We start from the raw sequence: 72,089 nt of genomic DNA, 5'->3' as shown, positions 1-72,089 counted from the left end.
AGATGTCAAAAATAAATTACTAAATAGGATCATAAAGGACCATAATAGATGTATACACAAATTGTTTGCTACACTCAGCGTCTTTTGAATTCATACAATATCTTTGCATGAAGAATAGATCAAAATTGTATGATTCTCTCAAAATCTTGACATCTGCCTTAGTGCTTGTGTATTAGAGGAGTAGTGTTTATGGACTATTTGTTCTATTTGATCCACAAAACCTGCATGATTTCTTCAGAAATGAAACTGATCAATTTCTTGAATTTAATTCCCTGACTTATTGATTAAATTGCAGGTTACTGAATAATTGCAGTCTATTCAACCCAGGGTCATTGGAAAAATGTGCCTGTTGCAAGATTTCTGCAAAATGTTATTACTTTTCCTTTTTGCATGTTTCAGGACAGCTTTACAGAATCTGCCAAAGTTTTATTACATTGATTGTTGCATGTATCAAGGCAGTTCAGAAAGGAAATGTCAGTGGTACTGAAACGTTAATATTCAATTGATAACATACCATCCACACTAAACCCTTAAATTAACAATAACAAAAGCAAATATTAGATAAAAAGGCATTTGCAAAGCTTGCTTCTACCAGTCTTTAATGTTACTCATACCAGTGTGCAATGCCAGGTGCGCTATTAAACAAGTTTACCACTTCAGAAAAGCCACACATATGATAAGCCATACATAATATACTGTATGTTCATTTACAAACCATGCACTGTGGTAAAAGTGTTTTGAGGTCATAACATAGTAATATGCAAGGAACCATGTGAAAATAAGTCTGTATTAATCTTTCACTGTAATTATAATTTGTGTAAATAATATAAAACTAATCGGTGTTTACTGCCACTAGTGCTATTTCAGCTAGAAACTGCAGTGAATTGTATATAGGTACATCTTTAGAGCTTTGTAAAAATGCAAATGGAGGCACATTTTTCCAATGAGCCTATGTTGCGATTATCAGTGTATAAAGACTGATTTCTTTACTGAAAGATATTTTCACAATGCTTCCGAGTCTGTTTTGAAGCTTGAAAGCTTCATTCCCCATTAATGTAACTGCATGGAAAAGAACAACCAGTGTATTATTCAAAATTTTTCCTTTTCCTCAATAGAAAGACATACGAGCGATGAGGGTGAATAAATGCTAATTAAACTTGTGGGTGAAAAATCATTTTAAATAAAATTGCCACAAGCATATCTAGCTTAATTTCACAAAATGAGGAAATTAGGGAAAAATACACATAAAGAAATGGAGAAGTTGAGAGAACAAAAAGAGGAGGAGTGAGAGGTTCTTCTGTTGCCATGCGTGTATGTGTTTATGTATGTTAGAAACAGATACAGCGAAACAGGCATGAAATCTGATCACAGATCAATACTCAGCTCTGCTCCACAGAGACCAGAAAACATCAGATAGTGGCTTGTGGGGTGGAGTGGGGGGTGTCTTAATGCACTTGGCTTTGGTACATTGCAGGAGGTGCCCACAAATGCTCATCCAAGTTCTTAAAAGCATGTTTTGTGCATTGGGGGATTGCCAAAATGGTGTAGAGGTCTACTTCTGACATTTTAAAAAAGAATCACAAATAAAAGCAAATGAAAAATGAGAGAGAGAAAAAATAAATAAATGTTAAAAGCCCAAGTTAAAGCTTGGCTCCATATGCAACGTGGCTCACGTCAATTCACCCATCATCTAATGCAGATGACGGACCCAACGTTGTGCACTAAGCCATTTAGGCTAATTACGTCATTAATTATTCATCAGTACTTTACCAGATCGAAGGCAAACCAGAGATGTACACATTAGACAGACGAGAGGCATGATTAACTTTAATCATTGAATGCTTAGTGTCACGGTAAGATATGATGGTGGTCTTTTGTACCAGCCTTCTACACCAAAATCAATTACATAAGTGGGCACACAGCAATAATTGAGTCACGGGATTCGTTAAATGGCCAAAAGTGTGCATGTGTGTGTGTTATGGATATGGTGGATGGTTGTGTTATCTGATCACTCAAATAATCATTTGTGAAAAGATACAGTGTATAGGAGAATAGTACTCGAAAAATGGCTCTGAAAGTGACACTTTGAGAAGACCATTTGTGATCATTTCTTTCTAAAACTATGAAACTAAACAAATTTCCCTTGCTAGTCTCAGGGAAAACTGCAAAGCAGGAACAAGTATCACCACAGTTTCTGCCATTTGGATTTTGATGACTTAAAGTTTGTTTGTCCCCTAAGCGAACATCCATATTGTGTTCTTGAGAAAGTCACTTACTGTAAAACCAAGCTGTTCCAGAGGGATTGTCCCTGTATTAAGTTGCTTTGTCATTTTGGATGAAACTGCCACCCAAATTACTGTTAAGTAATTTTACAATGTAGTTTCGTTTGAAAGTAGCCCATGTATGTTCATAAGTTTGCAAGAAAGTAGAGCACCTTGAATCCCTTCAGTTAATTATTTGATCTTCTAGATCACAAAGTACATGACTGAATAATATGTTTACAAATGAGACCGATCCAGTTCAAACACTTAAAACTTGAGTCAGTGGTGAAGTTCACTTGTGACTTTCACTTTATTTCCACCTTAACATAATACCCAAATATGTTTGGTTATAATAGAGAACATATTTCAATAATTTTCAAATTTAAACAAACTGGTTTCCCAAACACAGTGTGAATGGAAACTGGTCTGAAACTAAAGTGGACTAAAAAGAGACATGAGCCAATTTCCAAAGTAAAGTGTAAAAGCAAAGATGCCTGGGTTCAGTCTGTTCAGTCGGTTTGACTTCCCAGTTCGGTTTGTTTTATGTGAAAGCTGGTTGACGAACAGTTGCAGAACCTTGGTCTTTAAGATTGATAATGTTAGGAAAATAGTTATCTGAACTCAATATGGTTTACAGTTGATACGAAAGCAGTTAAAAGGAACTCCAGGTTGGTTCTCAAGTCATGTGAAAACAATCAAGCTGCATTTCCTCCAGTTCACATTACTTGCATATTTTCACAAACGCTGTTCTGTGCATCATAAGTTTTGGTAGCAAAACCAAAGGGACAAACACATGAGTAAAAACATGAAGTGTAAAACGCTTCCCATTTCTAGCGCTTTCCCCTCTTGAGTCATTACTTAGCAACAGCAGTAAACAGCTGCCACTAATGCTCACAGTGAAACTCAGATGCAGCATGTTTCGGAGCCAAATAAAAACAATGTGAAAAGAAACCTAAGGGGGACAGCAAAAGGAAGGGTGTAGAATCGAACTTGCGTACCAACCAAGAGACTGAACAAACTTTCAAAACAACCTAAAGGTGGGCCTAATAAACGCCCTAATAAACAATGACCCTATTTTTAGGCCGCTGGTTTCTGGAAAATTCTTCACCAGACTCTTTGAAGCAACCCTGAAAGTCTCCTCAAACATCTGTCTGTTTCTCCATCTCAGTTGCTCATCGGACCGAGGACATGCACATCCTTGACGCTCTCGAACCACAGAGAGATATAACCGAAACTCTCTCCCTAGGTCATGCACTTACCCCTCACGTCTTAAAGCCTGTAAATGTTCTAGCAAAAAACACCGAAACTGAGAAACACACTCACAGAGACCCAAGCGTGAGGGAGAGATTTTCACTCTGAGGTGGGGGTCTGTCGAAGGTGCCTGCCACCATACGGGGTTAAATGGCGTGGAACTAGGTTTGGCGCAGAGCGACACATTTTTGGGCACCTGTGCAAACAGCACAGCCCATCTGAGCTCAGTGACTCGCTGCTGCCTAATAGCTATCGATCATTCTCCTTCACCAGACACACACACACACACACACACCTCTGTTAGAGGCTCTGACACAGGCTGGCAGTTAAAAAATCAAACAGGCCCTCTGAATTATACAGGCAGGAGGGGGGATGCCAGTCTGTCAGATGTCAGATTTAGGCCCAAATGAGCGTCTGGATCTCAGCTGGATTTTTCCAGCGCAGTGGGCCTCTAGTCAAAAGAGAAGGAGGTAATGGGACTGGGGGAGGAGGTCAGGTTAAGAGAACATTCACCTGTAAGCAGACGAACTGGATGGGGGCCAGTCACAGAGGTCGTCAGATTCGGATTTGAGCGTTTGGCAACCTCACAAAGCTCCACATTGTGGCCAAAAGAACCTGTTGTGTGTGCGCGCGCATTTTAAATAGAGCCATTGAAGTTTAACATGCTGCAAACATAAGGGTGTGGTGGATTTCACATAAATACTAGTGGACACATTCGGTTTCATGAACGAAATTAGCGAGACACATAACAGAGCAACATACAGACATGTACGTTTAGACATTACCTACTTTGAAGTAAAGCTACATGGCAAAAAAAGATGAAATCCAAAGATTAGGCCTCTAATGCAAACAGAGATTTCCACTATTCTGGCAGTTACTGACAGGTATACAGGCCACCAAGCAAAACGGTTTTCAAGGTTTTGCACAATTTTTTTTTTTTTCTGTATTTTTGGCTATCTTTTTCCATATAGCAAAAATATCTAGATATATTTAAAAAATAAATGTATATGTCCAAAGGTTTGTGGTCAGTAAGAAAAAAAAAGAAAACATTTAAAAAAATATTTTTAAAGTCTCTCACCTCTCAGAACTGCTCACCAAGACTGCATTTTTTTCAAATTAAAAATACAGTAAAAACAGTAAAATTGTAAAATATTATTACGATTTAAAATAACAATTTTCTATTTTAATATATTTAAAGGTTTTGTTTATACTTGTAATGGCAAAGCGGAATTTTCAAGAGCCATGTGTGAAATGATCCCTCAGAAATCATAAAAAAAATGCAGATTTATCAAAATTAAACATATTAAAAGTTGTGCTGCTTAATCAGTTATACAGTATTTTTTTCTCAGAATGTTTTGATGAATTTAAAGTTCAGAAGAACAGTTTTTATTTGAATTGTGAAAGTCTTTACGGTCACTTTTGATCTTTGCTGAAAGGTAGCCTGCCATGTTTATTTTAAACCTGGATGACTTTGTTTCCCAAAAGAAGATATTTTGAAAAATGTTTCAAAAGTCTTTGTCCATATAATGAAAGTAAGTGTGGTCTTAAACAAAATAGACATTTTTTGTGTTCCACAGAAGAAAGTCAGAATGTCATACAGGTTTGAAACATAATTATAATGCCTTTAATTCACAACATATATTATTAAATATATTTTTTCATCTTTCAGTAGTTTTGCTTCTTAAGTGAATTAACTTTAGGGTATTTATTTATTTAATAAATTTTTTTTTACATGAAAACTGAACAAAAACAGTGATTAAGAAAACAATTTGTTGCAGTGTTTGACAGTGACGGATCCATTACCCTGAAGTCTAATTGCCTCTCCACATTTCCTTGAGATGCTGATATCTTAAAACATTTCCCAGCATAAGTTACAGCTCAATGAATGCGTCACTGAACTGAAACGCTCAACGAGAAACAGAATTCCACAGCGTAAACCTGAGCCTCGATTAATCAAGATGCTTTAATGACAATTAATTGACAGCACTAATAAACTCGCTCTCGCTCACCTCCTCCACGTCTCCGGGGAATCACAGCCTGCTTTATAGCTTTATTAATTAAAAAAGCTTGCTGAGATAACTCTCAACATGTCATCAGACAGAGATGAACGGCAGCTCGCAGACGTTTTTTCTCGACCTGATGGAGAAGGGTGCATGCTGATGGATGAAAAGTCCTGCTGTCAGACAATACTGATAATGTCTGTGGCTATAAAGAGACATGAAGGTGACAAGCTGTAGCGCATCCATCCTGGCAATCCACACACACGCCAATGGCCAAATGATTTGACATAATATTTCAACCTTTTATGTCGCACAATGAATCAGAGATAAAAGGCTGAGCTGACGTTTAAATCTGCTTTTTACAATATCTCACTGACATTGAGAATTATAAGTAGAAGTCCCAAGAATCCATTTCAAGATCTAAAATATGATCGGGAACACATGTCCGTGTTTAAAACACTTCATATGTCAGATCATATTTTAACTGGTGAAGAGAAGTCGGTGAGGTCTATAAACCATGAAAAGAAATATACTCTCAGCTCACTTGATTTTCATTTTAGTGCTTCAGAAAAAAGTCACAGTAAAATAACTCACAGAGCAATAAGGCGCAATCCACTGAGGTAATGCTGACCTTTAGATGTGGCGATTCTGTTCCAGATCTTTCTAAAATGGCACCACCATTAACGCGCTATAATTGGTCTGGTTTAAAAGGGTCGGGCGACTCGGAGCAGGACCGCTTGTAAGTTATGCTTCAAAGGTATCATCAAACACTGAAATAAAACAAACACCACATAGAGGGAATTAAAAAGTCATTTATTGCTAATGTGGTACTTTAGCAGAATGGTTGACAACTTGAGCTCAATCAATGGTCAAGTAAGAGTCCTATTGGTTCAAATGGGAATACTATTATACTAGTCATTATGTTGTCTATGTTAATGAGACATAAACTATTAAGTTTGGCATAACCAAGGTTTTTCCAGCATCGTGGGTCATTATAATCAGTTCAGGGTCATGGCTGTGGTCAACACAAAGGGCCGTTGCAACTGGGTGGAGGTGGCACACATCACTTTGTGTGATGGGGAACATTACATTTACATTTATTCATTTAGCTGACGCTTTTATCCAAAGCGACTTACAATTGCTATATATGTCAGAGGTCGCACGCCTCTGGAGCAACTAGGGGGTTAAGTGTCTTGCTCAGGGACACATTGGTGTCTCACTGTGGATTCGAACCCGGGTCTCTCACACCAAAGGCATGTGTCTTATCCACTGCGCCATCACCACATTTGTGGCATGTAGCGTAAACAATGGAAGTGCTTTGACAAATTGAATGAGGGTGAGTTGAGGTGCTAATTTCAGCTGCAGGGTATGCTTAATTCAGCTGTTTATTTGAGCCCCCTTTGCTCAAATGAGTCAATCAGTTTGTCACTCTCTGCTACTCAATTAACACATATAGAGCTGCTATAGGTTTATGTTACTTGAGGTTGGTGACACAGCTCTGACTGAAACACTGACACTTTAATAATTTGTGCTTTTTGTAAAGTAGAAGAAATAACAGTGTTAACTAATTTTCCAGTCAAAATGCTGATGAAAGGACGAAATGGTAAATTAGAATTTCTATTGAAACTTGTATGTCCTGTATTTAAAAAATATTTGTAATTATACTTTTGTATTGATGAAGTAGCAATTTATTATATTTAAAATACATAACTTTAAATATAATATCAAATAACATAATAAAATTACAATTACTACATTAGCAAAACTAAAATCAAGAACTGTGCATGTGCTTTAGTATGTTAGTACTATGTCTTCAGAAACAATAGTCATGAAAGTCTGAAAGTTTATGGAGTTTATGTATATATATATATATCCAAATATCGCATCCAAAATAGAAGTTTTTGTTTACATAATATATGTGCATGTACTGTATATATTTCTTATGTATATAAAAATATAAACACATAGAATATATATTTTGAAAATATTTACATGTATATATTTATGTTCATATAATTTATATTATATATAAATATTTTCATATATAAACATAACATATTTTTCTTAAATATTTAAATGCATGTATGTGTATTTATATATGCATAATAAATATACACAGGACACACACATATATTTTGTAAACAAAAACTTTTATTTTGGATGCGATTCATCTCGATTAACCGTTTGACAGCAAATATATATATATACACACACACACACACACACACAGTAACACTTTATTTTAAGGTGACCTTCTTATACATTACTTACTATTATAATAACAATAAATGATAAATTATGCATAATTACATGCAAGTAACTCCTAACCCTAATCATATAGTAAGTGCATGTCGTTAATTAATATTACTCAGTATTTAAATGTATAATTACACTGTAACAAGGACACCTTAAAATAATGTGTAACCAAATATACTTTTATGATTTAAATACACTACAAGTGCACATTCAATGCAATTAAGTGCACATATTTTTCACAAATGTCTCTCTGTCATGATAGTTAAACTTCAAGAGGTAAGGTTTAAGTTAATGCCTGCTACAGCGTCCAAAAAATTCATGCCAATTCAGAGATGTCATTTCCCCCCTCAGATGTTAAACCATATACATTTTAAATGCAACTTCAGGGGAAAGAAAAGTGTATCTATATGTATTTTTGATAGTCTAGTTGCATCTTCTGCAAATCATCTGTTTCACACATTCTACCCACCCTCATGTCAACAAATACATTTGCTGTGAAACGCACCAGTCTTGAATTGCACTTGCGTAACTAACAGCATTTATGTTTAGGGCCTAGCATTTACACAGGAAACATTCAGAATATTCAGTAAAATAATTTAGTATGTAGGCAAATGCAAGCTCACACATTGGCAGGCTGGTGAACTTGACCACAGTTTTGAGCATTAAGGAAGTTTAAACTTAAGCGTAGTGATGTTGGCCGCTCATGCCCTGTCACTTGTTGATAGAGACGTGCGCCGGATTGGCACGTCCTCTCACACTCAAAGAAGCGCTGTGTGACATGCTGAGAAACAGCTGTCCCGTCTCCTTCATAACAGTGTCTTTAATTATGTCTGACCTACAAGTAGAAACCTGCCAAGACCTCAACAGAACACAACACAGTCACTTTCCCCCAAAACACCAACCGACAATTTTATAATTCAAAGGAGCAAGCTGGAACAGCAAAATATGAATATTAAGATTGAAACTTGGTATGATGTTTTCACAACTACTTTCCTGTTATTATTTTTTGAGTTGTTGATAAAAGTTATGAAAACATACCGTCCACAGCTGGTTGAGAAAACAACCCATAAAGGAACCTGCTTTTTCTTTTTTTTCCCTCCGTCAACAGCTGAAACAACAGCAGCTCTTGGAGGGAAAGCCTTTGTGTTATTGGTAATCATTTTGACACCCGACCAAGCAAAAGAAACTGAGCCATGCGTCATATAGTCCCAACCTCCAACCTCTCAACCTACACACCAGCGGCTCTCTCCCCCGGCACAAGACCATGAGCCCACAAAGACTCGAGAGAATTCACTCGCTTTGACTAAAAAGAGTCATTGTGCAGTCAAAGATGATGTTTCTTTATAAAACCCGACATTTCTCAAAGCAAAAACGCAAGGTAGCAAATGTACCTGATAGATAGGAGTTCTCTGAATTGTTATGTTTAAATATGCAAATGACTCATTATCTATATGCACACATTAGCAAATTATTCCAGAGCAGAAATCTCAACTAAAGTCAGGTTCAAAATTCTTCTTTTATTTTGTTGAAAGTTTTTACAGAGGTGTCTCTGGATATTTCTTTTTGTCACTCCATAAATAAAAAAAAATACTACAAACAGGCAGAAAATAATTATGTAAATAAATAAATAAATAGCACAGTGCGTTTAGGAATACAATTGGCGTAGGTGGCAAAAAGAAGAGGAGAGAGAGGAAGAGAGTCCATATTCTGCACAAACACAATGGCACGGGTCACACCCCCACTTGTGCCGGTTTAATTCAGCTGGGCTGCACAGAAGAATATGAACAAGAAGTGAAAAACATTAGAATAACAGCACAGAATGTATTTCTATGAAGGTCAATGGCAAATAAGAGTGCCCATGATAAAGAAAAGGACAAGTCTAGCATAAAATACATGTTCAAAGTTACTTTGTATTCATGTTGGTTTCAGAAAAAAATCTAGTAAAATACATAAATTGAAGAAAAATAAATTAAATAGTGTAAATTCAATAAATAAAAAAAATTATTTTAAGTTTTTAAGTTTACTTTATTTATATAGCACATTTAAAACAGCCACAAGACTGACCAAAGTGCTTCACCAAAAAAAAAAAACAGCATCAAAAAATAATAAAAAAATATAAATCCTAATAAGCCAATGAAAACAGACGGGTTTTTAAAAGAGCCTTAAAAATGGTCAGACTAGGGGCCATTCTGATCTCCACTGGCAAGTCATTCCAAAGGCGAGGACCAATTACTGAAAAGGCACGGTCACCTCTACGCTTAAGTCTGGCATGTGGAATTAAAAGAAGGTTCTGGTCACCAGATCTTAGGCTTCTCGAAGGGATATACTGATGCAGCAATTCAGATAGGTAGCCGGGTGCTTGATTGTGCAAAGATTTAAAAACCACCAAAAAAGTGTCTGTGACTTTTTTTAATCAGAATTATGAGTTTACATCTCACCACTCGCCACTGGGCTTGTATCTCACAATTGATCCTCCTTAGTTGCTTTTGCTATGTCCGACAAGCCATGTCTCTCTCACAGTACACATCATGTTCTCACGCAGTAAAAAATGCACCGCGGAGCAAAGAGAAAACTGAAAACACGCCGACAAACAAGAAATAGCAGGTTACTTCTGGAATGAAACAGCTTTAAAATGTTGCATTTTTTGAAGGGATTCAAACAATAAATCCAGTTTTGTGGACAGATCGCTGTATTGCCTCAGTTCAAGCGACATGTGAACCGATTGTCTTTTCATATTTACTTAAAGCACGAAATGAATGAACGTCATAACATAATTTTTCAAGTTTAAGTCCACAGTAGTTAAGGTAGCCAGCGCAATCGGGCCAATTGCGGCTGAGTGTCGGCTCACTCAGCTGTCTTCTGGCAGCGGTTCACCAAAAGTGAGCCAGCTCTGGCCCAGTAATGGTTGCCAGATTTGGCCAAGCTTTGGATGTGCGGATCTGGCCCGATTTGCACTGAGACACGGCACATTTAGCCACATTCGGCCCGATAACGGACCATAAGGGCTGGTCTGATTTTGCCTGAGATATGGGCATGCATACCCGGACCAGTTTAGGTTGAGTGCTGGAGGTGGGTCTCCGTTTACAATGTGGTAAATAGTATGTAGCAGTGACACTTAAACTTAAACATAATATCTTTTACCTGCCCATGTTATGTTATTTTTAGCGTATTTTTAATTTTAATTCCTATTAATATTTTTTCCCTTTTATCCAACATTCTCTTTTTTCTTTAACTACATTTGGAAATTAACAGTGTTGGGGAGTAGTTAACTACAAGTAGCGACGCTACTAACTTAACTACATTTTTCAGTAGCTTGGCAGTAGCTCAGTTGCTTTTTAAACAGTGTAGCTTTTCCAGTAGCTAACTACTTTTTGCAGCAAGTAGCGGTGTAGCGCGAGCAAAAGCTACATTGCGTTTTGTCGAGCCTGCGCGAATCAGCGCGATGCAAGGATATTCTTCTTGTTTGATTACAAACTCATTTTTTGCCATTACCGCCACCTGTTGTTTAATCACGCATCTTGCGGCTAACGGTTCACTGACGTACAGAAGTGGGTTGACACACCCATATTATCCATGATGGAGCAAGACGTGGCGGCAGATTTGGAGGATGGAGAAACAACTAACGTTAATTACCCATGGCCTTATTTGTCCAAGTTCATGTCTCTCAAAGAAACGACAAGTAAAGGTTACACTTTTTGTAACAGTCTGAGATATTTGAGTGTTATGTGTAATAAAACAATACTCTTTGAAATCATAATTGTATTGCATTGTTTTAAACACTAAATATTTTACTTAAAACATTCCTCAGACACTTATTCAGTTATTTATAATATACGTTGTTCAAAAAAATCAAAAGTAGTTTCAATGTAGCTAGCTACTTTTTGATAGTAACTTGTAGTGTAGCTAACTACTTTTCCAAAAGGGTAGCTTGACTGTAGTTTAACTACTTTAACTTACGAGTAGCTTGTAGCTTGTCAAACTACAGTTTCAGAGTAGCTTCCCCAACACTGGAAATTAATGATTTAATTCATATAATGAAACAAGCAGTGGTTAAGGGAACTTTAACATTATTTTTGCTATATGAGTTTCAAGACATGAGCACTAGCTTTGACATCTAATGACAAAACCTGACAGGCTTTTTGTTCTGCTAATTGCCAGAAGACCAGACTCACTACCCTGGTGAGTAAACATTTGATAATCTAACATATAAAATCATTTTAATAAACCATTCTACACATATAATATCTAAGTAATGTTTATTTATAATGAAGCTATAATTGTGAGTTTACTGCCATCATTTACTGACATTTAGCTCCAACCATAATCAAGCACACCTGATCCAGCTAATCAAGGTCTTCAGGATTACTAGAAACTTCCAAGCAGGTGTGAGTTGGAGCTGGTTGGAGCTAAACCTGCAGAGCTGCAGCCCTCCAGGAGATGAGTTTGACACCACTGGTCTATAGTATTGCGACTGATCTCTTTTTTTTTTTTCTTCAATCAGTGCAAAGAAATGCAAGTACTGGCGCATCAGATGGAGAGATTGAAAAGTTCATCTAAAGATGGCTGCTGCTCACTTTGGATGTTATGGGGTAATTCATGGGGTAGTTGGTGGGGATGCCATCAAAAGAAATGGGGTAAGGGTCAAACCCTTAATCTTTGTAAAGGTGACATATTTAGTTGACATGTATAAGTACATGTAGCCTTAACAAGGACACTGTAAAAAAAAAAAATATTTTAGTTAGAAGTAGATGCCATATTAAGGATTTTAAGGTAAAAAATTACATTTTGTGGAAAAACAAATAATTCAAAGCTCTGGTTTTATATAAAAACTGGAAGGAGTCTTTAATACACATATTTTAGAAGTTGTAATTCTGTATAAGTATATATATTTTTTTTTTAATTTAGCGAATAAGACTAGTACTGGCTAGGGTGTCGGCATGATTGTGACCCAGTGTCAGCTCAGTTTCAGTACCCAGGCTCGGGCCAGTACTGGCTAAGTATTTTGTTTCTCGCCGGTGTGATTGTGGCCCAATGCTGGTGGTGTTGTCTCAGTTAAAGTACCCAGACTCGGGCCAGTGTTCCCGATTCTGGGGCGTCATTCATCCCATGTCCATGTCGAGTCTGGCAACCACAGCTGGGCCGAGTTATTTCTTCCGGCCTGCCGGATCTGGGCCATTATCGGGCCAAACCATTTTGCCTACCTGGGTATCTACTTTCCTAGGCCGGGTTTCTCGATAATGATTGATCTTAGCGCTTAAGAACGTTTTCTACGAGTCATTTTACGAATGTTCATTCTTATTTCACATGCGTTTCCCAAAAATGCACTTAACACAATCGCACGTAGCCGTGCTTTAAGTGCTACTTAGGAGTCGCTATCCGTTTGTGAAGTGCTGAAATGTCAATTTATAGAATGGCTCATAATTGTAGTACATGCTCGTTTATTGAAATGTTAACAAATTTAAATGTTAATATAATATAATACATAATAATAATATTTATTATCTGCAAGATGTTATTTCCGGGTCCAATACATGGCTGGTTTTCGTGAACGTCAGCAAGCCATTGACAGATTTTTATGAGTTTATACCTATTTTTCCCGGTCTTTGAAGCATATTTCCGACATTCCTTTCGGTCACACTATAGAATAGGTAACACTTGTTAACTATTAACTACGACTTTTCCCTCAATAAATTCTTAATTGGCTGCTTATTAATAGTTAGTAAGGTAGTTGTTAAGTTTAGGTATTGGGTAGGATTAGGGATGTAGAATAAAGTCATATAGAATAAGGCATTAATATGTGTTTAATTAGCACTAATACATGGCTAATATTCTAGTAATATGCATTCTAATAAGCAACTAATAGACGTAACCGTAAAATAAAGTGTTACCTTTAATTATTTCATTTTATATAAATAAAAAAAAAAAAGAGTGCTAAAGTGTACAATAAAGTAGAATCAAAAGCTTTAATTATAATCTCATTGCACTTGAATAAAGTTAAAAGTGTAATCTGCCGATTGTCTTCTTACGATGCACGTAGGGATTTACGATTACTCCAGAGCACTCGTAGATCTACGATGATATTCAAGTGCTACTTAAGTTACGATGCTTTTGGGAAACAGACCGAAATATTAAGATCAGTCGTACGATTGTTTTTACGAACTTCTTAGTGCTTACGATGCTTTAATGCAGCCCTGTCTGATTTGTTTTTCAGGCAAGATGATATGTTATGATTGGTCAGATCACCTGTCAATCAAGCTCTTTATGAACGGTCAATTCAGTCTTTTTTTCCTGAGTTTTTTCTCGTAACTTTTTCTCTTTTTTTCTTAGAATTCTCAGCAAGAAAAAAAGACACAATTTTGAGATAAAAAAGTCAAAATGTATGTTTTAGCCAATGATGGAAACAGGCTTCCATAGCTCAAGTGATTACAAACACAGTGTTCACATATGAGTGGTCCTGGAGAATTAGGGCTTCAAACAATGAGTTATAGACAAGTGTGTGTTATTGAGCAAAAAAAAAAGAGTTGGGGGTTGGTGGCGTGTCCTCGCTGTGTGACAGAAAATGCTCAGGAAGTTCACTCCTCTCACGTGGGCACTGGGTTTTTTGGAAAGAACAAACCAACACAATAGAGTTCCACTGAAACTGTTTTCAAGGCAACGGATTTCCTGCCCTGTAGTTGTAGTAAGGATAGCCATACAGAGATTGTATATGAGCGTGAGTGTGTGTGCAAACAGATAATGAAATTGATACAAGGCTAGTGCCGAACGACTAAAAAGACAAACACAACATTCTGTCTTATCAGAGCTAGCCTGAGCATAAACAGGCTCAGTTGATAGGAACAAGAACACAGGATGGCGTAGGTGGCAAAAAGAAGAGGAGAGAGAGGAAGAGAGTCCATATTCTGCACAAACACAATGGCATGGGTCACACCCCCACTTGTGCCGGTTTAATTCAGCTGGGCTACACAGAAGAATATGAACAAGAAGTGAAAAACATTAGAATAACAGCACAGAATGTGTTTCTATGAAGGTCAATGACAAATAAGAGTGCCCATGATAAAGAAAAGGACAAATCTAGCATAAAATACATGTTCAAAGTTACTTTTGTATTCAGGTTGGTTTCAAACGGTTTAGAAATAAAATAAAAATAATAAAGTAAAATACATCAATTGAGGAAAAATTTTATTAATAAATGTAATAAAATTGTGTAAATTTAATAAAAATAATAACAAAAAACATTTAAATACATTTACTCAAACTTTTATGTGGCAAAACCATAAAATAAAAGTAAAAAAAAGTATTTTCCTTACACCTTATATTTAAGTGACCAAACAAAAAAGTATGAATACATATTTTAAGCAATCAAATATTTTATATAATTATAAATGATTCATTTATAAATATTACATTTTGAGGGTTTGCACCATATGACATTCTACAATCTGAAAGTGAAAAATAAAATAAAAGAAAATCAAATTATTTGATATCTGGTATTTTATTAGGCTTTATTTGATCATAATTTTTATTTTTTATTTTTTTATTATGTTTTCTTTGTTTAGTTTATGTTTTTTTTTCATGTTGGCAGCACATGACTTACTAAAATATTATTAATATGCTGTATATACTACACACATATATGTGACCCTGGACCACAAAACCAGTCTCAAGGGTCTTTTTTAAAAATAAATAGGCTGAATAAATAATCTTTCCATTGGTGTATGGTTTGTTATGATTGGACAATATTTGACCGAGATACAACTATTTGAAAATCTGGAATCTGAGGGAGCAAAAAAATCAAAATATTGAGAAAATCGCCTTTAAAGTTGTCCAAATGAAGCTCTTAGCAATGCATATTACTAATCAAAAATTAAGTTTTGGTATATTTACGGTAGAAAATTTACAAAATATCTTCATGGAACAAGATCTTTACTTAATATCCTAATGATTTTTGGCATAAAAGGAAAATTGATCATTTTGACGCATGCTGTTGGCTATTGCTACAAATATACCCGTATACTTATATACGTTTTGTTTATTTATTTACGTTATATACTTAAAAAGGTTTTGTGGCCCAGTGTCACATATATACAGTACATATGCACACATTTATATATTTAGGTTTAGGACACTATTTAGGTTTATCTTCTACAGAATATATCAGGATAGTATGAGCCTGGCATTTTTTACTGTATGAATCACTGTATGAGTCACTATATGAATTGCATTTTAATTTATTTATTGTGTACATTACCACATATATGTGAACCAACCGATTTTTAATTTTTTTATTGAAAGTTGGACTAAGTACCGTGTAAATACAGAGTTTAGGACTCAGACAACCTCAGTGAAACCACAAAAGCCTGGACCGCATCCCCCTTCTGCACATAGCAGAAGGAGATGTTATCATACACCACATTAGCTCAGCTAGTGTCTCATATCGCTGCCAACTATGTGGTGGGCACAACGACTGCTAGAGTTAAGTTTTGTCAGTCCCTGGTGAAGAAGTACAATAAATAACCCAAACACATCAATCCCAAGATTTCCAACCACTGTCCACCATATGCCCTCCTGCAGAACAATACATTTTATTTTTCGTAAAGACTCGAAATAAGCACTAAAAAATGTGACAAATATTTAGAGGAGACATTATACATCCTCAAATTGGTAGTCAAGATGAAATACTTTTAGGAAGTGTTATATTTATTTTATTTGAACTTCTATAAATGTAGTTAAAAATCATTTAATTCGACTGCAGGAAAATTCAAACCAGTTAATAAAGGATAAAAGGTGATTAAAAGTTGTAAAAATAATTGTTTCACATTCAAAGCAGCTAAAATAATAAAAAAAATACATTGATAATTTATATTTAAGCATATATTAAAATGTTAAATTTAACTTAAAATATTTGTATTGAAACATAAACTAATGGACATGCTATGGATAAATTACATTTTTATTTTCTATTTTACCACTGAGTGGTCCATCTTTTCATGCAAGGCTTTATTGTCTGCGATTTTAAGCATTAAGTAAAACCACTGAACATGGAGGCAGTGTGAGGCTTTATCTCCCTCTCCACCTGCTCCAGTTTGTTGTATTTTTTTCCCGCAAGGAAATGGTTATGAATGAAAAGCCACATGCCTTCACAATCAGCTTGCTTTATCAATCTTTCATTCACTGTAATTCAAAATTAGAGGAGTTTATGAATAGATGAATGAGAAGTTATATCAATATTTCAGTTGGTTTAAAGTCACAGTCATGAACAAACATGCATCTCGAAACATCTCTGCCTTTGTCCCGATGGAATGTGTTATGAAACACGAAAAAACTGAATGAGATTGAGGTAAGATTTAGACCAAAACTATCAAGGAGAGGCTCGACAAAGCAACCCGAGGTGAAAAATGGCTTAGATGGTTTAGATGATCAGTCTCTTATCAGTTACTAACCTGGAACTATATAGTGCCCTACAAGACAAAACTCACTATGCATTTTATGAAATTTGAGTACTCAGGTCTCTTGTGATTTGTTCTGTGACAGACAGGTTAGGCTCAAATTTGCTCAGATTCAGAGAAATCGAGTGTGAAAACTGGTATCAAATCAATAACAAACTCAATTAAAAAACTTTCAAGCCATTTTCTCAGTTCCAGTGTTGGCATACTAAATTTGTTTTGCCTTCGTATGCTATTATATGTGCAATATTTGTAATAAAGATAAGATAAGATGATAAGATAATATTTTAAATAAAGAAAATATTTTGAGTGGTTGCTAAGGTGTTGCAAGGTTATTTTAGCATTATTACTTTAGTTGTCATTAATATTTTGTAGATTTTTTAAATATTTCTGTTATTTTAATATATTTCTGTCATTTTAATTGTAGTTAAAGTTTTAGTAATTCTGTTATGTTTTAGGCATTTTATTACTTGTTTTGTTTAATGTCTATATAGTTATTCAATTTTAGTTTATTTATTTTCAGTACTTCAGTTTAAACTAAAGAAATATGAGAAATATTGACAATAAAAAATGCATTTACAAGTAATGTGTATATATATATATATATATATATATATATATATATATATGTGTGTGTGTGTGTGTGTGTGTATGTGTGTGTGTGTGTGTGTACTTTTTTTAGTTGAAAATAATAATCCTGCGTTGGGGTTGGAAAAATGTCAAAGGAGACCAAAATCACAGGTCCATCCTAATATTTTGTTTTTATCTTTTCATCATGGGTCTTGAAAGTAATACCAAATTTCTACTCAACAAGCTGCAAACTTTAATCCATCATTTATGTCTGTAGCACAATCGATTTAGAACAAACCCCTGACCCTAATCATGAGCAATAATAAGGCAAGCATCCCTAAAAATGTAGGTTATTACTGAGCCGTGATCCATAAAACAGCCTATTCTCTTCCACAAAAAACCCTACGACCCCCACAGGCTTACCTGTCCAGTGTGCTCTTTGAGTCTATCCAGCTAGCGCCAGTACTCTGATTTAGTCTGACTCTGAGGCAGGAGACGCCGTTAAGATGGCTGTGGACTCCCGACAATGGCTTGGATATGACAGGATTACTCTGTGACCTTTGCCCAGCCCTCCATTAGGACCCTAGTGATTTCTGACCATGGGCTCGAGGGCAATGAACTACAGAACACTAATTACAGACACATAGTGACAGGCCTGGGACCACAATGGGCTTTTATGAGGAATCGGACAGACTGGCATTAAAACAGAGCAGGGCGCAGTGGGGCAGAGGACATGACCGGGCAGCTGTTCCTCAAGCTCCGCTCGGCTCAGATATAACATGATTCACAAACTTAAATGCACAGCGGCTCTGGTGCTAAAGAAAATGGTTCATTTAAATATAAAAACTATTATATAATTTTACTTGAATATTCTCTTGAAGCAACTGCTAAGAAGAAAATAGTCAGTTATAATGTCATACAACAAGACAAACACTGCAACAAAATTACAGGTTTAATGTTAATCATCTCTAAAACATCAAAAACTGGGACACAAGATGGCAGTTTTGTTTGTGTGAAAAGACACTCAGCAAGTCCGTCAAGAGATACAAGTCACATAAAATAGCACCGGTGTCCTGAAAATATGTGCTATCATGATGAGAGGTCTGATATTCCTACACAATCTCACTGCAAGTAGTAACTATTTATTCAAAAGTAAGGTAGGTTGGTTAATTCGTATGATTTTCTTAGGTTGGATACATGGACGATGTTTAGGAAATGTCAGACCGCTGAATGGACTGACCAATTATAATTGATTATTCCACTGCACCATGTAATATTAATTAATATAATTAATAGTCTACCTGGCAACACTTTACAATAAGGTTTCATTTGTTAACTATATTAGTTAACATGAATTAACAATGAACAATACTTCTACAGCATTTATTAGTCATAGTTAATGTTAATTTAAATATTTACTTTTAAATATTTAATTTTTTTAATTAAAAGTTAAATATACAGGTATATATATATATGTATATATTGTTCAGTGACAAATGAGACGACACCATTATCTTTTGTAAAACAATATCATATTTCTAAGTAAAAAGTAAATTTAAAAATGAAGACAATAGATTAAAATACATATCAAACAATTACAGGCGTGCAAATAAAACATCATATGAAGAATGCACTAAGCATTTAATTACAATACTTTTGGTTTTATTTCCTTATTAGGCGTGACCAAGAACAGAATGTAACTGGATGCTATATATGGACGAACAAGTTCTAGTAAAACAAAACGTTCCCATTCTACTAATAGTAATGGAAAACACGGCTGATTTAGAAAGTGAAGCGAACACACTCTTTAACAAAACGAAACTCTTTTCAACCTAACAACAGCAAATTACAGCTGAGTGAACATGAATGTTTGTATGAATCCTGCGCTGTGTGTTCAGTTTTCACAAGTTCAGCATGTGGTGGAGGGCAATTACTACAGCACCGTCTCAGAGGCGGGTGACTGGACCATATTTACACAAGACCCTCCTCATAGACGGACGGACCACTGCTGAGACGACTGGGCGGCCAGAGGCCAAGTTACTGCAAATAACGACAGGACGCATGTCAAAGAAAACACACCATGCACAGTCCATGGATATCTGATATTAACCCAACAGCCATATTAAAGAGTATATACACTGATGTATAAATAATTGCTTTTTCCATGGGTGCAAGGATACCCTGTCCATATACCAGCCTCTACCTGGGTGGTTCAGACACTGAAAGATATAAGTAGTAATAACATAACATTAAGATTCTTGTATATACAGAAAAATCTATATGAAAATAAAGAAAATTTATAGTCACTGTCATACACTATAGATGTAACTACTCTACACTGCAGCTTTAGTACAGTTTATGTTCGGTAAAGCAGGTGATAGTGACGACCTGTCACTTTGAGATGAACAGTATAGACTGGATGACACCGCACGCTTAAAAAGGGAATGTACACCTGGATTTCGTAATATACCCTAACACGTAACAAAGTACACAAGTAAGAAAGGTGACACAAATAAAAAAGGAAAGAAGCAAGCAGAGAGGAACTGGTTTTACAGGCAAGCTGACGTTTTCTACGTTTGGTCTGGGTTGTTCTGCCCAAACAAGTTTCTGTGTAGTACAAAAACAAAGATGACTTCTCTCTGCCGTAACTCTGGACATCCCCTGTTGCCTGCATTAGTGATGCAGACATGTGTGGTGATCAGAAAGAGGATGCAGGATGCTTCGATCTGGTCATGACCTTTAATTTACAATAAAACCCTCATCTGACCTTTGTGCACTTGAACTGTGAATGATAAAAGATTCTTAAAAACCCAATAGAAATTCCAATAAATCTAACAGTAAATATTGCATAATCTATCCAAAAGCAACATCTAATTCCTTTGATTCATGAAAACTGAAGTACAAATTGAGATGAAATTTAATGAAAAAAACATAAATAAAATAAATCTAAATATTAAATGGAGAAGTATAAATTGGCTCTTTCTTCACTTTGAAATATTGGTTAGTTCATATATGTTGTAATTCTTGTATTTATTTCTTATAGTTGTACTAGAGCAATCATCATGATCATCATCATAATGCACTGAATATTGTTATGTAGACTATACTAATGTTATTTGTATCTTAGATTTGACTGTGGGCATGTGCACTAAAATAAAGAATTATATTCTAACAATATATATATATATATATATATGTATGTATATATATATTTCTTGTTGAATTTGAACAGAAATAATATCAGAGCAAATTAACACACTGATGTAACATTGAACGTCATATATTTGGACAAAATAAATATAGTGAGTGTTAAACCAAAGAGAACAAGAAAAGTCTGTGTATTAAAGTCCATAATTTGTACTGAGTGACGCTTAATGTCATGTTTACGAGCTCGACCACTTGATCTGTCGCAACGGAGTGAAACGTGCCAGAGACCATCGCCAAGTCCTGGTGGTCAATAAAAACGATCTTATCCCTGTTTTACACATGCACTGTCGCTCAGATTGCTTTTGTAATTCGATGTTTTCCTACACGAAACTGTAGAATCAGAGATACTTTTATGTAATAGTTACAGTAACAATTATAGCAACAAACATACTAGCAACTCCATCACATTACTAAATGCAAATAACCGTAATTACATCTTTATAGAGGCTTAAAACACGTGAAAACCAATTGAAAGTATCCCAAAGTTAAATTAATAATTATTTAATGTCACTTAGCAAATGCCACGTTGAATTCGATTAGTTTACGGTTGTGGTTTGAACAGTGACGTTTAAGACGGGTGTATGAACTTTTGAGAGGATCTCTAGGGACTGTCACGGCACGCTGTCACTCCACAATAAGACACGCCCCTTTTCAGAACCATTGGCTGACATCAAACACCAGACCATTGCCCTGTTTCTTCGCGCCACATGATCGTGTATCTTAACCTATCTAAACAACTCCCATTTATATCAAAGTTGACAGTTCATATGTTATTACGGGACGGACGGCTGAGTCTTGTGAAACTCACGAGTGACATTGGCCAACTCTCAAACGCACGCACTCACTTCTTCTCAAACGAGACCTCGTGACGCCTATTAAAGTGAAAGTTTGCTTTATAAATGCAGCACGCTATACAGAACTCGGCTTCTTTGTATCCCGCCACTGACACGGTCTAAAACAGCTAAGCGGGTAACCAGATATTCAAAAACAATACGTAATCCCACAATGCACCACTTACAGCATTACCTCATCCCATCAGCCACCGCGAGAAGAAGAATCTTCTGGGTGGTCGTCTAGGCAACGCGCCTTATCTGAAATTGTGGAACGCCCAGTAAATAGCCTCCAGCCAATAAGAGACGGCGCGCATGACATCATTGCTATTTTTAGTGGGGCAGCGGTAGCAGATAAGGTTTGCCTCCACGCTGAAGAAGCTCAGAGTATACAGATCTCGCCACAGTGAAACATCTAGGCATTACAGCGTGAGCTAAAATAAACAAGAAAACTTTTCGGCTCAGCGCTGTTTGTCCACTGGCATCTTTGAGCCGCGCGGCGGTGGAAGAAGAAGAAGAAGAGTTCGGGACGCTGCGCGATAACTTTTACGCAGTAAGTTTCTCGCGGGACGGGGGAGTTTACGACCCTTGCGATTCTTCTCGCTTTTGTCTCTGAGAGCGCGGCGCTTGTTTCTGAAAGCGGACACTGCTTGAGTTTGTGAAAGACTACTTTTGAACTAAAAAGTTTCGTTTTCTCTTCTATGTCTACCAAGATGGAAACTACTTTCTACGATGACTCTCTAAACAGCGCTTTCTCTCAGCATGACAGCGCTACTTTTGGATACAGCCACAAGGCTCTGAAACACAACATGACGCTGAATCTGACCGACCCAGCCGGCAACCTGAAGCCCCACTTGAGGGCCAAAGCCAACGACATCCTCACCTCCCCTGACGTGGGGCTGCTCAAACTGGCTTCGCCGGAGCTGGAGCGGCTCATCATCCAGTCCAGCAACGGGCTGATCACCACGACGCCGACTCCGACCCAGTTTCTGTGTCCCAAGAACGTGACGGACGAGCAGGAGGGCTTCGCGGATGGCTTCGTGAGGGCACTGGCCGAGCTGCATCACCAGCACATGCCCAACGTCACCTCGGCTCCCCAAACGACCATCAACAACAGCATGGCACCCGTTTCGTCCATGGCAGGCGGCGCGGTGTACAGTTCCTCCATGCGCTCCGACCCTCCGGTTTACGCGGACCTGAACACTTTCAACCCCGCCATCAGCACCGCCAACCCCGCGATAAACTACACCAGCGCCCCGCCGCAGCACGCCGTCCAGCACCCGCGGCTTCAGGCGCTGAAGGAGGAACCCCAAACGGTGCCCGAGATGCCCGGCGAGACGCCACCTCTCTCCCCCATCGACATGGAGAGCCAGGAGCGGATTAAAGCCGAGAGAAAGCGCATGAGGAACCGGATCGCCGCGTCCAAATGCCGGAAGAGGAAACTGGAGAGGATCTCCCGGCTGGAGGATAAAGTCAAGAACCTAAAGTCCCAGAACTCTGAGCTGGCGTCCACCGCAAACATGCTGCGCGAGCAAGTGGCCCAGCTCAAGCAGAAAGTCATGAACCACGTCAACAGCGGCTGCCAGCTCATGTTGACACAACAGCTGCAGACGTTCTGAGGAACAACCGAAGGACATTTGAGTTCACTTTAATAGACGCAAGGGACAAAGTTCAGGGGCTAGATGTCTGCGAGCCGGCGCGACTGCTGGCATTAGCCCGCTGGGACCGTGACCGTCCGGCCGGCCGCGTGCCGTAAAAGGATGTTCTGACTGGACTTTTGGGGAGTGCAAAACTTCACGAACTCGGTCCGACAGAGACAGCAACAGAGGGCATGAGACTCACTCTGTTACACGCTTTACTTTCTGACGAGAAAAGAGACTTACCCTTGTTCACCAGTTGTGCATGGACCCATACGCTTCAAAGGAGCACTCAGTATTATAGGAGTAAATCAGGGGACGTGACTGCCGTACAATAGGGATAGAAATGTCTGGCTCACCAAGCAGGAAGTTGTGTCCGCTAAACTTTTGATAAAAGCTGCCTGACTTCTGAGTTACATGTTGTACTTTTTGTTCTTAAACTGAATGGAATTGACTTTTTCTTTGAGTTAGTCCAACTTCAGCAGTTTCTTTTTTTTCTGAAAAAGTTCATTAATGAGGTTTCACTCATTGTTATTTGTAAATAAGATCAACCAGGAGTACTTAAGTTTACCATTTGTAAAGTACAATATAATTTTTTTATGTTTGTTTTCTGAGCACCTCAGAAACTAATCAATATTTATGAACTGTAATAAAGTATGTGAAACGAAAAACTGTCTCTGTTGACTTAATGGAGGTCGTGTGTGTGTGTGTGTTCAAGACAGACTTGTAGTAACATGTTTTAGGAGAGACTGCTGTTTGGCAAAATCCACATACAGGTTTGAATACAAGCAGAGGATGCACAAAAAAAAAACTTAATTGAATACATAATAGCTATTCAATATTAGCCTAATAATGATAGTATGTATTCTGAATCTTAACTGGCTGAAATGTCAAATTAAATTCTGTAAAAAAATATTTAAACAGGGAACTGATTAAGTTTCAAATGCAATAACACCGCATCTAACAAAAAAAAAAAAAAAAAATCATTATCATACAATGAAGTAAATTTTTGAAACAAAGTATTCATTTCTTTAATCATTGGCACATTATTGTGTCGACTAAAAAAAGAAATAAAGTTCCCTATGGTTCGTGCATGTTTGCCTACAAAGATGTTCATTAAACACAATTTCAGCAGCAATCCTCTTTGCATCAGCAGAGGGCGCCGAAGCAGCACCCTTTGTTTTTTGTTTTTTTATTTATTAATGCCAAGGTACGAAAGATAATAGTACATAAAATATCAATATTACGTACAAAGAGGTGGCATTACATGCAAAGCACCATTTAAACATGTATATAGCCTAACAATAAATAATACAAAACGAAAGCTTTAACAAAATAAATTAAAAGATTAAATAAATTAATTGTTTTAACAGCTTTAAGATTCTTGGAAGATGAAATAGTTTGGATATACTGTTGAACCTCTTTTAAAATAAATAAATAAATTGATGAGTGAATTTACTGCGGTGAATATGAAATTTTGCAAGAAGCAATAATAGGTTAATAAAAAGATATTCATTCATTTGATCTTTTTGTATATTAAAGAAGCCAAACAGTGGACTACATCCTTTAAAAAGAAAAGAGAACCCCTGGGATCCTCTGAAGCAGCCCCTTGAATAGACGACGAGTTTCTTTAGTTTTTCCGGTTTCTTGGATTCTGCTCAGAGCAGTGATGGGGAATTTCAGAGACTTAAATTCTGCTTGAATTCTCCGCCCAGAGAAACCAGTCTTCTTTGAAAAGCATTCATTACATGAGGCACATATCAGCATGCACATTCACCAAAACTATCTCAAATAAAGCATATTAAATATACATGCATAAAATGATCATAATCGATCTCTGCGTTAGTCAAATACATAGGCCCTATGAAATGTTTTGAATTCGCACTTATGATCACAAGCCTGTATTGCCTTTTTTTTTTTTTTTTGACACACAAAGGAGGCAAGTAAAACTCTAATTTCGTATTCAGGACACCAACACAGATTAATATTTAGCATCTTTTAAAGCCTCTTACTTCACTGCCCAAACTTGGCAAACGATGACATCATACCGGAAAATCGGCACCTACCTGTCCATATTAGGAGAGCGCGCGGTCGGAAGACCTACGTCATCTGAAGCAGTGGGTGTGTATTACGGGAAGAGGAACTCCTCGGCTCGGCTCGGCTCGGCTCGGCTTGGCTCGGCTCGGCTCGGCTCGGACTAATCTCCATAAGACTGACAGACAGACCTTTCAGTGCACTTTTAGTTTTGGGAACGAGGGGATTGATCATTGATCCAACGCATGATCAAAATACAATAACGCAAGTGAAGCAATGACTTTCCTAGAATGCATATATTCTGTTAACAAGGAAATATGAGCAAACTCATTGAAAAGCGACCTGCTTTATAAGTACAATTAGGTTATACAATGTTATGTAGTCATGCACATGTATTGGTTTAACAAACCTAAAGCTATATTAAAGGCAATAAATGTTATCTTTTAAGATGACAACAACATAACGAAAAGAAGCATATTTGAAAAAGAACTCATTACAGAAATAAAAAAATATAGTGGAAAATATATTAAAGACGTTATTTTGCAAAAACTGTTATTTTGTGAAATATTATTGCAATTTAAAATAACAGTTTTCTATTTTAATATAAATAATAGAAAATGTTGTGCTGCTTCATATTTTTTGGGGACCTGTGATTTTTTTTTTTTTTTAGGATTCTTTGATTAATAGAAAGTTAAAAAAGAACAGCATTTATTTTTAAAAAGAAATTTAGTTTTACAATATACAATGTACAAAATATACAAAAGTTTGGGGTCAGTGATTTTTTCTTTTTTTTAAATAAATTAATACTTTTATTCAGGAGGGATGTGTTAAATGAATAAATGTCATAAATAAATATTGTTAGAAAAGATTTATATTTTGAACAAATGCTGTTCTTTTTAACTTTGTATTCATCAAAGAATCAAATAAAAAAGTATCACATGTTCCAAAAAAAAAAAACAATATGAAGCAGCACAACAGTTTCAACACTGATAATAAATCAGCATATTAGAATGATTTCTGAAGGATCATGTGACACTGAAGTCTGGAGTTATGATGCTGAAAATTCAGCGCTGCTTCACAGAAATAAATTCTATTTTAAAGTATATTATAGTAAATATAAACCAATATTAGAAATTGCAATAAGATGTCACAATATTACTGTTTTTTTCTGTATTTTTGATCGAATAAATACAGCCTTTATGAGCAGAAGAGACTCCCTTAAAAAACATCAAAATCTTACTGATCCCAAACTTTTGAGTGGCACACACACACACACACACACACACACACACACATATATATATATATATATATATATATATATATATATATGTATATACAGTATATATAATTTCTATTAAAGGCAATTAGCTGAACACTTAATTATGTCTAAGTAAATGTATTTGTAGTTACACATAATGATGAAGTTGCAATTTAGTACATTTAAAACTTATTAACTTTAAATGTAATTGGATAGCACTCTAAAATGAAAATTATAAGTATTTCTACTATTTAAAGTGATTTGGTATCTTAGACAACACATCAAAATAAATGCAAAAGTCACAAAAGATTATTTAAAAAAAATAAAAGTGTACTTTAAGTACACTTAGGTGGCCTCTTATGTTTGATTAATTTGAAGTATTATTAAAAGTGCAAAAATTAACAATTGAGCTCAGTTCTTTTTCACAAGGGTGGTAATATCTGAAAAACTGCACTGTTGTTCTAACACTATAAACTCAAATACTAAAGACAATCCATGTCATGGTTACAATTTCCATGTAGCAGGTCTCTTGTAATATTAGATAAGGCAGGAAATGTAAACAGAGAAATTGACTGTGAATTTTATCAAAAAAATTTAAATGTAATTATCAAGATAGACCACCAATGAGCTTTTTATTGCTTCGTGGTTTTAAACATTAATCATATGTATCAGGATGTTACAAATCGTAATGCTGATTTTTACTTTTGTTCACTTTATATCTTGTTGCCAAGATAAAATTTGTTCTTAGTGATAAAGACATAGCTTGTCCAAAGCTCACTGCTTTCCTTCAGAGGCTGACATGGGTTCAACCAGCTTTACCAATCCTTATGAGATCGAAGTCATTCGGACAAAGAAGAACAAGCTGGTGAGTGGTATTTTCAATACAGAAGATTTGCTGGATCTCCTCATTTCAAATGGCGTTCTTCAACCCGACAGCCGAGCGCTGATGTCCAGCATTTCTGCGCGAGAGGAAAAGAACTCCAGGATGTTAAACATCTTGATCTTGAGAGGAGAGCGCGCCTGCCGCATCTTCTTCTACCCTTGTCTGAAAAGAGTGGAACCTGACCTTTACCAGTTCATGAGAACTTATGTAGGTGGGGTTAATGAGGGCATTAGATAGGATATCTGCTGGAGAAGGACAAGCAAGGTCTTGTCAAATACTCAGAATCCAACAAGGAACCTGCTCCTGAAAGCATGCAACCGAAGTCTCTAACGAATAAGGCCACATCTTCAACAGAACAAATCTTGCTCAGACAAGGGGCGAAACTGAACCTGAAGGACAGGGAGAGTTGTACTGTCCAGCACAGAGCTTCAGAACGAGGCCATACTGCTGTTGCACTGGCCCTTGCGAAGGCTGGTGCAGACATCCATGCTACTGACCTAATGTCAAAGACTCCTTTGCATCTGGCTGCTCAAAATGGACACGAAAGTACGGTCAAAGCTCTAGTGCATGAGGAGAAGAAAAGCCTCAAGAATCAGACGACAGTTCTGCACATGGCGGCCATTGAGGATGACGCAACACTGGCAGACGTTCTTCTACGAAACGGCGCTTTAGTAGATACTAGAGATGGCTAAAGGAAGACGGCTCTCTATCATGCTGTTCTGCACGGAAACGAGAAAACTGCCGCCGTGCTGTTGAAGGCCGGAGCACATGTGGTCTCTGTGATCGTGGACGCTGCTTTTGAGCTCAACAGGAAGTCTCTGTTGTCTCTGTTTTTGCGGTATGTCCAGAAGTCCATGTCTCAGAATGAGATCACCGCTGCTCTTTTTAAAGCAGTACGGAGGAACTTGGACGGGGTCGTGGCTGCGCTAATTGATCATGGTGTGGCTGTTAATAGTTGCAATGAGCTTGGATACACACCTATGTTTCTAGCCGCAGAGCTGTGGAATGCTGTGGCCTACAAAGTGCTAGTCTCAAAAAAGGCCAGACTGGATGAGAGACAGCCAAACCAGATCTCTGGTCTTCATCTGGGTATCCAAAGCGGCAGTACGCAAATAGCACAGGTAAATGACTTAAAATTAAATTAATTAATTAATTAATTAACAAACAAACAAACAAATAAATAAATAAGGAAGAAAGGAGTCCACAAGGGTGTTGGGGTTCATGGAAGATTTTAGAGGAAAAACACAATAAGCAGGAAAACAGACAATAAGATTTAAAACATATATTTTTAGGACTGCCAGAGTTAAATTTTTATTAATTAAATAATTATTTTATTTATTTATTATTTAAGTTTACTGAATTTGATATTGATACTATTTTTTTTCTTTTCTTTTTTCTTCATCTGATCAGATATCAATTATGATTAATTATGATTATTTTCTTCTGTTGACTGCTCAACCCTAGAATATTTATAAAAGAAAAACAAACATTAAAGTATTAATAAACCATTAAGCACCATTACATATGCACCATCAAATTCATATTCTTATATATATATATATATATATATAATTATAATAATATTTTAATATATATTAATGGCAAACAAACAAACATAAAATAACAACAATTTAATTTTGAAAAAAAAAACATTTATGTTTATAATGTCATATATATATTTTTTTCTCACAGAATTTTATTTAAGAAATTATACAGCTGACTTTACATTTTAGGTCCTTTGCATGGACCATCTAAGTGCGTTACATAACCAGCCAGTGCTGATGGCACTGTTGTTGCATGCGGGAGCTCAGATTAACTCCATCACACAGGATGGGTTCACTTCCCTGCACCTCGCCAGCCAGAGCGGCCACACTGAAGCAGTCGCCCAACTGCTGGAGGGCAAGGCAGACATCCATGTCAAAGACAGACAGGGAAGAACAGCCCTGCATTGGGCAGCAGCAAAAGGTGAAGTGGGCGTCATACAGCTACTACTCACTTCTGTGAGCGACGCCAATGCCACTGAAAAAGAGAAGAAGACCCCACTGCACCTGGCTGTGATGGAGGGACACACTAAGGCAGTTTCAGCACTGATGGCCGGTAAAGCTAAAGTCAGAGCTAAGGACGTGGATGACTGCTCTCCTCTGCATTATGCTGCTCGAAACAGGAAGGAAAGAGCAGCTGGAGTTCTTCTCACATCTGGTAAGAGCAAGATTGTGGATGATAAGAACGTGTGGACTCCTCTGCATTTAGCTGCAGAACAGGGTCATGAGCTGCTGCTGGGCCTTTTACTGGAAAACGGTGCCAAGATCAACTGCCTGGATAACAATAAAGATACACCACTGCACTGCGCTTGCCGTGATGGGCATGCTGGAACAGTACAGAGACTAATAAACTGGACAAATGGAGAACGAGCGAACCTACAGGCAACTAATAATGTGAATAAAACAGCCCTTCAGGTGGCAAAGGCAGAGCACACAGGCTCACCAAAACATAAGCACCCTGCTAAAGAAGAAGATGTTCCTTGTGAAATAAAACTAAACATATAACAGGATCATCTTAAATATGTTTGTCAGAAAGTCATGAGAAGTCGTCACCTCAACCAGTTAGCAGCTGTCACTTTTTGCATCATCATAATGATTTTAGAAATGTTTAAAGTGAAACTGTCATAATTAGCATAATGTAAACTAATATTTTCTAAGTGATTTATAACGTTTACTTATCATTTATCCTCCTAATAAAGCAATTCATAGTTTCGTCAACAGGTGTCACTCAAACACAGCATTTGGGAACTTCGAAATAAACATTATCTTAAAAAATATGGGAAAATAAATGCATTTTCTGATGTTAGATAAGCACACAAGACATTAGGAAAGGTATATATGAGGTAAATATGGTCACACTTTTTACTCTAATACATATTTCTCAATTTATATTTCTTTTTAGAAGTCAATTTCTGTGAACACACAGCCTAACTTAAAGTCTTGCTTACCAAAGCTACTGAACATTAATCCATTCATGCCAAGAAATGTCAGTTTTCAGAATTCACAGAATTCACAAAACTATTCTACTTTAAGATGGTTTTGTTGAATCCATAAAATACATATGTCTGCGTAAGCCAGCGTGTTCTCGGATTCTTTAGCAACAGGGTCATGAGTTTGCGGCATTCATAATTTTATTATAATGCATTATAATGCTTCTGTATTTTATTTCCAGAGGGTCGCATCAAAGATGTTCATGTGTCAAGGCCAAAGCTTGTAAGAAATCTCTTTCGTTGCCATGCATCTCTTATCATTTCAATGAGCCTGCTTGCCATAAATGACAACATTGTCTTGACCTTCTGGCACTCAGGCAACGTTAAACTCAGTGGCAGCAGTGAAGAAGTGGATGCCGAGCATCAAGAAGGAGATTGCGTACTATCTGCAGGTACCAGAAAAAAAGTAAAAAAAACAACAAAAAAAGGCAAATAGTGCCTTCTGCCGACGAATACACTAGAGAGGACTAAAACACTCTTCCTTGGGCACAAAATAAAAATAATAAATAAAACACTACTATACATACAACATACAGAATGTGCTTAAATAATAACTAATGTCCAGTTAATATACATTGCTATGTACTGATTAAATTCATACTTAAGTTATTTTTAATAAAGTAAGTTTTCAATACAAAGTAACTATGTGAATCATAAATATTTTAAAAGTTATGGTTCCAATTCCTTAAAACAATTCTGGTTACTTAACAATATTATTACTAATTATTTGAGTACTTTTATTATTATAAGATAATAGTTCTGATAATAGTTGCGAATATTTACAGCTTTGCATCTGTATTTTGCAGCAGTCGCAGTTATCTCACTACCCAGAGAGGAAGATAAATGAGTTCCCTCAGCATATTGAGGCTCCGGAGCCCGAATACAAACGCTGTCTTTGACAATACCAACATTGTCTATTTAAAGGAATAGTTCACCCAAAAATGAACTATTTTTGAAAATGTATTCACCCTCAGGCCATCCAAAATCCAACAGATTTGGACACATTTAGCATTACATCACTTGCTTACCAATGGATGCTCTGCAGTGAATGGGTGCCGTCAGAATGAGAGTCCAAACAGCTGATAAAAACAATAAACCACAGTAATTCAGTCCATCGATTTACAACTTGTGAAGTGAAAAGCTGCGTGCTTGTAAGAAACAAATCCATCACTATGACCTTTTAACTTTAAAGGGGACCTTGGATGCAAAATTCACTTTTACATGTTGTTTGAACTGAAACGTGTGTTGGCAGTGTGTGTACACAACCACTCTATAATGATATAAATCCACCCAGTGAGATTTTTTAGAGGTTGCCTTTGTAGAGGGATTATAAAGGTGTTTGTTAATGACTAATAGTTCACGTGTGGCTCTCACCGTGCAGCAGCAGGACACCGGTACACTGACACGAGTGCTGCTCACCGGCCTGCGCAACCTCCACAGCCTCCCGCTAGCACAGACAGCAGCAAAAGAAGCAACACGTCAGCCTCCCAGTGCTGAAACAGCCCAGAGTAAAACTGAACATTTACTGGGATTGGCTGCTACTCGTCATCCTCAGATGAGGAGATATAGTTTAGTGAAGTGAAACTTCAGTTTGTGAAATTATTAAATATCATTATGCTCATTAGCCGATGAAACATAGTTATTTTTTTATTATTATTATTATTATGTTTTCAGTTGAATACATGGTGCTGAACATTGAAAGGGATAGTTCTTTCATAAATGAAAAGTGTCATGATTTACTCACCCTCATGTTGTTCCAAACCCATAATCTTCGGAAACACAAATGAGGATATTTTTAATGAAATCTGAAAGGTTTATGTCCCTCCATTGAAAGTCCAGGTAACCAAAACCGGAATCGGCCATCTTAAATATGTCTTTTTATGGATGAACAGATTTAATTTGCACACACAAGAACCAGTGAGGTTTGTTTTTAGCCTGTGACACACAAAAGTCTGTGATTATCATATGGAATTTGCTATATGTTTGTGTGTTTTATATGTAAATAAAAGACTATATTTACTTTGTTCATCAAATAAAGTGTCCCTTCAGAAGGCATGGATTAAACCACTCAATTGATTTGGATTCGTTTTATGTTTCCTTAATATGGATCTTTTTTAAGCTTTGGTTACCTGGTCTTTCAATGGAGAGACATAGACCTCTTAGGTTTCATAAACAATATCTTAATCTGTGTTCCATTGATGACAGAATTTTCATTTTTTGGTGAACTATCCCTTTAACATTTAAAATTTGATATTCAAAATATATCTGATTCATGAAAGTGAAACTTGAAAGTAAAACATTTTTGAGTGAAACCTGAAAGCTGAAAATCACCTTTGTTTGTGTGTTTATACTATTTGTCCTAACCTAGTTTATTCTGGCTATGAATGTGTTAAGCAGTGTTAAGAAGAGAACGGAAATGGTTGAGGTGTGGTTAGAGTAGAATACTGAATGGGATATAAGTGATTACTTGTCAAAAACAAAATATGAAGTGTTTACTGTTATAGAAGTTTATCTGAGGAGTACATCTTCGGTATCCATAAAGTTTCAATTTCAACCACAAAGGTTTTTACAGGTTGATGCCACATTTTAAGTGACATATCAAACATTGTGTTCACATTATATTCACTTGTACTTGACAAAATAAGTCATGTACTGGTGCTTTAAAAAATATAGAATCTGATCTAAAGACCCGTTAATGTAATAGTTCAAGAACGGCCTTTTTTTCAAAATCATTAAAGCACCATAAAGTCAATTCAAGAGTCCGATTCGCTGAAAAATGCTCTTTGATGAACTTAAAAGTGTACAGAACCATTTATGTGAGAGTATTGCTATACTAACCCCAAAGTTTCAGATTGACATGAGTTTTGATAATGCGTGCACCACAACAAGCCTGATTAAAATGACTGCGAAACTTTTAAAAGTTCAGTATGTGTAAAGAAACTGAGTCAGAGAGAGATAGAAAGATGTCTGTGTTCACCAAAAAATACATAATTTTTCCTACAGTTTGGTAAGAGAACTAGGGCTTCGCACTGCGGCCCACAGTCCGACCCCAAAACCCCTCATACATCAGCAGGAAGAATTGCTTAGCAAGCGACACTTCTGGGAAACTGAGCAAGAGCTGAGTGTTGTTACCAAGCAGCAGTGGTGATGTCTTACTCATTCAGAATGCATTTGTGTGACTTCTAGCACCATTGACTACATTTGCTCACACGGCAGACAGGGTTTCCCTTACCTGTGAGGTGAAGTAAGAAAACTGATGCAACTACTGCACACGTCAGTTGGCAAATAAGTAAATGTTTCCTCTGCGGAATTTACAACAAAAGATTTTTGACTTTTTTTTGTCATCCATGACATTGAAATGCCTTGGAAAAGGCTTTGCTTGCAGTATACGTTTTGAATTTCCCACAACGTTGTAATAACTGGTCATGATGTGTGTATTTGAATACATATTTCAATATAATTGGAACATGGTTATTATATCAGACTCATTGAGTTCAGTATAGATTAATTATAGTTGCTCTTAAAACTGAAAATTTGGTCACACTTTTTTTACAGTCCTGTTCCACATGTATGTACTTTTTAAAATAATTACAAAAACTGGGTTATAACTAGGTATTAACCTTGAACCACTCAAACCTAACCTTAACCCATTAAGTTACCATATATTACCCAGTAATTTCTTAGGTCAGTACACAATCACAAATAAGAAAATGTAGGAAATCTTACAAACACACACACACACACACACACACACACACACACACACACACCCATATATATATATATATATATTATATATATATATATATATTTTTTTTTTTTTTGCTTTGTGTGATTTGTTTGTTGGGTTTCTTTTAACATGCCCATATAATTTTTTGCTTCAGTTTTAATTTGAGTTATTTTAGTACACCGAAAATGAGGGATGTTGCCTTAGCAGAATTTATTTATTTATTTTATATTTTATTATTTTTCAATTAAAGTTTATTTTATTTAAAGCCTTTTTAGGCTAGATATTTAATAAAATATTTGTATATAATAATTGTATTACAATATAACAGTTTTTAGTTTAAAATGTTCCACAAAATTCAATAACCAAGTGCATTTGTTTGAAGCAAACATCAAACTCAACATTTATGGTAAGTTCTTTAATTACTGGCTTTTGCAGCGTCATGTCTGCGATATGATCACAATATTCCATTTGACGATTTTTGGGGCATCGCCGTTCAAATGACTGATTAAATCATAACTTGATCCACTTTTGCTTTTGCTCATGGCAGTAATGCAAATTTCCGCCGTTGGGGAGTTTACACTGCAGCAGCTGAAACTCCTCGAATGCAAACTGGCAATGACAAGGTACATAGTAGCAGGAGGGAGCACTTTTGGGGAAAAGGAGCACAGAAACATACATGTTGAGCAATTTATTACAATACTAATGCTTTAACATTCTTCATGAAGAATAGCATGAGAAGTGGGTATATGGGGCTATAGGCGAGGCCTAGCTACTGACGAAAATGGCTGATTTTTCCGGGAAGGCCTAGCAGTGATGACTTGCAAAAGGGTATGCAGCAGGTTGAGGGGTTTAAGTGATATGCCTTTTCCTGCCACGCTTGGTTTCAACCACTTTATTCACCTCACTGTCATAGCCTTATTCTCATGCAGACTCCTGAGATTGCACGCTGCAAGATCGAAAGCGCACAAACACACTCATATGCGCAGACAGACCGTTTCATGTGGCAGATCCTGTTCTTTAGTGGTATGTGAGATTGGGTTTACTGAAACAAATTTTCCGCTGTATCACTGTTTACAAACACTCTATCAAAACTCTTTAATGGTTAATATATGAGATGGAACATTATTTATTTAATAGTTCCAGAGGCATGTTATTATAAGTGTTGGGAAGCGTTTTGGAAATGTAAAAGGTTACAGATTACAAGTTACCCTACTTAAAATGTAATAAGTAGTGTAACTTTTCAATTACTTTATTAAAGTAATGTAACTGATTACATTTGATTACTTTTCTCAATTTCTAATGTTTTCAACTGTTGATCATTTTCAAACATGTAAAGCAGGCAGGGTAAACCTTACAGTAGTACTCAACACTGATTACTGTCACACTTTCGAAATCCTTCATCACTTGAATTAAGAATTTTTAAAGTAGACATTGGATGCAAAATTCACTTTTACATGGTGTTTTGCATATAAATGTATCTTAGCAGTGTGTGGACACAACCACCCTTCAATGATAAAAATCCATTGCACTCCTTTTTTTTAATCCCCCCAAATCCTAAACAGTATCAATTATCAAGCCGTTTTGAATTTCTGAGCAGTATGATGTCATATTGCTCAGGCCCCGCCCTCAAACACTGAAGTACTGTCTAATATTAGCATATTTTCGCCCTCAGCCAGTTGTACGAAGTCCATCATTCTCTCCATGCTCCAGCAGCTGTAGCAACAATGTCTTGTAAGCAATGCAGGTGTTTTGTGCTTTTGTGATGTAGAAGAACATAAGAATCTTAATTTTCTCCCAACATCAGAGCCACTGAGGATGCTGTGCATTAGTTTTGTGGTCACACTTTATATTAAGTGGCCTTAACTACTATGTACTTGCATCAAAAAATAAGTACAATGTACTTATTGTGGTCATATTGTATTGCACAACACTTTTGCTGCTATTGAGGTGGGATACGGGTAAGGTTAGGGACAGGTTTGGTGGTATGGGTAGGTTTAAGGGTGGGTTAAGGTGTAAGGGATGGGTCGAATTATAAATGTAATTACAGAAATTAATTACAGATGTAATTACATATAGGTATTTAAAAAATATATAAGTACAATGTAAAAACATGTGTACACAATAAGTGCATTGTACCAAATTATTAATTTAAAAGTAAGTACATAGTAGTTAAGGCCACCTAATATAAAGTGGGACCAGTTTTGTTTTTAATGGTAATGAGCTACCGAATACACCTAAATTTGTTTATATCTGCACAAATATTTTTACTCCAGACTGCTTTCTGAACGAGGGACAATTAAAGGCAGGTTTTGTTAAAAAGTTAAGACTCAAGGATAGATCAGTATACCCATTGTTCGTGATCCAGCTGCACCTCTTCCATTCAGTTTTATTACTACAGAACCTCTAAGGAGGTGTTTACACAACACTGTTTTTGACTAAAAACGGAAAAACTTATGCATTTTGGTCGTTCATTTACACCACAATGCCATTTTGGGAGCTTGAAAACACAAACTTTTGAAAATGGGTTTCAAAGTTAAGCTAATATTTTAGTGTCTCCGTGTAAACGAATTTGGGAATACGGTAACATCCTGCACATGCGTATTATTATGTGTTGTGTCTATAGGTTTTTGCACAGGCCGTAGTGTTTCTTTACCAAGTGACATTGCCAACTACTGCTCTGGCATGCATAAAACAGCGTTTTTAGTTGTTTTCATGGATTCAAGTGAAAAAAACCTTTGCATGAGAATGCAACTTGGAGAACGCAAAACTTTTGCGAGTGAACATAAAAGCATTAAGAACGCAACTTTTGTAAGTCAATGCAAAGCTTCTTAGGAGATCGGAGAATTTTTGCAAGAGAACATGAAAAAATGTAAATATAATTTTTTTTCCCCTCTAATCCTATTATTTTATACCATCTCTATAAAAGAATGTAGACGTTTTCGAACAAACACAAAACAGAGCACAAAACTATTTGTTGGAGAATGCAAAGTTAATCGGGCAAATTTTGTAATATTTCCATCACCAGTTCTTGCAAACGCAAAACTTTTGCACAAGAACATAAGTTTTGCAAGCGAATGCAAAGTTTCTTTGAAACTTTTATTGAAATATGTGAGCATGGACCACAAAACCAGTCATAAGGGTCAATTTTGTGAAATTGAGATTTATACATCATGTGAAAGCTGAATAAATAAGCTTTTCATTGATGTATGGTTTGTTATGACAGGTTAATAATTTGCCGAGATACAACTATGAAAATCTGGAATCTGAGGTTGCAAAAGAATCTAAATATTCAGGAAATTGCATTTATTACTAATAATTGCATATTACTAATAAAAAATTTAGTTTTGATATATTTATGGTAGGAAATTTACAAAATATCTTCATGGGACATGTTCTTTACTTAATATTGTAATGATGTTTTGCATAAAACTAAAATCTATATGACTGGTTTTGTGTTCCAGGGTCACATATAATTATTTCCTCCCATCTCAACTTTTTAATCCATTGGAGAAAAAAAAACTGCAAGTGAACATAAAATGGTGTAGAAAAACTTCTATTAAGTTTAAGCATGTTTATTGTCTAATAAATCAAATAATGTAAAACAGTTTAAATGCAGTATGTCACACCATTAGACCGAGATTGAGTGGTGGGTTTGACACAGCAGGCCATGTCACAAAGTAACCCACCTGACAACTTGCTCTAAAGTTTCTATTCTCAGTCAACCTTTGTACATTATGTGATGGCTGACAGGATGCTGGTGGTCTTTAAAAAGATATGTGGCCCTTCTGAAGAACTCTTTCTAGGTCACAGACAATCCTTCGCCTCATATGCAGATGACATGCCACACTGACCTATTGAAGCGCCTGAAACTTACAGTAAAGCAAGTTTTGATTTGTTTTAGTGCATTAATGGATGTGTGATTGAATGCATGAAAAAAGCTTTTAATCAAATGCTCAAACCAAACCTTTGCCAAGCAAAGGCACATTTTATTTCATAATTACATGCAACAAAAGATTAGTTTTAAAGAATCTTCACAAAGGCCTTCTTCATACAATATTACAGTTTGTTAGGGCTGGTTCTGCTACAAATATTAAAAAGCACCATAAATGTATTAAATTTGTGATTAAATTATTCTGTCCAGTTTATTGAAAATATCCCATGCATTTACTGATCTTATTATTAATGATTTTTTTATTAATCAGTTTGTAAAAAAGACAAAAAAAAAATGTATAAATAAAAATTATTGTTACACAAAAAAAAAATAGAATTTGAAACAACACAAGGGTGAATGTAAATGACAAAATTGTCATTTTAGGCTAAAGGATTTCTTTAAGAACTAAATCATAAATCTTAAATTGTAAATATTTTATTTGTATGCATTTACACTTACTAATAAATGTGAGAGCAGTTATTGCCTGCACGTGCACAGAAGACTCAAGATGAATGGTTTCCTGTCCTTGATGTCACTATTATACCCATTTCAGATATGACTTTATGCACATTGGTTTGCCACAAATGCATGTGAATGCTGATACATCGACCAAAAAATTAATCATAATCCATCCTATGCATCAGTGTGCATGAGAGAAAAGAAGGAAGGATCAGAGACAGAGAATGAGTGAGATAGACAGACTTCTTGTGTGTGTGTGTGTGTGTGTGTGTGTGTGTGTGTGTGTGTGCGTAAGTGTGGGTGGGAAGTCTTAACCACACTGCAGGACCTTTTTAAAACTGATGCTCAGCTACAGCCTTCTCAAGACATACTCTCTAATCACTCACACCTTCACACACAGCTCTGAGCTCTGCAGACATGAGCAGTAACTTTGGCCACCCGTCCCAGACGGGGTTCATGGTGGATTCTGGCGGCGATCATCCTAAACAACATCGGTATTACCAGCAGCAGATGCCCAGACACACAGAGCCACAACTGGTGCCCTGCTGGACGTTCCCCCCTGCCCGAGCTGAGATGAAGAAAAGGGGCTGGGGGAGAATGAGTGCTGGGATGGCTTGGGTACTGACACTGATACTCCTGCTGGTTTTTGCAGCCCTGGGACTGGGAGCCTATCAGATCCTGAGGTTACAGACTGAAGTGCAACGGCTGTCTGAGGTAAGAGCTACTTAACAGTGTAGTATATTGTGATTTTAATATATATATATATATATAGAGAGAGAGAGAGAGAGAGAGAGAGAGAGAGAGTTGGAGAATCAAAATTTTATTAAATGACAAAATATTAACTAAGGTGAATTGTTTATACATCTATATCTACATATCTGTAGTACATCTGATAAAGTGACATTTCAAGAAAGATGGCAAAAGTGAAACATTTCACAAAAAGAACAAAAACAATAATATTGTATTAAGTATTTTGACACTTTTTGGTTCACAAATGTCACTGGATCATGTTCATAGTTAATGTGATGAACTGTGAAATAAAATTGTTTAGAAAATGAATTCTGAGAATTATGCTCTTTTAATTTAGTGGAATTAAAATCCATTTTAGGTGCTAAAATGCTTTACAGTATACTGACTCGCATATATGTTGACACACCACAATGTTTAAAAGATTTGAAGCCTTGATAGTTACTCATACACCACCTGGAAAGCAGCCAAGAGCTTTATTATTTGTTTATGTAATCTAAAGCTCTTTGATGTTCACGAGAGTATAATTTTTTCAGTTTCCATTCCATTCCATACACGCGACTGAGTAGGACACAATTACAAGTGAGAAAAAAACTTGTGGTCACTGGTCACAAGGGTACAGGAAATCCTCTTCTGTAGAGAAGTCTAACACCAGTCTCTCTTTCTCATAACTAATAGTGAATTCACTTTAGATATATCTATGTTTTCCAAAAAGACCTGTTTGTATCAGCTTGAGAATATATTTGAATGCACAATATGTATGAACAATTTGTGACCCTTTTTTCTTCTTTCCAATGGCAGAAAGTGCCCACACAAATGCAGAACATCGCTCCACAGAGACAAGTTGGTGAGTTGTGTGACCAAGTTATCAATTATCAGCTTCATCCTGTGCTAAATCTTCTCTGGTTAACGTGAGGACCTGATTGCTTACTTTATGATTCGACAGGCCTGAATCCTGCTGAGCTGAACAGGAACAAACAAAAATCTGCTGCACACTTGATTGGTAAGATTTGATCCAGAAGGCATTCTAAAGAAGCTGCTTACATTTTTTTGCTACAAAACAGTGTCTTATCAGGATGTTTTGTTCAGGTCGTGCAGAACAGAGCACATCATCTGGAGTTCTGAAGTGGGAAGCAAAACTCGGCGAGGCCTTCACAGAAGGCGTCAAGTACATCAATGGTGGCCTTCAGGTCAACGAGACCGGGTTGTACTTCGTTTACTCCCACGTGGAGTTTTTTTCATTCAAGTGCAACCCCAAAGACTTTTACGTTCACAAAATGCATCTGCAGAGAAACAGCCACAACCGGACAATCATGGAAGATCACCGAGAGGGCTTCTGTTTTGCGGGGAGTGAACAGCCGTGGGTGACCGGGAGTCACATAGCCTCGCTTCAGCATCTCAAGGAATCCGATAGGCTGTTTGTCAATGTCTCACACCCCCATATGCTCAGCAAAAATTATCACAGCAACTATTTTGGCCTCTTCAAGATCCACTGATCAGTAAGAGGATGCTTAGGGTATGATAGTGAGTTCAGATGAAGAGGTCAGCAGTCTCTGGACTACCCTGAGATCCTCAGAGCTTCATTGCAATGCAATCTGTCTGCTTGGCATTGTCAAATCACATTTGATTTTGAATGTATCGGTTGCCTGTGGCTGTTAAGTTCTTTTTGAAAGTTGTGTAGAAGAGTTTCAGATTGAATGAACACTAATATGCTTCTGTATCAGGAGAAAGTAGATTAAATGCAAATATTTATTTTCTTTAAAGTCTGATTGTATATTAATATGATCAATGGTTATATTTACTGAGTAATATATCAATAATGGTTAATAAATGTGGTCAATAAAAGTTTTAATTGAAAAAAACTGTTGTTGATTTCAACTTTGAATCGAGGGAGTATGTCTCACACTCTTGAGTGTGTCGAGGTGTTTCCACACCCACATGTGATAGTGGGTTGTTTGTCACTGGAAATTATGCAGATTTTTGGTTGAACGTTTCCAAAGCTTTTTATTCTTAAAAATCTAAATCTAATTGTCATATTCTAAACTAGGGACAGAGAAGAGCTCAGAGATGACTGTGACTCAAAAGAGTTTCTAGTCAGCTGTTTTTGAATATCCTCTATGGACCACAAAGGCAACTTTTTGCAAGGTTGCGTCATTTCTGCAAAGACCCTCAGGTTGGCTTCACTGCAGTGTTTGCTGAACCACACATGAATATTTAGGGGTTTTGTGCAAGCAGTACACTTTGTACTTCTATGCTCGAGCTTGCTTCCTGTGTTTAGTTATAGCGTTAACGAAATGAAAATGAAATATTCTTCTATAAATCATTCATTCTACTCATGAGATAAAGTGTTAAAGTTCTCAGTGTCGGTCTTAGTTGCCAATATATTATTTCTAGCCACACAATTTGAGTAGAAAGATCTCGTCTCAGAGTTTGTGCTTCAGTATTTTGTTGGGTTGGAGCTCCAATGAAACTGCGTGTTATGCAGTAGTGTGTTTTTGTCTTGTGAATCCATTACACCTAAATATTCCACTTACTATGAGGGTGACTGGAAACAAGGCCTACTCTTTCAGCACCTCCAACTCTTTTGGACACAGGCAAGCATGCACACACACACACATGCACACACAACGCATATACCCCACAGGAAGTGACCACTGGAGAATAGTCACCCACAATTCATCCACATTCTCAAACTTGCTTCAAATTAATAAAACCAAGGGCCATTAACAGCACATAAATAGATATTTCACAATTTAGAATTACAGTCAATGAGATCAGTTCCTACTGTGAGACAGATGTTGATTTCAGTTTCTCACATCAGGTTTTAGCTGTATGTAGAGCTAAACATTGCATAGATCCTGGATCTATAGCCAACTGGATAATAATTTGGACAATAATTTATTGTCCACACTCCTTGTATCCATTTTTATATATTATAATATATATGAAAATATAATCAAAATTCTCTTGAATTCTCAAGTCTCTCATGATCACCAAGGCTACATTTGTTTGATCAAAAATACAGTAAAACAATAATTTTCTGAAATATTATTGCAATTTTAAATGACTTATTTTAACATAAGTAATAGGAATATTTTATATTAATAAAAATCCTTGATTCTACATGAGCAACTGAAGGTGGTACATAAATTAGCTTAAGTTTCATAATGAATCACTACTGCCCAACGCCCAGCATCACATGATCAGAAATGGCAAAAAAATTAAAAAATTAAAAGTCTGTAGACTGCACCAATGGCCTTGTGGGCTTGAGTTTCTCAGTTTAAGTTGGAACAACCCTTCCACTTTCCAAGGTGCCCAACAAAGGTGCAAAAAGGGTGTCAGTCTAAATGCTATGAAGCCATTGATTTACCACATTATACTTCAAACATGCACTTTTTCTAGGACGTTTAGTTTCAAAAGATGGTATCAATTCTGACCCCAAAGAAAGTGCTGATTTGGCCCAGTAATATAGCCACAGATGTCAGGCCTTTTACATGCCTCTGCTCATGCTGTTGCCATTTTATCAAAGGTTTTGTAGAAAAAGGAGCCATTTTACATTCATTTAGACACAAATGAATGCTAAATTCTCTTGGACCAAACAATACAAAGAGACTGTGTGTAATGGAACGGGTCTGACACAGAAGGTAAGTGAAATGACAAGGTGTTTATTTACAGGGTGAAACAGCAAACAGCAATCGTGTGGATTCTTCGGACTTGGTGTGTGTCACTTCGTGAGGTTAAGGAGATAAGAATGTCAATCACAATCAGTCTCTCTGTTTTGACAGATCCTGGGGATTGGCCGCGGCAGAGCGGCAGAGACATACGGGGATCTGACCAAGCCACCGGAACAGACGAGGAGGAGGACTGGAAGAGGACAAGGCAGAAGGTAAGTAGGGACAGGTAAGTAATCGCAGGTAGTTATACTCAGCTTTGTCAGGAAGCAGAGATGGTCCATGGAGTAATCCTGAGATCGGACAACTGGTGACTTTGGTGACTGAGCTTATATGTGGCTGGTGATAATGAGGTGCAGGTGCAGGTGATTAAAACTCAGGTGAAGTGGATCGGGGTAACTGGCTCTGGGAGGAGCCTGGTCCTTCTGTTACAGTACCCCCCCCCCCTCCACGGCCCACTCCTGGGGGCCGACCTCGGCATCGTGGTGGTCTGCCTCGGCCTCGAGGTGCAGGACGATCCGGATGGGAGGCGTGGAAATCATCCAGAAGGCTGGGATCGAGAACATCATCTCTGGGGATCCAGGAGCGCTCCTCAGGCCCGTACCCCTCCCAGTCCACGAGGTATTCTAGTCTCCCACCACGACGCCGGGAATTTAGGATGTCTCGGACCTTGTAGATGGCTCCATCATCAATGATGAGTGGGAGAGGGGGTTCCTCGGTCGGACCAGGCTCTGGGGAAACAGAAGGGTAATATGGTTTGAGTAAGGAGACGTGAAAAGTAGGGTGAATTTTATATTGTGCAGGGAGCTGAAGCTTGAAAGTGACCGGGTTGACCTGTTCCAAGATGGTGAAGGGGCCAACGAACCTGGGACTCAGCTTACGGCTGGGCAGGCGTAGCCGAATGTCTCGTGTGGAAAGCCATACCTTCTGACCAGGTAGATAGGTGGGTGTTACTGCACGACAAGCATCGGCGGCGATCTTCTGCCTGCGTACTGCCCGTTGCAGGTGGTGATGTGCTGAGTCCCAGACTCCCTCGCTTTCTCGGAACCAGTGGTCGACCGCAGGCACATCGGAAGGTTCTCCGGACCAGGGGAACAATGGAGGCTGGAAACCGAGTACGCACTGGAAGGGAGAGAGTCCAGTAGAAGATTGACGGAGTGAATTCTGGGCGTACTCGGCCCAGCCTAGGAACTGGTTCCAAGAATTCTGGCGGCGATGGCAGAAGGTTCTCAGGAAGCGCCCAATTTCCTGGATTTTGCGTTCAGTCTGCCCATTTGATTGAGGGTGATAACCTGAAGTCAGACTGATGGTCACACCTAGGAGAGCGAAGAAGGCCTTCCATACGCGGGAGATGAATTGTGGACCTCTGTCCGAGACTATATCTTCAGGGAGGCCGTAGTAACGGAATACATGATTGAATAAAAGTTCTGCTGTTTGCATGGCAGTGGGGAGTCCAGGTAGAGGAACGAGACGGGTGAATTTAGAAAATCTGTCGATGATGACGAGGATGCAGGTATTATGGTCGGAGGGTGGAAGATCAGTTATGAAATCCACTCCCAGGTGTGACCACGGGCGGTTGGGATTCCTTCATCCAGAATCTCTCCAGATCCTTCAGATTCCCAGCTCCATGTTGGTGCTTCTCCTCTTCACCTCACCTCACTCATTGTCTACAGGGTTCAGGTCAGAGGACTGGAATGGCCATAGCAGAAGCTTGGTCTTGTGCCCAGTGACCTATTTTTGTGTTTTTAAGGTTTGCTTTTGGATTATTTTCCGGTTGGAAGATCCAAACATGGCCCATTATAAGATTTCTAACAGAGTCAGTCACTTTTTTATTTTTTATCTGTTGGTATTTGATAGAATCCATGATGCCATGTGTCTAAACAAGATGTCCAGGACCTCCAGCAGAAATATAAGCCCAGAACATAAAAAATACAGCAGTATATTTAATTGTACAAATGGGATACTTTTTATCCCTGTATTCACCAAACACATCTTGAGTGTTTGTAGCTAAAAAGCTAAATTTTAGTTTCATCTGATCATAGAAGCCAGTCCCATTTGAAGTTCCAGTCGTGTCTGATAACTGAATATGCAGGAGTTTGTTTTTTGGAGAAAGCATTTTCTTTTCTTGATTTTTTTTCTTGAAACCCTCCCAAAGAACATGTGGTGATGTAGGTGCTGTTTGACAATGTTTTTAAAGGTTTTCTGACCCCGAGACTATTTTCTGCAATTCTCCAGCTGTGGTCTTGGAGAGTCTTTAGCCACTCAAACTTTCCTTCTCACCGTGCATTAGGACGATATAGACACACGTCCTCTTCCAGGCAATTTCGTAACATTTTATGTTGATTGGAAAGTCTTAATTATTGCCCTGATGGTGGAAATGGGAATTTTCACTGCTCCAGCTCTTTTCTTAAAGCCACTTCACTAATTTGTGAAGATTAATTATCTTTTGCTGCACATCAGAAATATATTCTTTGGTTTTTCTCATTGTGATGGATGATTAATTTGGGATTTGGCCTTTGTTTTCCCTCCTATTTATATTTCTGTGAAACAGGAAACCATGGCTGGATAATTTCATGTTCATAATCACACTGGAGTGCTTAAAATTATGAATGGGAATATATTTGAGATATATTTTACTCAAGAATTTCTAGGGGTACCTGTAATTGTGTCCAGCATGTATTTGAGAAAAAAAACATTTATTTCATAATGATATTTCCATTTTAAATTCTTATTCTCCAATGAAAGCTTAGATTTTTGTGATTTTTTAAAATAAAAAAATAAAAAGGATTAACAATGCAGATATATTTTCACAGCCTTCTTTGATCATATTTACCAAGGGTACCAACAAACATATATACATATATATATATATATATATATATATATATATATATACACACACACACTCACTGGCCACTTTATTAGGTACACCTTGCTAGTACCGGGTTGGACCCCATTTTTCCTTCAGAACTGCCTTAATTCTTCGTGGCATAGATTCAACAAGGTGTTGGAAACATTCCTCAGAGATTTTGGTCCATATTGACATGATAGCATCACGCAGTTGCTGCAGATTGGTCGGCTGCACATCCATGATGCAAATCTCCCGTTCCACCACATCCCAAAGGTGCTCTATTGGATTGAGATCTGGTGACTGTGGAGGCCATTTGAGTAAAGTGAACTCATTGTCATGTTCAAGAAACCAGTCTGAGATGATTTGAGCTTTGTGACATGGTGCATTATCTGCTTCAGGGTTCGACGTGTTGTGCGTTCAGAGATGGTATTCTGCATACCTTGGTTGTAACGAGTGGTTATTTGAGTTACTGTTGCCTTTCTATCATCTCTAACCAGTCGGCCCATTCTCCTCTGACCTCTGACATCAACAAGGCATTTTCGTTCCACACAACTGCAGCTCACTGGATATTTTCTCTTTTTCGGACCATTCTCTGTAAACCCTAGAGATGGTTGTGCGTGAAAATCCCAGTAGATCAGCAGTTTTTGAAATACTCAGACCAGCCCGTCTGGCACCAACAAACATTACACGTTCAAAGTCACTTAAATCCCCTTTCTTCCCCATTCTGATGCTCGGTCTGAACTTCAGCAGGTCGTCTTCACCACATCTAGATGCCGAAATGCATTGAGTTGCTGCCATGTGATTGGCTGATTAGCAATTTGTGTTACCAAGCAATTGAACAAGTGTACCTAATAAAGTGGCCGGTGAGTGTATATATACAGGTATATATATATATTGTGTGTGTGTGTGTGTGTGTGTGTGTGTGTGTAAAATTCATTTATTAAAATTGTTTTTGAGAAATTACAAAATGCGTGTCTTAGAAGAAATATTATCAAGTCACTGTAAATATTCATTGATTTATGAATTTTTGAATAAATCTTTAAATCTTGATGACCACCAGACTACTAACTATATTAAAAAGGAAGAGAGAACCTCATTGAAGGCCTCAATCAGACCATGTCTCTCTATTAATATGATACTTACACATCCTGTGTCTGTCTCTGAAAGCAGTAGCAATGGCTTTCATGTATGTTCAACCTCACAACCTCATGGGAACAACTATTATTCACCACACCATCACCACATAGAGGAAACATCATACTTTCATTTAACTAGTAAAAGCCCTGTGGACAGATTAACAGGAATTTGTTAATAAAATAAGGAATAAATAAAGATTAGAAAGACTTTCTAAAATGTGTAAACTTTGATATATGTAAATGAGGTGCCTATGCTTTAAGTTAAGATCAAAGTAGATGGTATTATGGGCTAAGGGGTTTATTGATGGAAATTTATGTTTTTAAGAACGTTAAGGTGTAGTGCCATTGCTACAACTTTTTTTATTATTATTTCATGCCATTCCAAACCCATATGACTTTGTTTGGAAATTTAAGATCATTTGAATAATGTTGGTTACCAAATAGCTGGTTTATTTAGACACAGTCGCCCCCTACAGAAAGCATGCAACAATTTCTAGCAACTTTGCCGTGTTAGCGGCAAGTTCAGACGGATGGCCTTATAAGTCTAAGTTCATAATGGTAAATTTTATTGGAGATCATAATGCTTCAACCTCCATTCCGACATGTCCCACCATCCTTTTTGACATGCGTCACGGAAAATATGTCTATGAGCTGTGATTCTCAAGAATCACTTATTGATAGGAATACATAATTATAATTTTGACAACAATGCCGGAAAAACAGCACAGTCATAATGCAGTTTCCCAAATAAGATGCTTATCACAGATCAGTTTTTAGCAATTAATGAGTCAAACTGGTTTTGGTGGTCTCTGCAAACATCTGTCCTCTCTCAAGGAGTCTTAAGATTACCACAACAACAGCATCGGAAATTTTTGCACAGACTTGCAAATGGTGACCCCATTAAATATTTAAAATGTGGTGCAGTTTGTCAAAGGTTAAAGACCAATTCAGGGAACATGAGTGAACAGTCAGAACGTTTTCTTCTTCATCTTATTAATTATTAATATTGAATAATAATAATAATAATCCCACTTTATATCAGGTGGCCTTAATTATAAATACTTCCATCAAAAAATAGGTATAATGTACTTATTGTGTTCATATTGTATTTTAAAACACTTTTGCTGCTACTGAGGTGGGATACGGGTAAGGTTAGGGACAGGTTTGGTGATATGGGTATGGGTTTAAGGGTGGGTTAAGGTGTGTAATTCTAAATGTAATGACATGCAGGTATTTTTTAAAATATAAGTATGTAAAAACATGTACGTGTATGTGCATAATAAGTGCATTGTATCAAATTATTAATTTAATTTTAAGTACATAATAATTAAGGCCACCTTATATAAAGAGGGACCATGGTTAAATAATGAAAGGGTTATTTTTGTTTGTAAACCTATTTAGTCCACTTGATAATACAATCTAATTTCATTTTACTGAAATGTTTGAAATGCTATTGAAATGTCAATATATACTTATGCATAAACTGAATGCTAGTCAACTCAAAATACATACAATTTCAATCTATAATTAAGGGAGCACAGAACATACATAAATACATATGCATGTATGTGTGTGTGTGTGTGAGTGAGTGCGTGCGTGCATGCGTGTGTGTGTGTGTGTGTGTGTGTAAAATGCAATAGAATCTGTGAATATGTGTGTGATTGCTTAATTTAATTTCTCTTTAACCTTTTTTTAATTGACAAAAGTACAAAGATCTCCAATATTTTCACTGACTAAATTAATTGTATTTTGAAAATATAAACAAATTGTGACGTTGATGACTGCAACACTCTCTAAAAAAGTTGAGACAGAGGCATGTTTAACACTATGTCACATCATCTTTTAATTACAATGTTTAATCATTTGATAATTGAGGACACTAATTGTTAAAGTTTTGCCTAATCTCGCTTCATACAAAACTTCAGCTGCTCATCAGTCCATGGTCATTATTGTCTGATTCTCCTTTTCATGATCGGCCATACATTTTCAATAGAAGACATATCTGCAGGCCAATCAGCCTCATCCATGTGTTTACAAAACCATGCTGTTGTAGCACGTGCAGAATGAGACTTGGCATCATGATTGAAGTCTGGATGGTCTTTGGGACTGAGAACTCGACGTCCATTTTTTCCAGAAACAAGTTGAAATGTGGTCTCATCTGACCACAGCACACACTTGTCATTGTCATTTTGACAGTCTGAGATGAGCTCTGGCCCAGAGAATTTCAATCACTGCATAGAATTGATGTATAGCTTTCTCCTTGTGTAACAGAGAATCAAGTTGCATTTCTTGATGCAGCAGAAGACTGTATTAAGTGACAGCAGTTTTCCAAAATACTCCTGAGCCCATGTGGCTATACTTAACACAGCAACATGACTGTTTCTTATGCAATGCCATCTGTGGGCTCAAAGTTCATGCACATTCACTTGAGGTTTCCTGCCTTTCCTGCCCTATAAAGACTGAGTTTTCTCAGCATTCCCTGAATCTTTTCACAATATTTTGTATATTAGTTGGGTAAAAACCTAAATTCTTTGCGATTTTGCATTGATAAATTTGATTATTGATTTGCTTGATGCTTCTCTCCTGAAATTTGGCACAAAGTGATGAGCCATGATCCAGCTTTGCTTGCAAAGACTGAGATGCTCCTTCATACCCAAACATGCTTATTGTGGACCATTTTGAAACAGTTTAATTGGGATATTCTGCAACCATTAAAATTTGTTTATATTTACAAAATACATTTAAGTTGGCCAGTGAAAACATTGGACATCTTTTCTTTGTATTTTTGTCAATTAAATAAAAGTTTTTTGTATTTAGAAATTTTAGGTCAATAATTAAATAACCATTTGTAAGCAGAAACTCAATAAAAGAGATTCATGATCATTTATCTTTTGCTCATATTTCAATCGAAGATATGACATAATAGAAACCCTATATACAAATGAAATTTTCAATGACAATGTTTTCAATGTTTTAAATGAAAGAAAGAGATATCTGAAATGTACATTATGAACAATTTATGGAAATACTGAATAATAACAGTGTGGTGCCCTTTTTTGGTTTTGACAGGAATGAAAACATTCGATGGATTGTACTGTTGTTTTAGAAACATACTGGTTGTTCAGTTAATAAAACATCTTCCAGAAAAAACTCAAAAAATTAAAAATTCAAAAGAGCAAACTCACATACATAATAATAATAATAATAATTATTATTACTATTATTGTTAATGGAAAATAATTGCCCTTAAAGGAAAAGTTTACTTCACTGCCTGCAAATGACATCTGCCAAGCAACGAGCCTGCAAACAATGGAAATGAACAATCAACCGACAATACAAATCATCAACGGCATTTCAAAAGTGTAAAAAAAAAAAAAAAAAAAAATCCTATATCAGATCAGACCTCTGATAAACAGAGTTGGCTTGTCACTTTGGGGGGCAGCAATGGTAGCGGTGAAACAGTGGAAAATGTTGATTTATATCTCAAATAAATGCAAAACTCCAAAGCTTGCATGCAAAGTAAATCGGATGTGTTTTAACAAGTTGACCGCAAACGAAAAAACATACAAGTCAATTAGTGAGATGCATGAAAAAGGTGTTAAAACAGAGGTGATGAGGTAAAACTGGCTTACAGTGACAGATAACCTAAACCTTTTACACAAATTCAAGGTAACCTTAAAACCATTTTAAAATCCATGTGTTACTCTTTGATAATTCAAACAATACTTCATGCTAAAATAAAGCAAAGGTCTTTGCTTCTTCAGCTGTAAGTAAAGTTCAGCTTTAACCACATCATTTTACTAAATTGTGGTTTATAGATGTCAGAGATGCTTGAGAAACCAGAAATGTTTGATGTTCGAGAAAACATGCCAGTGCTTGTGCAGAGACCATTACCTGAAACAGGAAATGTGTCTGACTGAGCTGATATGAGATATGAGAATTATTACAAGCCAACTGAAGCAGTAAAAGGTCATTACAAAACCACACTAAGGACCACACTAAGGAAACTTTGAATACAAATTGCTCACCAAAAGTAGTTTTGAAGTAAAGCTGTCAAAGATGGTAATGAAGTGGCAACAGTTACTTGTCCTCGATTTTAATTGGCCAGGTGCAATTCCAAGAGTGCTCATGAGCTAAAATTGCATAGCATACTACCATATTTCTACCATATCTGAGTATTGCACATGCTATTTCGAGTTCAGTGATACAGTTCACTCACACAAGAATGCATCACAGTTTATATCACTCAATTGTCTGTGTTTAAGCTGTACAACAGGTGGTAATTTTTCAGTGAGCCTTGTGCAGGTTACACTGTTACACCAGTAACATGTGACTATCTTTTTGATAGAGTCATTGAATTATTCACTCAACCAATCTGTTCAAACACACTGATTCAGAGAGCAACTCTGGAAGGCGTATTTTGCATTGACTTAGATTGGATCTTTTTTTGTTGGCGCAACAAAAAATGATAAAGTAATTAGCAAAACTGTATATTCGGTATCGATTGTATATTAAACTTTTGCAGACCAAAAGATATGATTGTAAGCATCATATGTGCAGATATTTGGAACAGCACTCTCGTTCTTGTTATATCGCTAAAGTATTAACAGTGTTAACTGATAATTCAATCATTACATTTAACATTTTAATTATACTTCAGTTAATACACCCAGAGGTATATTTGCTGAGATTATTCTAGTTAGTTTCAGTATCCATTAGCAAGGGTCCAAGTTGTGATTACTGCTTTTAGTAAAAAAGCAAGCACATTAGATATGTGAAAGCAACTGTAAATTCTGAGATAGATAATCAAAAACAGAGTGGAAAATCAGAAACACTGCAAATATTGCATTGAGATTTTTTGGTGCAGATGAAAATATAATTTCTGCTTCTACATTAAGATAGATGGTGAACAAGTAATTCAGTGTTATGTCTACTAAAAATTAAAGATCATGATTAATATCATATTAATGATGAACTGTAGTTCCTACAGAGATTGCACTGTCAGAGCATATGGGTGTTCGCGAATAATATACACAATAAATAAATAATATGAGATTGTTAATAGACTAATATTCTAGAAGAGAATCACAATGCCACAGTGGTTTTACTGTTGAAACCTGTAGGCATATAGATGAATATTCGTTACTACTAAAACAGCGGTTGCCAATGTGTCAAACAGTCAAATGGAACTAATTACACTGACACAATACATGATTAATTTCATAAAGGAAATCATTGAAAACAATCAAAAGTTTCAGTTGAGTGAGTAAGATTTAGTAACCCATACGAGGACAAATCAGTTGAAATGGTTCAAATTGTGAAATGGTGAAGTGGTTCTTGCCTTAATTTTGTTGGACAGTCTTTATCACATTAATATAGATTAATTTCTGCAGTCCATATTCAGTTCTCTTACAACCTTTTAGGCTAGAGAAGCCCAAACCAGGGCCTGAAGGCCAACGCTGGCCTGTGATGACCTTTGATTTGGCCCACCAGAGGTAAAAAAGTTATTGAAGTTAATTGAAACATTTCTTAATTTCTTAATTGTATTTTTTTTATAAGATTTTTTTAAACATTTGGTTTCATTTAAAAAACAATATAAAGTGAATTTAAGAAATTTTGTCATTTACTTTTTTTATTTAAAAATGATAATATATTTAATACATTTTAATACTATACAGTTGGATACAATGCAACATGTACTTCTTGGCAATGGCTCTTTATCATATCTAAATCAACTGATTTAGGTATACGTGTATATGTGAAATGGCACAACTTTCAGACCTAAGGGTTCAGTGGAAAAAATAAATACAATCATTTCCAAACAAAATATGAAGGTGTGTAGCAACTCATAATATAATAACTAGTGTTCATGATAAATTATCTGGTGTTCGTTATGTGCAGCTTTATCAATATCATAAAATTGCTAGCAAGAGTTTTAATCAATAAGGATATCTTGGTATCAGTTTTTGTCCTGAAACAACATGTATAAAGATCGCCACCTTGTGGTAGTGTATGGGATACAATTAGGTTTAAGACGCATCTAAACAACCAACAGCCCTGTCTTATGTCTCCCTCTGTCGCAATCTTGGAGCTACAGCATAGGCCTATATGTGAATTTAATTGATGTACAAGGGGTTAGACAGAATGATGTGAACACCGGCTGGTAAATATTTCTTTATGAAGATGTTTTATCACTATTTGCCTGTAATACAGTTTGGAATAAATTCATAGAACTTCTAAACATATTATTAGAACATCTGCCATAAAGATTTGAGTAAAACCTGATGATGATGTTATCCAGCTTTCAGTATGATTTGATAATTATCCAAACAGCATCTTGTTTTTTGTTTTGTTTTTGTACAAAGGAATTCATTCACAATAACCTAATAATAGCAAACAATATTTGTTGTCCGTTTTACATCATAACTCTTTCTGAGAATTTCAAAAACTAACCTTTTTCCCCCAGACACTCTGATTTTCAATGTGTTTCAGATTTTTGCACCCACATATACACACTGGGGTATACTATTTCATATGCATCACATTAATCTGGGTGATAGTTATTTTTCCATGCAGTCTAACACATGGGACAGTTAGAACTGCAAAAACACAGGACAAGAAATACAAAAAGCAGCATAAAGCAGCATAAAGTATAATTACCAGGTGGACAATGATGTGCAGATTTTCCAAACAAACGTACATAAACGTACATGCCGATTGACTTATAAAAATAAAGGCTTACATTTTCTTCCATATAAAAATGAAAAATAATTTGTTAAACACAAACCAATGCACAAGAGTATTACCAAAAACTGCCGAAAATATATGAAGCTCTTTGATCAGTAGAGGGTGCTGCTGGACTGCAACTAAAAAAGCCATGCAAACGTACCATTACAGGTTGAACCACTGAATGCTCTTTTGGAAGCGATAATGCATCCACAGCCATATCACCCTGCAGCCCAAGACTGGTTGCCCACTGAAGCTAAGCAGGGTTGAGCCTGGTCCGTACCTGGATGGGAGACCTCCTGGGAAAACTAGGTTGCTGTTGGAAGAGGTGTTAGTGAGGCCAGCAGGGGGTGCTCACCCTGTGGTCTGTGTGGGTCCTAACGCCCTAGTATAGTGACGGGGACACTATACTGTCAAAAAGCACCATCTTTCGGATGAGACGTTAAACCGAGGTCCTGACTCTCTGTGGTCATTAAAAATCCCATGGCACTTCTTGTAAAGAGTTGAGGTGTAACCCCGGTGTCCTGGCCCTTCCCAATCATGGCCTCCTAATAATCCCCATCAATTTGATTGGCTCTATCTCTCTCTCCTCTCCACCTGTAGCTGGTGTGTGGTGAGCGCCGTTGTGCCGTGGCTGCCGTCGCATCATTCAAGTGGATGCTGTACACTGGTGGTGGTTGAGGAGAGATCGCCCCCATATGATTGTAAAGCGCTTTGGGTGTACAGGAGTACACAATAAAGCGATATATAAATGCATCATCATTCGATAATATACAGTCTCAAAGTAATTATCACAAATAAATCCTGACATTCACTGAAACATGAATATGAATATCACCTTGAAGGGTTTTATTGATAAAATGAACAGAACAGGCTACATAATACCACATATGCATCTACATTATATAGTATAAGCCAAATTCCTTTGATCATCCATCACAATGAGTAAAAGATGGGTTTGGTGAACACAGGGATAAAAAGTACCCCATGTGTACAATGAAATACACTGCTGTATCTTTAATGTTTTGGGCCTATTTCTCTTCCAGAGGTCCTGGACATCTTGTTCAGATGCATGGCATCATGGAATCGATCAAATAACAACAGAGAAAAAAACGAAACCTGAATGATTCTGCTAGAAATCTTATAATGGGCCATGTTTGGATCTTCCGACAGGACAATGATCCAAAACAAACCTCAAAACCAACACAAAAATGGGTGACTAGGCACAAAACCAAGCTTCTGCTATGGCCATTCCAGTCCTCTGACCTGAACCCTGCAGAAAATGAGTGAGGTGAACTAGAGAAGAAGTACCAACATGGAGCTGGGAATCTGAAGGTTCTGGAGTGATTCTGGATGAAGGAATGGTCTCTGATCTCTTGTCAGGTGTTCTCCAAACTCATCAGACACTCATCAGAAAATAGGGTGTCAATAATTGTGTCCAACTTGAATTTGAGAAAAAAATAATAATGAGATTTTCCCCCATTTTCAATTATTTTAGGTTAGATTTTTGTTTATGTCATAGAGTAGATTTTAAGGATAGATTTTTTTGATTTTTTAAATAAAGATCAAAAGGTTTAACAATGCATCTTTATTTTTACATGCTCTTTTTTTCACATTTACCAAGGGTGTCAATAATTTTGTCCAGTAACTGTTTTTATTACATGATTAATATTGCTTTGTCTGTTATTACAGATCGTTTGATATGCACTGACTCAGTATTTATGCGTTTTAAACCTAAATCACAGCAGCTGTGAAGGTCTTTATAACATTATAAGTGGACCTCTTAGATTTAGAACAATACAAAATAATACAAAAGGCTGTTCACAACCCCTTTAACTTGTTATAACTAATTGCAACAATTTTTTTTTTTTTTTTTTACAATGATTTAAAGTATTTGAGCTTCAAAGTTTTTCTCATAATTTTTGTGGTTATGAAAAAAGGGAAATAATGAGTTGTGAAACTACACAGAAAGGGTTAGTAAGCTTTTGGATATTGTTTGAAACAGTGCTGTCAGTTAAGCAGCAAAAACCCAAAGCTTACTAATGCAAACATCTGGTAAGCCACTGGTTCCAAAAAAAAATTCTGCCGGGCCCCCCGTTTACAGAGAAAAATATTTTCAAGACCCCCCAACCCCCTCCGCCCCCCTCTTTTTTTTTTGTTGGAAAGTCTCTTATGCTCATCAAGGCTACATTTATTTGTAAAAAAAAAAAATACAGTTAAACACTGTAATAATGTGAAATATTGTCAATTTAAAATATCTATTTGAATTTTTTAACATATAGGCTACTGTATTCCTGTGATCAAAGATGAATTTCAGCATCATTACTCCAGTGTCACACGATCCTTCAGAAATCATTCTAATATGCTGATTTGCTGCTCAGTAACCATTTCTGATTATTATCAATGTTGTAAACATTTGTGCCGCTTAATATTTTTGAGGAAACAATTTTTTTCACAATTCTTTTATGAATATTTGAAATTGTCCTTTGTGTCAGAGCACTGGAGTTCGTCAGAAATACAAGCGGCACAAATGTTTACAACATTGATAATAATCAGAAATGGTTACTGAGCAGCAAATCAGCATATTAGAATGATTTCTGAAGGACATCAGTTTACTGTCATGTAACGTTATTTGTCACACCGCATCTACAGCAAAGAACATCACTAGGTTCTAGGTTCTGCTTTTGTCACGTCGTGCCACTCGCATCTGGTGTAGACACGTTGTTTTGGTATTTGTGAATCTTAAGTATATTCATAATTTGGTTTATGTTTACCTGGCACTGGCAGTCCTTTCACAAACTTGTAACTAATGCTGCCGTCACACCATATCGTAATTGGGCATTTCTTCAACTAGGGGCACTTTTAGCCTTGTGAAGTTGAATTATTTTTTTTTTTTCAAAAGTCACGTAACAGTCTCATGAGTTTAAATAATTTGTCTAGTTTTAAGGTCTGTAAGAGGACAAACTTAGATTACAAGAGAAATAGTTAATATTTTACATTTTTTGCAATGAACAAATGTTATTTCCACCACATCTCAATATACAGCTGTTATTTAAAAATAGAATAACTTATGCCACTCGAGAATTGTCTAAGATCATTTTTGTAACTACTTTTACCAGTTTTTCCACAATGTACAATAATTATACATTTGTCAATTAGATAAATTAACTGCCCTAAGGACCAAATGCTGAACTGTACACCTGTCACACTCTGAAATTTAATTTTGGTTTGGGTAAGAGCTTATTAGAAAATAAATATAACTTAAATAACTTGAATTTTTATTTTAAGTAGAGCATGATCTCAAAAATTGTGGATACATTTTTAATGTGTGATGAGAAATGTTTAAATATTTAAAAAAAAAAATGTGTGTGGTGATGGAAATGACAGGGTGTTGTGGTAATGACAATGAATTAACGTTAATGTAGAGAAACAGTAGAGATATTTATTAGAAAAAGTCTTAAACTCATCACACTCATTAAACAAATCGTTGCAAAGCAGCTCTACAGGAAATTAAGTTTCCACAATATATTTATATATTGCAGAACCTTAAAATATTTAACTTATGGCAAAATTTGGTAATTCTGTATGTTGTCTGAGCATTGGCATCCTCTGAGGTCTTCTGAGGGGTTGGCATTATCTTTTCGGTCATCTCAGATCATTTAAGGGTTGGATCCAGACTGAAGCTTCTGTAATTCCTAGTTACCAGGGGATGTAGCTAAAGAATAATAATAATGTACATTTGATCAGATATAACTGCAGTACAAGATTATAAAATGCATTATGTGAATGCTTGGCTAAAGAGATGTGTCTTTAATCTAGATTTAAACAGAGAGAGTGTGTCTGAACCCCGAACGTTATCAGGAAGGCCAGAGTTTGGGAGCCAAATGTAAAAAAGCTCTACCTCCATTAGTGGACTTTGCTATCCTAGGTACTACCAAAAGTCCAGAGTTTTGCGTCCTTAGGGAGCGGGTTGGATTGTAGCGTGGTAGAAGAGTTAGGTGAGCTAAACCATTTAGGGCCTTATAGGCAAGTAATAATATTTTGTAAATGATACGGAACTTAAAAGGTAGCCAGTGCAGAGACTGTAAAATTGGGGTAATATGATCCTATTTTCTTGACCTGGTAAGAACTCTAGCCGCTGCATTTTGGACTATCTGTAGCTTGTTTATTGAAGATGCAGGACAACCACCTGTTGTAAGTGCATTACAATAGTCCAGTCTAGAGGTCAGGAATGCATGAACTAGCTTTTCTGCATCAGAAACAGGTAGCATGTTTCGAAGCTTGGCAATGTTTCTAAGATGGAAGAATGCTGTTTTTGTAACATGGGAAATATGATTTTCAAAGGACAAGTTGCTGTCTAATATAACACCCAGACTTTTGACTTTAGAGGACGTAACAGTACATCCGTCTAGTTGCAAATTGCAATCCAAGAGATTCTGTGTACTGTTTTTTGGTCCAATAAGTAATATCTCTGTCTTATCTGAATTTAATAGGAGGAAAATATTGGTCATCCAATCTTTTACATTTTTTACACAATCTATTAGCTTAGATAGTTGAGAAGTTTCATCTGGTCTTGTTGAGATAGTTGCGTATCATCAGCATAACAATGAAAACTAATCCTGTATTTTCTAATAATATTACCAAGGGGCAACATGTATATTGAAAATAGCAGAGGACCTGGGACAGATCCTTGTGGTACTCCAAACTTTACTGGTGATAATTGAGATGACTCCCCATTTAAATGAACAAAGTGGTTGCGATCGGACAGGTAGGATCTAAACCATCTTAAAGCCTGCCCTTGAATACCAGTATAGTTTTGTAATCGATCTATGAGTCTATAGTGTCGAGCGCAGCACTAAGATCAAGTAATACTAGCAATGAGATGCAGCCTTGGTCTGAAGCAAGAAGCAAGTCATTTCTAATTTTAACAAGTGCAGTTTCTGTACTATGGTGAGGCTTGAAACCTGACTGAAATTCTTCATAGAGATCTTTTTTTCTCAAGTAGGAACACAATTGAGCAGACACAACTTTTTCTAAAATTTTAGACATAAACAAAATATTTGAAATGGGTCTGTAATTTGCCAGTTCATTAGAATCTAGTTGTGGTTTCTTAATAAGAGGCTTAATAACCGCCAGCTTGAATGGTTTTGGGACGTGACCTAAAGATAACGATGAGTTAATAATATTGAGAAGCGGTTCTTCTGCTACAGGTAACAACTCTTTCAGTAGTTTAGCACTGATAAGATGCACTGATAAGATGCACTTCCTGTCCTATAGTTGTAAAGCACTGCAGTTTTTCTTTGGGTGCGATGAATGAAGCTGAAATACTAGACGCAGTAGAATCTACATTTGATATTGTATTTCTGATGTTATCTATTTTATCAGTAAAGAAATTCATAAAGTCATCACTATTAAACTGAGAGGGAATATTTAGATCTGGTGGAGTGTTTATTTGTTAATCTAGCCACTGTGCTAAATAAGAACCTTGGATTGTTTTGGTTATTATCTATGAGTTTGCGGATATGCTCTACCCTGGCAGCTTTTAGAGGATGTCTATAGCTGGACATACTGTTTTTCCACGCAATTCTAAAAACTTCTAAGTTTTCTAAGTTATATGCGATATAATTAAATCTAGCGTATGATTAAAATGATCTGTGGGCCCGGTGACGTTTTACTTGACTCCAAAAGAGTTTATTAGGTCAGTAAACGCAAGTCCTAACGCATTATTTGTATTATCAACGTGAATGTTAAAATCTGGACAACGCAAGTACTTCTATCTTTTAAGTGGGTAGAACAAAAGCCATCATAGTAGTTATTTGTAGTTTTGTAGTAGTTCCGCTCCGACTCTGCTGGGGTGCAGGCCGTCAGCACGGAAAAGCCTAGGACGCTCCCAGAAAATATTCCAATTATTAACAAAGAGCAGTTTCTGTTCTTTACACCATGACAATAACCATTCGTTTAAAGCAAAAAGTCTACTGAACCTTTCGTGTTCGATACGTGGGAAGCAGTTCTGACATGATGATCGTCGTCACGGGCAATGTGCTGTGTACCGTCTCGATCAGGCTCCTGAAGTCCTTCTTCAGTGTCTCCGTCTGCCGCAGCTTGGTGTCGTTAACCCCCGCGTGCAGCACGCCAGCACCGATGCTCTCGTCGCCCTTCAGGATCGCGGGTATCAGTGCAGAAACATCGAGAACACGAGCACCGGGGAAACAGTGAGTGTACATTTTACGATGGACGATGGAGTCTTCGACGATCACAGCGTCGCGTTCTGTCTCGCGGAGGGGAGCGAAGCGGTTCCGGGTGGAGAACTCGAAGACCGGAGGCGGAGAGGTCGTCGCCCGGGGCCTGGCTCGCGTCTTCCGCTGCTGGTGCACCCAGGGTCCGTGGCGTCCCGGCGCCGGAGTGAAGGACATCTGGGAAGATCGCGTCCTGGGTGCACAGGGTCTGTGCAGAGAAACACACGGAGTAGAGGTGGTGGGAGTGTTAGCAGCGTGCTGTATAATTACTCCGGACTTGTGAGTGTCAGCCCGGGATGTTTCCAGCGCGGCTCTCCGCTCTCTCAGCTGGGCCTGCTTCTCCACCAGGACACGGATCTGCTTCCCCACGGCCTCCAGCTCCAGCTGCACCGAATGCAGCTTGAATGTGTTCTCACCTGCACTCAAAGGTAGACACAAATCCGCCATTTAAGCAAGTAACAGTGAAACAATGGTAATGTGTGTGAATAGAGTATTAGCAATCTAAGCGAGATTAGCGGCAGCCACGCTGCCCATGCTAACGGGCTATAAGCTAATAGCAGACTCAAGAAATCAAAATAAAACTAGTGATAACAAGGCGCTCTGATTGGTTTTATTTTAGAATTCTATAGGGGATATATTCACATGTTATAGAAACGAAAATTATAGTGTATAAAATTGTTTTTAAGATAGAAAATAGACGATAAAGAATCAACTTGATGGAGCTCAGACTCAAAACACGCAGTCACAAATCAGCGCATCCATGTTAAACATATCAATTGTACTTTGTAACCATAAATGTCATTTCCACCACAGAGGGCAGTGTAGTGGAAATGACTGTGGTGGAAATTACATTTCTGTAGTTTTTTGTGAAAAAATGGAAGATAACATCACTGATTAGCTTTGAATTAATACTCAGCATTTCATGTATGCAAAATACTCTTATTTAACTTAATTTTTTTAGCTTTTTAAAGATGCCCTTGAAGGTACAGCATGTTTGGAAATGACGTAGAATAAATATATTAACCGATCAAGTAATATTTACCTTGATTTTTCTTCATTTGTTGTTGATGAAAATTTTTATTCCCTCCATGTCCAACATGTGCTCTGATGTCACTGAACATTTCCATAGAAACCCCCTAAACGATCTTTCACACCAAACTTTTTAAAGGGACATTACAGTGTGGTGGAAATGACACAATACTATGCGACAGCTATATTTTGTATAAAGAGTAATATTGATAGTGGTCTCACATTAAATACTATAATGGATTTAAATTATTTTACTAGTGCTTAATTCAGGTACGTTAATAGTTACCAGATAAGTCATATTTTTAAACTGTATTTTCATCGTTGAAGTTTAAAAGTCTGGGTGTGCGACAAGGAGAAAACGGTGATTTTGACACCTATAAGGAAGTTAAAAAGTATGAAAAAATCGTATAATAGAAAGGTAGTAAAAAGTTTTTAAGGTGGTTGTATTGTTAGTTTGACAAAGAAAGAAGAATTTGTCCAAAATTATATCTATTTTTAAAAATATGACCAAAGAACATAAAAGTGCCCATAGTCTAAGAATCACCCAATTAAAACTTCAATTTTCAAAACTAGGCAAACTATATTTTTGTAAAATATTACAATGATCCCATCTATTTAGTGTTTGTTTGTATAGAGATCTAACAGGTTTGATAGTCAGTTGAGAAACCTGACTCCAGACAGTCACACAATAAGATAAATGTGAAAAGACCATTGCATGCTTTGCTGTTTTTAGCGATATAGGGTCTAATCATGTAAAAACAATTCAAATTTGTTCTGATTGTTCTACACAGCCTCTTTACATGCATATCAAATTTCAAATGAGAATCTAAAATAGCACCTAAATATTTAAAATGGTTAACTGTCTCTATTGTCTTTTGATTGATCTTAATTATAAAACCACTCGTTTCCTTCCTTCTAATTGAAAAACACATCGAGACAGTTTTTGAACAGTTGAAGGTGTTTTGCAGCCAATGTGACACACCAGTCATTTAATTTGTTAATATATCTGCAGCTAAGCGTGGAGTCTGTGCCGATTCATAAATGACTGTATCATCTGCATATAACTGATATTTAGTTTGCTTGCAACAATTTGGTAAATCATTGACATATAACGACAACAACAATGGACCCAAAATTGACCCTTGAGGGAGACCCATCTCATTGTTTTGTAAAGCTGATCTTGAATTATTTATTTTAACACGCTGATCTCGAAATTCTAAATATGATCTAAACCAATTTATTGCCTGCTGAGAGAAGCTAAACAAATTTGTAAATAGTTGATAAGTTGTTCAGCTACCAACTTTTCCAAAATTTTAGGGATTGCAGGGAGTATAGAAATTGGTCTATAATTCTGAACCTCATGATCCTGCCTTAAAAATTGGGGTTATAATAGAAGTTTTCCAGTTTGAGGGGAATTTACTTTCTCTAACAGATAAATTTATCAAATTTACCAAGGGATTTAGCAAACAAGCACTATATTTTTTTTTTTACGAACGCGGCATCCATTACAAATATATCCTTAGCCCTTGAATTATTCAATTGATTAATAATTTGAAATATCTTATGTTCATCAACCTCAGAGATATAAAAGGATGAGGGTGTGTCATTCACTGCATTTTGAGGTAATTGTATAGGTTCAAAACATATAGCAATCTCCTCCACAGACTGGATAAAATATCTATTAAATTCATTGGCAATTTAAGTGCTATCAGTACTTAGTCTTCCATTTATGTGCAGCTCCAACAATGATTTTCTTTGTATGCCCTCTCATTTAGAGAGTTTGTTAATGCACTTCCAAAGAGATGAGCTATTTTCTCCTGATTCTGCAATCAATTGCTCAAAATATGCAGTTTTCGCCTTCCTCATTTCACTAACCATTTTATTTCTTAACGATTTAAAACTTAGGATATCTGTCTGCGTTTTTGTAAGCAAAAACTTTTTCAATGTAATCTCTCTCTTTTTCATTAGTTGATGAAAATCTGAATTTAACCATGGTAGGGATGCAGTATTTTGTCTAAATTTTAACAGTTGTGTATACTTGTGAATATTGTTTTCAATGGTTCTCATCACAATTTCACAGTTTTTGTCCAGGTTGCCAATTTGTAATGCATCCTCCCAATTAATATTTTTAATATCATTTTCAAATCTTGTAATTTTACTCTTAGGGATGCCTACTACTCCTGGTTTAAATGTTTGACGAAAATTGCTCTGCAAACGTTTCTTTGTTAATTTTCATGTGAGGGTGGATTATACAGAACCACAACATTAAAATTCATTTTTGGGGACATTATAATATTTAATGCCAAACATTCTAATCCAGCAATACCTAGTTTTACCTCAGCACATTTAAAAGTATCCTTAATATAAATCATGACTCCCCCTCCTCTCCGTGATGGTCTATCCTTTCTGTAACAACTATAACCAGGAACATCAATCATGCATGTTGGTGTACTGGTAGACAACTAAGTTTCACTCAATACTAAAAAGTCCAGGTTTGAGTTCATAAGCAGATGCTCAACTTGATCCCTCTTTGATATAATACTTCAATAAATAAATGCAATGTACACAGACTGAAGTAGTTTAAGTCTTTGGTTCTTTTAATTACGATGATTTAGGCTCCCATTTAACAACCCACCAACATCTCAACAAATTAAAATACTTCATAAGACCAATAAAAAAACAAAACATTTTTAGTGAATTGTTGGACTTCTGGAAAGTATGTTCATTTGCTGTATATGTACTCAATACTTGGTAGGGGCTCCTTTTGCTTTAATTACTGCCTCAAGTCGGCGTGGTATGGAGGTGATCAGTTTGTGGCACTGCTGCCCAGGTTGCTTTGATAGCGGTCTTCAGGTCATCTGCATTGTTGGGTTTGGTGTCTCATCTTCCTCTTGACAATACCCCATAGATTCTCTATGGGGTTCAGGTCAGGCAAGTTTGCTGGCCAATCAAGCACAGTAACACCATGGTCATTGAACCAGCTTTTGGTACTTTTAGCAGTGTGGGCAGGTGCCAAGTCCTGCTGGAAAATGAAATCAGCATCTCCATAAAGCTCGTCAGCAGAAGGAAGCATGAAGTGCTCTAAAATTTCCTGGTAGATGGCTGCGTTGACTGTGGACTTCAGAAAACAAAGTGGACCAACACCAGCAGATGACATGGCAGCCCAAATCATCACTGACTGTGGAAACTTCACACTGGACTTCAAGCAACATGGATTCTGTGCCTCTCCACTCTACCTCCAGACTCTAGGACCTTGATTTCCAAATGAAATGCAAAATTTACTTTCATCTGAAAAGAGGACTTTGGACCACTGAGCAACAGTCCAGTTCTTTTTCTCCACAGCCCAGGTAAGACGCTTCTGACGTTGTCTCTGGTTCAGAAGTGGCTTGGTAGCCCTTTTCCTGAAGATGTCAGAGCGTAGTGACTCTTGATGCACTGACTCCAGCTTCAGTCCACTCCTTGTGAAGCTCTCACAAGTGTTTGAATCAGCTTTGCTTGACAGTATTCTCAAGCTTGCGGTCATCCCTGTTGCTTGTGCACCTTTTCCTACCCAAATTCTTCCTTCCAGTCAACTTTGCATTTAATATGCTTTGATACAGCACTCTGTAAACAGCCACACCTTTCAGAAATGACCCTCTGTGACTTACCCTCTTTGTCAATGTTCGTCTTCTGGATCATTGCCAAGTCAGCAGTCTTCTCCATTATTGTGGTTTCGAAGAACAAGAGATACCCGGAATTTATACTGTAGGGATGATCATTAATTGAAACTCAAATGTAAATATTCTAATGTTTTGAGATACTGATTTTAGACTTTCATGAGCTGTAATCTCTAATCATCAAAATTAAAACAAAAAACTTTACATTTTTCTTACTTTACATGCAATGAATCTAAAATATATGAAAGTTTCACTTTTTGAAATAACTTACAAGAAAAAATTAACTTTTTCACAACATTCTAATCTATTGAGATGCACCTGTACCTGTAGTTTGTTTGTTTGCTTTACTCCAGACAACACATTATATTGTTTACAGATAAGGGATGGTTTAGACTCACCAGAACTCTCGGAATCAAGGACAGGACTATTACAGACCTCTGATGTTTCAAGCATGGGCACATCCTGTAAGATATCCAAGGGTAGTTTGGCCAAACACCACTGAAGGTCCACTGATCTCTGCACCACAGTTCACACTCCAGCTTGGATTACACTCAGTCGATCCACTTACTGGTTCAGCTATATGTTGGTTTGCTGATTGTCCTGGGTTCATCTGTATATCGCCGCTGAGCAGGAGAAGAATCAGTAGGACCTTTGCACCAAACCATTTGCTTCTCTTGACATGCTGATGACTTTCTTTTCTTTGATGATGATTATTTTGCCAGCAGGTGCAGCTTCTCTCCTGGAGGGGGAAAAAAAATCATTAAATTCAATCTCATTTCATTTCAAAATATTCATTAAATTCAGATTGAACCACTGATGGCAGATGGACTATTCTGACGATGTTTTTCATACTTTCTGGGCCTTGACAGCGCTAGCGTAGCCAGAAATGTTTAAGTGGGTGGGCCTACATAAAACTGGGTGGGCCAGGTGTGTAGCATATTAAAACTGCATGTCAAATTGCCAAAAAAAAAATACAGCACCAAGGTTCATTACACAGTACTTCTAAAGCATGCACTAACATTAGTAATTTATGTTAATGTTCATTTAAAAAATTACTAATAGGACATTATTAAAATTAAAAGTTAGCATTGTTAACATTTGCCTGAGCTAGTTAACAAAGATGAATAAACACGGTAACAAATGTATTGCTAATGTTAGTTAATGCATTAACTAATGTTAACTAAAGGAAGTTTTTTAAAAAGCATTACCTCAGTGTGAAACAACGGAGCTTCGCTTATGATTTCATAATCAAGCGTCTCTGTCAGTTCACACACATCAAGGACCGCAGAAATGTGCGCAGCTGCAAATTATGCAGTTTGTTGTGCCTACCAGGATCTAGCACAATGTTTATGTGTTTCTTTCCACAAAGAACGCATCTGTTTAATGGATCAGACACTGTACCTGCTAATATGTTGTTTCAAACACACTTGGTTCAGAAGTTTCCGATTGATAAATCCAGCACCCTCAGGTGGTCTGTCAGGTTTCATTTGTAGATGGCCCGGATTTATTGCTAAGACTTTTACTTTTTAAAGAATTTATCTGATTTATGTTTGCTTCACTAGGTTATTTTCAAATTTAACTTCACAAATGCGCGCATTTTACTATTATATCCTTACGTCGTAAACAGGTCGTAAACATAACATTGTGGGTGGGACTAACAGAAACAGACGAATTATCATTTTGACAAGCGTATGATGATATGCTCCTATAGGAAGAGGGAAAACTAAGAAACAACCTGTAATTGACCATGAAAACAAGCTTTTAACATTTTTTATAAAAAAAGTTACAGTGAAATAAGACGTTTATTAGTATCAGTTAATTATATCCATTTGGAAAATTACAAACTTCTCATAGCTACGCGACTGCTTGACAGTGTTATTTACTTGTCAGTCAATAACTTGTCAGGTCACAAACCTCCTGGTTTTCATCCAAAATATCTTAAATTGTGTTTTCCGAAGACGAACTAAGCTTTTAGAGGTTTGGAACGACATGAGGGTAAGTGATTAATGACAAAATTTTCATTTTGGGGTGGAGTAACGCTTCAACTCAAAACTTTCTCATTGGTCTAAAACGGCTTGTATTGAAAGTGGTCTGCCTAAACGATAGCTTGTGGAATGTTCTACTCTATGACGCAATAGTGTGGCTAAACACTGCCTCCGTAGAAGAAGATCAACGCCTGCTTCTACATCGCTGCCTGTTTAGCCCCACCTACTGATTCACACATGTAGTGTTTACAAGAGAGGTGAATGCGCAGGTCTACCCAGAAACCAAGCGATAAAGATGCTCCAAAGACAACAAGACGCTGTGCAGTGCCAAGTTGAGGAAAAAATCTTTGCATTGCCTTCCTTCTGATCCCAACAATAAGAGAGTGGATGAACTTCCAGTTCCACACAGCGTCAGTAAGAACTTGGTCCTTTGTTCACTTCATTTTACCACAGATTCGTTTGCAAACAAGGCACAATTCAACACAGAATTTTCAGAAAAATTTTAACTAATAGACGGTGCTGTGCCGGCTATATTGGATCTGATAGTAATGTCGCAACACAAGTGTGACTAACTGTTTTTATTACATGATTACTATTGCTTTGATTACTATTACTATTGCTTTTCCTGTTATTACAGATTGTTTGTTATGCACTGGCTTATTATGTATGCGTTTTAAACCTAAATCACAGCAGCACCCTTCTGTGAAGGTCTTGATAACATTATAAGTGGACCTCTTACTTAGAACAATACAAAATAATACAAAAGGCAGTTCATTACCCCTTTAACTTGTTATAACTAATTGCAACTAATTGTAAGCAATTGCATATTGTTTGAAACAGTGCTGTCAGTTGAGCAGCAAAAATTCAAAGCTTACTAATGCAAACATCTGGTAAGCCATGAGAATCTTTAGAAACCTGAGGGTCATATAGCATAGAAAGAAATAGAACTGCCCAACATCTAAACAGTATTAATATATATAATAAAAGAAAAAGGTAAATAAAAGAGTAAATGAAGTTCTAAAATATTCAAGTCATATTTAAAAAAAAAATTGTTAATACAAATATTGTTCTTTTGTAAATGAAAATCTAAATAAATAAATTTGTCACTCTCTTAACTTGATGCATAGAACAACACTGTTGTTAATTATAATGTATTATATTATATGCTATATGACCCTCTAAAGAGTTTCTAAAGAGTCTCATGGCTTACCAGTTGTTAACAATATTGTCAATTTAAAATATTGTCAATTCCATAGCTCCGTGCCCCCCAGTTTGAGAACTACTGCATTACTCAATGAATAGTTTTGTGAAAACTGCTTAACTAAATGAATGTTGAATGTTCAGGCAAAAAGGTGAAACCTATTTTCAATATGAGTACTTTATCTGTGGGTATTCCAGAGTAGTGGTGGTTTATCATAGTGCACAATGATACCTACCTCACCCATGTTACATTGCGTGGGATTAAAGAGGACATAACACATAGCACATAACACTCCAATCTCATGTTAATCTTGAGAACCCATAGTGTAATATTGCATCATTCACATCTCCGAAGAGTCTTCAGTTTAATCAGGTTTATAAAATCAAGATACAGCTTACGATTCTCTCGTAACAGCCGAGCTCCTGGAGGTGAGGCGTGGGCGGAGCTGAAGAGTCACGAGCACTTACGGGCCGATTGGCAGCAATCATAGATATTTGATGCAGTTTTACAGAAGCTCCTAGTCATGACAGGGATCTTTATCGCTGGGACTGCTCCGTCTTTTAGTGTCAAACGATGTGCAGAGTCAGAATGTACCTTGTTATAAAACATTCGTCACTGAATGACGGGAACAAACAAACACGTTTGTGAAACTCCATTGCTGCCCCAGAAAAACTAATTGCATCCACTGTTCACATAACACTGAATAAGGTTATTGTTTCCTCACATCCAAAAACACATCTTTAGAGACATTCTTCTCCAGCAAGACTGCTGCACTGCCGATGACTTCTGAACCATGAACGAAACACGTTGAGCGGCGCGCTCTTGCTCAGGTCGCTGAGTGCGCGCGCGTGCATAACAATCCAACTTTTAAAAGTGTAAACAACTCAGAATGAATGAAACAGCATTGTATCCCCCTTTAAGCGCAGCATATGCAACGACAAGCATATGCCAGTAACACAGATAGTACCACACATTGCCAACTAAAGAGCTAAATGAGCCTAAGCAATGCGGATAGCCATAGCAACACGCATGTTGGCAATAATTTGAGAGCATTAAAAGGAACTTAGCTTGTGAAGACGTTCGGGAGAGTGAAACATATCAGCTGTGGCGACGATGCTTGACCTCTTGATATCCTTCTTTGCGATAAAGTTCCCATCTGAACTTGTTCTTGAGTCGGTCACATAACTTGTGGAGTTCATTTAATAATGTAGTGATGTGTGAAGTAATGCTAACTCAGTCACTTCCGAATCAAGCAGCTTATGATCAATGCAGTGAGTTCTCGTGTTCAAATTAACGAATTTGAATGAATCGGAGGTGAGTCCATTGGGGAAACGAATTCTACTCGCTAAATTCCCGATTCCTTGTGATGATTGTTTTTCCTGCTGAATTCGCCATTTAATTAGCTATTGAGCAATACGAAAACTGCCGATAATGCTGACGGACCTTATAAATTGATGCTTTGATAGGTGTCGTATTCCTATAGGTAGATAGGGATCAGCTGAGAGTCAGCTGATGCGAGCTTGACTAACGTGACCTGCCAGAACTAACGCTATGCTTGATTTCTAAGGCTTTGGGCTCCAGCGAACCATGGTCAGAGCCATTATCCACAAATGGAGAAAACTTGGTGAACAGTGGTGAACCGTCCCAGGAGTGGCCTAAACAACCAAAATTACTCCAAGAGCGCAATGACTCAAGAACCCAGAACAACATCTAAAGAACTGCAGGCTTCATTTGCCTCAGTTAAAGTCTGTGTTCATGATTCAACAATAAGAAAGAGACTGGGCAAAAAACGGCATCCATGGGAGAGTTCCAAGGCAAAAGCCACTGCTGACCAAAAAGAATACAAAGGCTCGCCTCACATTTTCCAAAAAATATAAGCCCCAAGACTTTTGGGCAAATATTCTGTGGACTGATGAGACAAAAGTTGAATTTTTCCGAAGGTATGTGTCCCGTTACAGCTGGCGTAAAACCAACACAGGATTTCATAAAAAGAACATCATACCAACAGTCAAACATGGTGGTGATAGTGTGATGGTCTGGGGCTGCTTTGCAGCTTCAGGGCCTGGATGCCTTGCCATAGTTGATGGAACTATGAATCCTGCACCCTATCAGAAAACCTTGAAGGAGAATGTCCGGCCATCAGTTTGTGACCATAAGCTCAAGCGCACTTGGGCTATGCAGCAGGACAATGATCTGAAAAACACCAGCAAGTCCACCTCTGAATGGCTCAAGAAAACAAAATTGAGGTTTTGGAGCAGCCACATCAAAGTCTGGGCTTAAATCCAATTGAGATGCTGTGGCATGACCTTAAACAGTCCATTTATGATCGAAAACCCTCCAATGTGGCTGAATTAAAACAATTCTACAAAGAAGAGTGGGCCAAAATTCCGCAGTGATATGGAAGACTTATTGCCAGTTATCACAAACACTTGATTTCAGTTGTTGCTGCAAAGGGTGGCACAACCAGTTATTAGATTTAGGAGGCAATTTCTTTTTCACATAGGGCAAGGCAAGTTTGGACAGCTTTTTTCCTTAATAAATGAAATCATTATTTCAAAACTTAATTTTGTATTTACTCAGGTTTACGTAGCCTAATTGTTACGTAATTCTCAATAAAATTTTGCAGTATCATAGGCCTGTCGGGTGATAATTTCATTATGGATTAGTTGAATGTCACAAAGCAACACGAAGAACCAACAGCAATGTCACTTAAGTAGCGAAAATATGTTAACAAGATAAAAGACGCATTTGAAAAATGGATGACCCAGACACCTCTAGAAGCTTGTTTTCACCATGGGATAAAATAATTAAATACAGGTAATTGCAGACCTTTAAGTCACAATTCAGACTTTTTTCACAATTCTGAATTTTTCTTGTTAACTTGTAAAGTCCAAACTGCGTGACCAAATTAATATCACAATTGCAAGGGGGGAAAAATTGCAGCAATTAGTTAACGCGGGCAATCTCAGGTGCCAACACTTGAGTGCTTATACTTAAATCATTGAGATTTTTTTCACCAGTGCATAATTTACACAATTTACATTCCAAAACGATTTTGTCATCACAGTTTGTCATAACGGCAAGCGAGTCTCTGTTTGTTCACACCCATCCTATCAAACAGACATCATACATTTCATGCCTTGTAAAATTTACACAATATATATTTTTTATAATAGTAACTGACTAATGGGATATATAAAAAAAATTTACATTCGCAGGAAAAAATAAATAATGGTAAGCTACTTGATAATATCTGTTGTGCAACATTAGTTGTTTCTGTACCGAACCATTTGTCTGAAACTCTCTCCTTTTCTTGTGACTGGAATTGACACCTAAACTTGGTGATCACCTCTTCTTGAAGTGTGTGAGGAAATAGATATTTATTATCACTAAACGTTTATGGAAAATGTAGAACTGGTTTGACGTGTTTTTCTCTGCTGGAGATAAACTACACCCATGCAAGCTATTACAGATTCTGCTGTTCAATTCATAATATGATGTTATTGTGGAACATGTTTCTGCAGCCGTACAGTCTGTTCTGTTGTTTTAGGTCTTCTCGTCAGTTGTATTCTGCCCAGCTTTTGTTGTGCTATTTATAACCAGGTAGGCTGAAACTGCGATCAATTCCGGTGTGTTTCTCATGACAAATAAGTAAGTAATTATGAATTCTGAAACTTGATGAATCACAGCTTTTATCACTGCAAATGTTTAAATAGAGAAAATGTTTTCTGAAGCTAATTGCAGGTAGTTGGGGTCACTGAACTGAAATAGAAATATTGTTACATGTTAAATTCCTGACATGTTAAATGCAAAAATGACATGTTATGGGCATGTTGTTACTAATGTTGTTATTTATTTAATACTTATTGCAATTTATGGGCTATAATTCCATGAGTTAGACATACATTTCAAACATCTTAGATATTAATTAAAACCTAATCGAGTGGCTAATCGAATGAAATCATTCAGTACGCATTCACAGTGTTGCTACTATGACACATCTTCTATCAAAATATGGACAATTAAATGTCGATATTCACAAGCCTGTATACAAGATATATATAGAC

The 72,089-nt window shown here is 36.8% G+C and overlaps 2 protein-coding genes and 2 pseudogenes across 4 annotated transcripts; all 4 read left to right on the top strand.

The window, feature by feature from the left end:
• Positions 1 to 22,187: 22,187 nt before the first annotated feature.
• Positions 22,188 to 24,417, top strand: LOC306880114 (transcription factor Jun-like). The gene is made up of 2 exons (XM_079433428.1): positions 22,188 to 22,371; positions 22,532 to 24,417. The coding sequence occupies exon 2, from the start codon at positions 22,532 to 22,534 to the stop codon at positions 23,435 to 23,437; it is 906 nt and encodes a 301-aa protein (XP_079289554.1). The 5' UTR covers positions 22,188 to 22,371; the 3' UTR covers positions 23,438 to 24,417.
• Positions 24,418 to 27,549: 3,132 nt separating this feature from the next.
• Positions 27,550 to 30,165, top strand: LOC306879956 (CARD- and ANK-domain containing inflammasome adapter protein-like; annotated as a pseudogene). Its single transcript has 3 exons — positions 27,550 to 27,865; positions 27,916 to 28,754; positions 29,367 to 30,165. The product of its transcript is annotated as a CARD- and ANK-domain containing inflammasome adapter protein-like (transcript).
• Positions 30,166 to 30,782: 617 nt separating this feature from the next.
• On the top strand, positions 30,783 to 32,233 carry LOC306879953 (annotated as a pseudogene). The gene is made up of 6 exons: positions 30,783 to 30,786; positions 30,847 to 30,887; positions 30,982 to 31,056; positions 31,471 to 31,555; positions 31,639 to 31,672; positions 32,021 to 32,233. The product of its transcript is annotated as an uncharacterized misc_RNA (transcript).
• A 6,913-nt stretch (positions 32,234 to 39,146) lies between these two features.
• On the top strand, positions 39,147 to 41,386 carry LOC306880184 (tumor necrosis factor ligand superfamily member 6-like). The gene is made up of 4 exons (XM_079433518.1): positions 39,147 to 39,498; positions 40,333 to 40,378; positions 40,478 to 40,534; positions 40,621 to 41,386. The coding sequence occupies exons 1-4, from the start codon at positions 39,202 to 39,204 to the stop codon at positions 41,025 to 41,027; spliced, it is 807 nt and encodes a 268-aa protein (XP_079289644.1). The 5' UTR covers positions 39,147 to 39,201; the 3' UTR covers positions 41,028 to 41,386.
• Positions 41,387 to 72,089: the final 30,703 nt, after the last annotated feature.

Source organism: Barbus barbus (genome assembly GCF_936440315.1).
Source record: "Barbus barbus genome assembly, chromosome: 14".
Lineage (NCBI taxonomy): Eukaryota > Metazoa > Chordata > Actinopteri > Cypriniformes > Cyprinidae > Barbus > Barbus barbus.
The sequence above is the reverse complement of the archived record's forward strand: the minus strand, read 5'-3'. Positions and strand labels throughout refer to the sequence as shown.

What these genes read in the sequence shown, in the direction of transcription:
- LOC306880114 (XM_079433428.1), top strand. Translation starts at nt 22,532, where the DNA reads ATGGAAACTACTTTCTACGATGACTCTCTAAACAGCGCTTTCTCTCAG.
- LOC306880184 (XM_079433518.1), top strand. Translation starts at nt 39,202, where the DNA reads ATGAGCAGTAACTTTGGCCACCCGTCCCAGACGGGGTTCATGGTGGAT. An exon ending in AAGTGCAACGGCTGTCTGAG is followed by an intron (nt 39,499 to 40,332) that starts GTAAGAGCTACT and finishes TTCCAATGGCAG; the next exon opens with AAAGTGCCCACACAAATGCA. An exon ending in ATCTGCTGCACACTTGATTG is followed by an intron (nt 40,535 to 40,620) that starts GTAAGATTTGAT and finishes TGTTTTGTTCAG; the next exon opens with GTCGTGCAGAACAGAGCACA.